Here is a 72089-nt window from a genome sequence, read left to right on the forward strand (position 1 = left end):
TAATTCCCTCTATGTTTATCTCCTCTACTGTCTGACAGTTCATCAGTTTGATGTTTGTCTTTAATTTCAGAAAAATAGTTAACCAAGAAACAGCCAAGATTACTGTTTTAATGATTATTGATTATTTAACCTAACCTATTGAAATCTAACCCTAACCCTAACCTAACCCATACTTTTGTCCACATAGATTTGTTATAAATTCATATATATTCAGTCTGATGTTCAGATACAGGAAACAGCCGATACTGAAGGCAGCCAACAGGAAGTCATGTGGTGAGCAAACTGTGAAAAGTGTCATCTGCCCACCGAGTGTTTAAAACAGGAACCAAACCTCAGCAGCCTGTCCTTCACAGATAGATCATTTCCAAATGAATAACTGCAAATATTAAAGAAAACAATTATAATTTAAATCGCCAGTACAATTATTAGAAAGAAAATGTCATTACTTTATTTCACTGTCATACTGAAGTTACTAAATTATTATTTTTGAGATACAAATTCATCATTTAGATTTAATACATCATGAAATCACATTGTTAATAAAAACTAATGATAATTGTTTTGGGCTTAGTATCATAATGAATGAGTTAGTAAATGAAAACTAAATTTAGGGCTGTAACTAACATTCACTGTCATAATCAGTCCATTGTGTTTTAACAGTGATCAGAGTGATTTTTTACAGTGTGCAGCAGCTGTGGTGACTGACAGCAGCTTTAAAACAGTCAGTTAGTCAGTTAGTCATCATGATGACGGTCAGACGCTTCAACTCTCTGCTGCTGCTCGCTCTGCTCACAGGTATCTGCTCTTTATATTCACTTTACATCATCAACACTTTACACAGGAAATAATACAATAAGTCATAATGTTAATAAACTTTATTTAGACAGTTTTGCATGTTTCATTCACAAAGTGCAGCTCAGAATAATCAGCAAGTTCAAAAGAAAACAGACAATTGAAACAGTTCAAATATTAAGAGTCTCTTCAGGATGTGATGAAAACCAACATGATCTGTTTATCATCAGATCTTTAAGTGAAGATGCAGAATTTAGATTTGAGTTGCTGACTGGAAGGATCTGAAACACAAAGTTGAAGCTGTTTAAGTCATTAACAGACTCTGTTTGTCTTTCTGTCTTCAGTCAGTGGATCCAGCAGCAGGAAGGTTGTTGGTCGAGCAGGTGAGGACGTCACTCTGCCCTGTAAATATGACATCAAGTATAACGGACCAACAGCAGTCTGTTGGAATCAAGGATCACTATCAACTTTTGGCTGCTACAACCAGATCATCTACTCAGACGGATATAAAGTGACAACCAGAACTTCCAGCAGGTATCAGTTACTGGGACGACTGAAGGATGGAGATGTTTCTCTGACGATCCTGAACACCACAGAGGAAGATGCTGGACTGTACGGATGCAGAGTGCAGATATCTGGGCCGTTCAATGATAAAAAACATCACATCGATCTGACCATTGAGAAAGGTAAGAAATCATTAAAATGATCAGGTTGTTTCTGACAGAATATTTGTGTGAGATAAACTCATAAACGTAAACTTGAGGACTGACCATGACTTTAGACCCGTTACCATAGTTACAGTAAACTGATAACAGCTGCATGAGTCTCATGTTTTATCTGTAGGCTGATTTATGGAAAGTTGCTCAACACTCAACACTTTACTTTCATGTTGCACCTGATGAATTTCAGCTCCGTCGGCCTCGTCAACACCAAGAACAAGAACGACTGCACAGAGTCGACAGACAGAACAGACGATAAACACATCAGGTACGACTCCAACACACACTACGAGTAATTAGACTGCAAGGATTAAATTATTATTCAATCTGTCAGCTTTCTTGTACATTTGTAATGAAAGAGACTTTTAGGACATAAACTCAGAGCTCAACGCTTCAGAAGAAGTCTGACTGAAAATAAACTGGACCTCCAATGATTAATGATTTAATTGATTAGTTGGCAACTATTAAATTCAGTCTTATTTAAATTCTGAGTTCCTTCAGTAGTTTTGTTTAAACCCTTGCTGTTGTGTTTTAAGTATTTCTTATTACTGACGTTACTAACGTTGAATAATGTCTGTTAATGTGACTCTGATTTCTGTTTCATCTCCGTCGACCTCGTCAACACCAACCACAGAAACGACTGAACAGACGATAAACACATCAGGTACGACTCCAACACACACAGTGATTTACATATTAAACTGTATTTATTCTCATTAGACAGTAAGTCTGTAATTATTGTTCAATCTTTCAGTCAAAGTTATTTTCAGCTTTCTTTCTTGTTTCACTTCATGTTTGTCCATTCTACACTGGAAATATTAATTTCTATATATTAAATACTATATATATAATACTATATTTATGTACGTTGTGAATTTTAATGGTAAAAGACTTTTGTAAAGTTGATCAACACATTATACGGAGTTGTTTAATTGACTGGTTTCATTTCCTCGTCCTGCAGGTCAGGTGACCGCTACAGAGAGCCTCCCACTGTCCTCGAATAGCAGCATGGCCGAGGTACAGACTTCCTGTGAGAAATGACGCGATGAAACTGTGAAAACATTTCTGTGGTTTATTCACTTCTGTCACATATAAACTGTGAGTGGTGACAACTGCAGAGCATTTAGCTGCAACGTGATAAAGGAGACGAAACTGACAAAGAAATGTTAGATATGAACTAAAAATATAAAAGTAAAATAGTTTTCATAATATATGTGTGTGTGTGTGTGTGTGTGTGTGTGTGTGTGTGTGTGTGTGTATGTCGGTAACACACACACATCACCAGCCAATAACCTGCCTCTGTACAACATGAAGCTCCTGTCTAAGATGAACAGGTACATGGTCCAATACAGGAGCTGGGTAACACCAGGGGAGGCCAGCACCAGCTACTGATCCATAGAGCCATCACCCAACACTGCAGGACCAGGACCAGGACCATGACCAGGACTAGGCCCAGGACCAGGACCAGGACCAGATAGACCAACCTGACTCAGTGCCACACATGGATACTGGACTGCTTGGAGATGTAGAACATCAACAGGACACATAAAGAACTCAATGGGACTGTGGAGAACCGGTCTGGAGAACTCAGAGCCCATACCAAGCTGATCCACAGACCTGAACCCCCTCAGCTAGACCATCACAAAGAGGGGCTACTGATACCGGTTCCAAAGTGGAGCAACCATCACCTCCTCTACATGGATGACATCAAGCTGTATGTCAGGAATGAGCCAGACATGGACTCACTGATCCACATCACCAGGATCAACAGAAACCACATCAGACTAAAGTGTGGTGGGACCAAAGAGAGGGAAGAGGATCAGAACCGAGGGGGCTGAACTACCAGAAGGCAGCACTGCAGATGTCCAGGACAGCTACAAATACCTTGGGGCCCTGCAGGCTAATGGGAACCATGAAGAGGCCTCAAGGAAGTCCAGCACAGCCAGATACCTTCACAGGGTCAGACAGGTTCTGAAGAGTCGGCTGAATGAGAAGAACAAGGTCAAGCTCAGCACCCTGAGACTGTAGACTAAGCCCAGCACCCTGAGACTGTAGACTAAGCCCAGGACCCTGAGACTGTAGACTAAGCCCAGCACCCTGAGACTGTAGACTAAGCCCAGCACCCTGAGACTGTAGACTAAGTCCACTGAGGGAGGCCGAGGACTGGTGAACGTATCCAGGACCAAACCACCAAGATCCAAAGACAAGCTGCTATGTGAATACCTCAGGCAGCAGAAACCTGGTGATGCAGAGGAGGATGGCTTTTTGCCTTTAATGGACAGGTCAGTAGAGATAGACAGGAAATAGGAGGCAGAGAGGGGGGCAATGACACGTAGGACAGGACCGCTTGGCGCGGGATTCGAACCGGGGTCGCTGTAGGTCGCCTACAGCGAGGACTACAGCCTCAACACATGTGACGGGTGCTCCTCCCACTGAGCCAAACTCTGCCACCACACATGTATTTTTAAAGAACAACTACGAACATCGGAGTCAGGGAGAGGAAGGAGAGAAACACTGATTGATGACTACTGATGGTATTTTACCGTTGTTTAAACGGTTATTGTGGTAAACACACACGGAGGGTCTTCTGTAGGAATCCTTTCCATGTTGTGAGCCAATGATAATGACATTTATGATTCTGTCATTGAAGAAAACAAGAGCTTTATTTAGACATCAAATGTCCGCCTTGTTTAATTACACTCTGAGCCATCGGACCTCATGGTGACAACATGGCACCTATTGATAAGTTGTCCAAACTCTCTCTATATACAGCTCTGATCCAACAGCTTTAGGATGAACTAGAACAGAGATTATGATCCAGACCTTCTCATCCATCATCAGTGTCTGACTTCACAAACACTCTTCAGACACTCCAACATGTTGTAGAAAGCTTCCCAGAAGAGTGGAAGCTGTTATAGCTGCAGAGAGGAAACAGCTCCATATTAATACATGTAGATTTAGAATGACTGATGTCGGTTCATGAAAATGAGACTAACATCTATTAGAATAATGAATGTGAATTTTACCTTTGATGCCTAAAAAATTAATTTCTCACAATTAAAGTAAAATAGTATTTGTGTTTGTTTGTATGTTTTACAGCCACAGCAGGAGGCCGGCAGTGTTCCTGTGGTTCTGGTTTGCGTTCTGCTCGCGTTGGTTACAGTGGGCGTTGTCACACTTATTGGTAAGTTATTTTTAATAACCAACAGCCACAGAGAGGGAAGTTCAACACTGACTCTGCTGTGAGAAAATGTTCTTTAGTTCAAATCACAAGAGGAAGCTGTGGTCAGTCGGCCATGATGGAGGTCATGTGATCTGTTGCCAGGAAGGGTTTTGGTTTTTTCAGGTTTCAATAATGGACAAAAACAACTTAATAAGACAGATTGTTTCTACAGTGATCATGTTTTCAGTCTCTGAGAGCAGTTCTGTGTAAGGCAGACGCTACTGAGCATGTGCAGAAACTCTCCAGTTTAATCCAGTATATCAGTGTTTAACTTGATTCTTTATTCATGTTTTTATTCCTGATGTTTTTCTGTCTCTGCAGGGAGAAGATGGAACCAACATAAAATGTAAGTTTCATTTATGACTCATCTGATTGGCTAACTTCGACTTCTTCTATGTTTTAATACGTCAACTTTTTTTCATGGTTATGTTTCTCTGATGATAAATCATGACTCAGCAGAGACTTCATTAGTCAGCAGGGAGTCTCAGAGTCTCTGAGGCCTCATGAAGTCTCACCTGGAAACATCTGACACCTTCACATCATCACTGTGTTATCACCTTCATCACATTCACACGACTCAGTGAAGCTGTGAAGTGTTCAAACTGAAACTCAGCGATGACAAAAAGGCACAACCACAAACCACAACCTACCAGTTTTAACCTTATTGTTCGTTATCACACGTTTTTGTTTCTCACGATAATAACTGTTTAGATGCTTTACTTCCGTAAAAATACCAATACTACTCTGAGCTTGATGTAGTATGCAGTATTACAGTAAAAGTAGTGGTTTGGTCTCTGACTGATTATTAATTATTAATCGACTAATTGGAAACCAAACTTATCGTCTCTAGTTTTAAACAACCTGATTTGAAAGTTCCTGATAGTTCCTGATAGTTCCTGAGAGTTTTTTTCTTTCAGCAGAAACAGAAACTGATGGACGGACACTAAAACGTTGAGAGGAAACCTCTGAGGTTTCTCTGCTGACTGATAACGCTCACCTTAGTGGTTTTGTTTAAATGTCACAACCAGTAGTAATAGGACCACAGACACGAGCGAACACAAAGGAGGTAACTCAAAAGCAGGGTTTAATGACAAGGTGAGTGGGGCAGTGAGGGAGCAGTGGCTGGGTCTGGGGTAAGGGTTGCAGGGAAGGTCCAAGGTGGGAAGGCAGTGCACAGGGAGCGGGATCCAAGGGGGCAGAGGCAGGGCACCAGCAGGTGGGGTAGGCAAAACTGTAGAGCGGTTACAAAAGGAATAATCTTCACCAAGCAAAAGTCACAAGAACACACTGGTGGATTTGGCCAAGCGTTACCACATGAGTAGCAGAACTATCTGGCAGAGGGTGGAAGGAAGAACCGGGTCTTTATACTGCAGTTGATGAGTGATTAGAAACAGGTGTGCCAAACCTCCACCACTGGGGTTAAGTATCCTGCTCTACTTCCTGAGCCACAGCTGAAATGAACCCGTGTAGACAATCAGACTAATGTGGAGAGTGAGCTGGCAGGATATTACCATGTGTGGCTAATATTTAAACATTAAAACATCAAATAAATTAAACAGTAAACACAAATGAACAGTTTCGATATAAATCTGTAAATAATAGTTTCGAGCGAAATACTGACACCAAACAAAGAATAACTGAACAGATGATGAATCATGTGACTCTGTTTTGGGGATTATCCATTATACCGTTCTAGCTCTACTCGGCTCGACTCGGTTTTGGTACCAAGTCGTTTTCCCTTACTATAGTTCCTCCTCAACGTGAGCGGGGTCGTCATAGCAACGCTGCGTTAAACTGCCGTGACTTTGTTTTATAAGCGACACAAACACATAACCAATGGAGGACATGGAGGCGATGGTGTACCTGCTGCTGTATGTGTCTTTCTGTCTCACACAAAGCAAGAGAAGAGAAACCAATCTCTGTAACGCTGTTGTTGGGATTTAAAAATGGCGGCTTTGATTCTTGTGTGGGACGGCTCATGACTCTACCAGTGACTCTCTGACCAATCAGAGGCCGGCAGTCTGATGATGTCACATTTAGTATCGGCTCGGCTCGCTTGGAACCTCAGCAGGGCAGGTACTAAAAAAGCAGCAGGTACCAGATACTATCCCTGATGGAGACGCAGAGAAAACGAGTCAAGCTAGAACTGTGTAGTGGATCATTAAACAAAACAAAGTCCTGAATAATTGATGATGAATCATGTGTCCCTGGTTGTCTCTTAGCTCTCAGCAGCAGCAGGCCAGCAATTTCGTCTGGTTCACCTCTAATTCATCGGCTCTGGAGCTCCACCGTCAAGGTTCTGCAGTGGAGAACATCTACCAGATCGATGCTGGCTGCAGCAACAGTGGTTACGAAGTCGGTCCCTGAGGCCTGAAAGGACGACGAGCTGCAGATGAATAACACAAAGTAACACCAGGAATCAGCTGTGAGACGGACCTGAACCGTCACAAGAAATCAGACTCTGAAGCTTCAAGACTGCAGAGAAACCAACTACGAGTCCCAGAGGGCTTTGCTGCAAGAAACATCCAATCAGAGAGCTTCAGACGGCGTCCACGTCATGTGACGATGGAGGATGTTGATGACCTGCAGGCGTTCAGGTAATGAAGACGACTGCTTGTTTTTATATTTAGTTTAATATCACATCAAACTACTTTTTATGTGTTTGTGTGTTAATATTTAAAGAAAATGAGCTGCTGCTTTTTATTGTATCAGCTCAGCATTTAAATCTTTCTGTGTGTAATATTTGTTAAACATTAATGTATCAACTCTTTTATAAATCTGTAAATAATGAATAAAAGTTGAGAATGTGTTCTTATCTCTCATGTCTTCATGTTAACAGTGACCAGTTATTTTCTGCTATCAATATTAAAGCAGCTGCTGTTTGTCTCCATCTAGTGGCAGAAACACCACAACACAGCTCTGCTCATTTAAACATTTAAACAGCTCTGTGCTCCTCTTTTACACATCAAAACATAATCATTATAAACTTTATCTATGTAAAACTTTTCAATACAAATAAAAAACAGGACATATTAAATAAAGGTTGACAGAAAAAATAAGAAATAAAACAGAACAGTGATGATGAAGAGTAAGAACAAACACAGAATATTATAGAAATAAAATAACAATTTTGAGTGCCACGGGGCTGCTGCCGGGACGAGTACATGATTTATTTTTTCTTTATGAATGTACTTTATTCTTAATTATTTCTTCTTAACATCCCTGAAAATATTAAGTGAATGTTAATCATATTAAAGCATAAATAATATTTATTTAAACTTATTAATTAAAGTCTACTCCATTTTGTCCACAGACAGGAACATCACTGTTATGAAATTATTAAGTAAATCTTCAAATCATTTAGAGAGTAGATTTTATTATACTTTTTATTTTACATTACTTGGTTGTATGAAATTATATTATGTATGTTTTGTTCATCTTCTATTGATAAATGTTGAATCTTTTTATACAACACAAATCATATAACTACAATACAAAACAATAAAACTATTTATTTAGTCCTCAGTAAACATGAATGAATCCATTCAAATGAATTAGCTCAGTTAACTGGCAAAACAGACAGACAGGAATTAGCCAATCACAAAAACGTAGCTCAAGTTCTGCCCAGCGACTGCGGTTGCTAAGGGCAGCTAAGGCCCTGCGGTTGCTAAGGGCAGCTAAGGCCCTGCGGTTGCTAAGGGCAGCTAAGGCCCTACGGTTGCTACGGCGATTTGAGAATCTGCTTGGAAACAATTCTGAAGAATTTGGCTTCTGACAAGGTCCCGAACAATTACAAACTGTGAGAAAACCGTAACTCCTGTCCAAAAACCGAAAAAACCGTGAGAGACACCGTGAGAGACATTTTATTTTATTATTATTATTACTATTATTATTATTATTATTTTTTATATACTTTAAGTTGTTTGTTTTTATGGTGTGTCTGTCTGTCTTTTAATGTGAGGACTACGGGTGGAAATTAGCCTTGGGCTAAACCCGGTATATTTACAGGACGTCATTGCACTAACTGTACATTAATATACATTGTCCTCGGCAAATAAACGATAAATTTAAAAAAATAAAAAGAAGCCGGCATATTCTGACAGTGTTTATTTTATTGAGATATTCCTTAAAATGAGCGAGTAAGCTCAGTGTGAACACAGAGTGAGATTCTTTTGGAAAAGAATACGATTACATTAGGTTTAATGGGGAGCGAGACAGGTATTGCTGCCGGTCTCGGCCCCCCGTTTAAATTTTGTGCAGACCCCGCCTGTCAAAATAACATTTTATGAATCCCAACACCTATGTCTACATTTTGATAAAAGATTATTTGTCTCTTTTTTACGGTTTGGCCGTGAGCTCGAATTAAAAATAAAAATGAAGGTTATTTTTTACTGCTTCTCACACTCTAGCTAACTGCTGCTTCCACTCTAACTTTGACGAAAAAGTGATTTCCACTCCTCGTTTAACTGCTCATAGTTTGAAAAGTTTACATATTATGTAAAAACAGTTTGGTGTTTTGGAGAGAGCACAGGTTTTCCTCTGTTTTAAAGTTTGAATCACGTTTCTACGTGCAGGTATGAGAGAGCTAGGTGACTCCGAAAAAAGGTGACATTTTGTGGTTTAAAAAAAAAATTCCCATTCATTTTCAATGGAGATTTTTCCCGGTAATTTGGGAATAACTTTGGGAAAAATTGGAATTTCAATACCAAAAGTCATACAGTCTTTAACTGTTGGCTCAGATGTGGACAGTCTGATCCAGTCTGCTCACAGAACTGGAACCAGGACCAGCAGGGAGGAACTGGTTTGATGATCTAAGACCAGGATCAGGCTCACAGGATGTTAGAGGTCTAGTTTATATTCAGAGGTCCCAGTTAGAGATGTGCTGCTGAATCTAAACTTCCTGCTGTCTCAGGGAGCAGCAGAATTATTTCTGAGTCTTAATGTAGATAATTAATGTAATAAATGCTGTAAATAAATGTTAGTAATAAATAAATGATTTATTTCTACATGTCATGTGTTGCTGTAGTTCTGCTCTCTGACCAGCAGGTGGCGACACTGACTGCAGGATTACACTGTTGTAGAGCAGTTTGGTTTGTATTGATCAGTGATTTTAACACATTAACAGGGATGAAAAGTAACTAAGTACATTTACTCAACTACTGTAATGAAGTACAGTTTGAAGTACTAGTACTTTACTGTAGTACAGTTAGAGGTACTAGTACTTTACTGTAGTAAAGTTTGAGGTGGTGTTCCTCAGGACACACTCCTGAGGAACACCAGTGTTCAGGATGAGAGTCAATCTGGGGCCGGTTGGTCAGGAAGTCCAGGATCCAGTTACAGATGGTTGTGTTCAGGCCCAGTCTGTGAAGTTTAGACAGTAGGATGTTGGGTATGATGCTGTTAAAGACATGTATGACTGTATGTTTGTCCTTCACATGTCTCCAGATCCATTCATCAGATCTACTTCATACCTGGCAGGTATGCAGTGTGATGTGTGAAGTTGTTTGGATGAGCCTCATAAACAACCTCACTTCTTCTTTCTCTACCAGACACTGTCACTTTGTCATTGAAACCCACATTGTGGTCAGAGATTCGATCACATCTGTAGTGATAAGATCTACCACAGAGAATGAACTGAAACGGTTCAGAGAGAAGCTCCATCTCTGTTCCTCACATGAGGGAACTTAGGAAGTATGCAGGAAGTTATTCATTGACATTTATTTATTTTGACCTCAAAATGACATTAGCCTTTAGCACATTTCAGTTTCAGTTCTGCATCAAATAGTGAATTTGACTCTATGCAGAAAGTTATCTGTAGTTATTTTAAGCTTTGAATGAGTCGACTGGACTCTGCAGGTCTGTGGTGTCGGGGCCCATCGTGAAGCCTTTTCAAATCCCAGATGGCCCCACTGATAAACTGAAGTTATCTTCAGTTTATTGAACTCATTAATCTTGTTCAGTTACATCATATTCTTAAAGGCACAGTTTGTCAGACTGAGGATGAAGGTTTAATTCCCTCTATGTTTATCTCCTCTACTGTCTGACAGTTCATCAGTTTCATGTTTGTTTGTAATTTCAGACAAAATTTAACCAAGAAACAGCCAAGATTACTGTTTTACTGAGTATTGATCATTTACTTTTGTCCACATAGATTTGTTATAAATTCATATATATTCAGTCTGATGTTCAGATACAGGAAACAGCCGATACTGAAGGCAGCCAACAGGAAGTCATGTGGTGAGCGAACTGTAAAAAGTGTCATCTGTCCAACGACTGTTTAACACAGGAACCAAACCTCAGCAGCCTGGAGATGAATAACTGAGAATATTAAAGAAAGCTATTATAATTAAAATCTAAAGTACAATTATAAGAAAGAAAACTTCATTATTTTACTTAACTGTCATACTAAGGTTATTAAATTATCATTCTTTGAGATGCAAATTTATTATTTAGGTTTTATACATCATGAACTCACATTGTTAATAAAAACTACTGATAATTGTTTTGGGCTTAGTATCATAATGAATGAGTTAGTAAATGAAAACTAAATTTAGGGCTGTAACTAACATTCACTGTCATAATCAGTCCATTGTGTTTTAACAGTGATCAGAGTGATTTTTTACAGTGTGCAGCAGCTGTGGTGACTGACAGCAGCTTTCAAACAGTCAGTTAGTCAGTTAGTCATCATGATGACGGTCAGACGCTTCAACTCTCTGCTGCTGCTCGCTCTGCTCACAGGTATCTGCTCTTTACATTCACTTTACATCATCAACACTTTACACAGGAAATAATACAATAAGTCATAATGTTAATAAACTTTATTTAGACAGTTTTGCATGTTTCATTCACAAAGTGCAGCTCAGAATAATCAGCAAGTTCAAAAGAAAACAGACAATTGAAACAGTTCAAATATTAAGAGTCTCTTCAGGATGTGATGAAAACCAACATGATCTGTTTATCATCAGATCTTTAAGTGAAGACGCAGAACTTAGATTTGAGTTGCTGACTGGAAGGATCTGAAACACAAAGTTGAAGCTGTTTAAGTCATTAACAGACTCTGTTTGTCTTTCTGTCTTCAGTCAGTGGATCCAGCAGCACGAAGGTTGTTGGTCGAGCAGGTGAGGACGTCACTCTGCCCTGTAAATATAACATCAAGTATAACGGACCAACAGCAGTCTGTTGGGGTCGAGGATCAATACCATATTCAGGCTGCAACAACCAGATCATCTACTCAGATGGACATAAAGTGACAACCAGAGCTTCCAGCAGGTATCAGTTACTGGGACGACTGGAGGATGGAGATGTTTCTCTGACGATCCTGAAGACCACAGAGGAAGATGCTGGACGGTACGGATGCAGAGTGAAGATAGATGGGCCGTTCAATGATCAATCACATCACATCGATCTGACCATTGAGAAAGGTAAGAAATCATTAAAATGATCAGATTGTTTCTGACAGAATATTTGTGTGAGATAAACTCATAAACATAAACTTTAGACCCGTTACCATAGTTACAGTAAACTGATAACAGCTGCATGAGTCTCATGTTTTATCTACAGGCTGATTTATGGAAAGTTGCTCAACACTCAACACTTTACTTTCATGTTGCTCCTGATGAATTTCAGCTCCGTCGACCTCGTCAACACCAAGAACAAGAACGACTGCACAGAGTCGACAGACAGAACAGACGACAAACACATCAGGTACGACTCCAACACACACTACGAGTAATTAGACTGTAAGAATTCAATTATCATTCAATCTTTCAGCTTTCTTGTCCATTTGTAATGAAAGTGACTTTTAGGACATAAACTCAGAGCTCAACGCTTCAGAAGAAGTCTGACTGAAAATAAACTGGAGCTCCAATGATTAATGAGTTAATTGATTAGTTGGCAACTATTAAATTCAGGTTCAGTTCTATTGGACTGATGGTCTGATTTAAATTCTGAGTTCCTACAGTAGTTTTGTTTACAGACGATAAACACATCAGGTACGACTCCAACACACACAGTGATTTACATATTAAACTGAATTTATTCTCACTGTTGGTCAAAGTTACATTTATTCATTCATTAGACAGTAAGTCTATAATTATTGTTCAATCTTTCAGTCAAAGTTATTTTCAGCTTTCTTTCTTGTTTCACTTCATGTTTGTCCATTCTACACTGGAAATATTAATTCTATATTCATGTACATTGTGCATTTTAATGGCAAAATATTTGTATCCAGTAAAAGAAACTTGTTGGTAAATAAATCAGTAAAAGACTTTAACATTAGTAAAGTTGATCAACACATTATACGGAGTTGTTTAATATAATGTTCACAGAGCAAGTTTGACTGGTTTCATTTCCTCGTCCTGCAGGTCAGGTGACCGCTACAGAGAGCCTTCCACTGTCCTCGAATAGCAGCAAGGCTGAGGTAAAGACTTCCTGTTAGAAATGAAAAAACATTTCTGTGGTTTATTCACTTCTGTCACATATAAACTGTGAGTGGTGACAACTGCAGAGCATTTAGCTGCAACGTGATAAAGGAGACGAAACTAACAAAGAATTGTTAGATATGAACTGAAAATATAAAAGTAAAATAGTTGTCATTATATATGTGTATGTGTGTGTGTGTGTGTGTGTGTGTGTGTGTGTGTGTGTGTGTGTGTGTGTGTGTGTGTGTGTGTGTGTGTGACCGACACACTCACACATCAACAGCCAATAACCTGCCTCTGTACAACATGAAGCTCCTGTGTAAGATGAACAGGTACATGGTCCAATACAGGAGCTGGGTAACACCAGGGGAGGCCAGCACCAGCTACTGATCCATAGAGCAGTCACCCAAGACTGCAGGATCAGGACCAGGACCAGTACCAGGACCAGGACTAGGACCAGGACCAGATAGACCAACCTGACTAAGTGCCACACATTGATACTGGACTGTTTGGAAATATAGAACATCAACAGGACACTAAGAGCCTTCATCAAGAACTCAATGGGACTGTGGAGAACCGGTATGGAGAACTCAGAGCCCATACCAAGCTGATCCACAACAGACCTGAACCCCCTCAGCCAGACCATCACAAAGAGGGGCTACGGATACCGGTTCCAAAGTGGAGCCTCGAGGGGGCTGAACTACCAGAAGGCAGCACTGAAGAAGTTCAGGATAGCTACAAATACCTTGGGGCCCTGCAGGCTAATGGGAACCATGAAGAGGCCTCAAGGAAGTCTAGCACAACCAGATACCTTCACAGGGTCAGACAGGTCCTGAAGAGTCTGTTGAATGGGAAGAACAAGGTCTGAGCCATCAACATGTTCACCCTGCCGGTCCTCAGATACCCAGCTGGTATAATATGCTTGCCAAAGGAGGAGATAGGGTCCATCAATCAATCTTTATTTATAAAGCACCAAATCACAACAGAGTCATGTGAAGGCTCTTTCCACATAGAGCAGGTCTAAACCCAACTCTTCAGGTTTCATTTAAAGAGACCCAACATTCCCACATGAGCAGCACTTGGTGACAGTGGAGAGAAAAAACTCCCTTTAACAGGAAGAACCCTCAGAACCAGACTCAGAGTGGGAGAACATCCTTTAACAGGAAGAACCCTCAGAACCAGACTCAGAGTGGGAGAACATCCTTTAACAGGAAGAACCCTCAGAACCAGACTCAGAGTGGGAGAACATCTGCCTGGACCGGTTGGAGGAGAGAGGAGAGAGAGGAGAGAGGAAGGAGAGGAGAGAGGAGAGAGGAGAGAGAGGAAGGAGAGGAGAGAGAGGAACGACAGGAGAGAACTGGACTTTGGTTCATCCTAAGCCCAGGACCCTGAGACTGTAGACTAAGCCCAGCACCCTGAGACTGTAGACTAAGTCCACTGAGGGAGGCCGAGGACTGGTGAACGTGTCCAGGACCAAAGCACCAAGATCCAAAGACGAGCTGCAAAGTGAATATCTCAGGCAGCAGAAACCTGGTGATGCAGAGGAGGAGGATGAACCATATTTGTATCTGCACATACACACATGTATTTTTAAAGAACAACTGCGAACACTGGAGTTCAGGGAGAGGAAGGAGAGAAACACTGATTGATGACTACTGATGGTATTTTACTGTTATTTAAACAGTTATTGTGGTAAACACGCACGGAGGGTCTTCTGTAGGAATCCTTTCCATGTTATGAGCCAATGATAATGACATTTATGATTCTGTAACTGAAGAAAACAAGAGCTTTATTTAGACATCGAACGTCCGCCTTGTTTAATTACACTCTGAGCCATCGGCCCTCATGGTGACAACATGGCGCCTATTGATAAGTTGTCTGAACTCTATATACAGCTCTGATCCAACAGCTTTAGGATGAACTAGAACAGAGATTATGATCCAGACCTTCTCATCCATCATCAGTGTCTGACTTCACAAACACTCTTCAGACACTCCAACATGTTGTAGAAAGCTTCCCAGAAGAGTGGAAGCTGTTATAGCTGCAGAGAGGAAACAGCTCCATATTAATACCTGTAGATTTAGAATGACTGATGTCGGTTCATGAAAATGAGACTAACATCTATTAGAATAATGAATGTGAATTTTACCTTTGATGCCTAAAATATTAATTTCTCACAATTAAAGTAAAATAGTATTTGTGTTTGATTGTATGTTTTACAGCCACGGCAGAAAGACCAGGAGGCCAGCAGCGCTCCTGTGGTTCTGGTTTGCGTTCTGCTCGCATTGGTTACAGTGGGCATTGTCGCATTTATTGGTAAGTTTTATTTTTAACAACCACAGACACAGAGAGGGAAGTTCAACACTGATTCTGCTGTGGGAAAATGTTTTTTTAGTTTAAATCACAAAGGGAAGCTGTGGTCAGTCGGCCATGATGGAGGTCATGTGATCTGTTGCCAGGAAGGGTTTTGTTTTATCAGGTTTCAATAATGGACAAAAACAACTTAATAAGACAGATTGTTTCTACAGTGATCATGTTTTCAGTCTCTGAGAGTAGTTCTGTGTAAGGCAGACGCTACTGAGCATGTGCAGAAACTCTCCAGTTTAATCCAGCATATCAGTGTTTAACTTGATTCTTTATTCATGTTTTTATTCCCAATGTTTTTCTGTCTCTGCAGGGAGAAGATGGAACCAACATAAAATGTAAGTTTCATTTATGACTCATCTGATTGGCTAACTTCGACTTCTTCTATGTTTTAATACGTCAACTTTTTTCATCGTAATGTTTCTCTGATGATAAATCATGACTCAGCAGAGACTTCATTAGTCAGCAGGGAGTCTCAGAGTCTCTGAGGCCTCATGAAGTCTCACCTGGAAACATCTGACACCTTCACATCATCACTGTGTTATCACCTTCATCACATTCACACGACTCAGTGAAGCTGCGAAGTGTTCAAACTGAAACTCAGCGATGACAAAAAGGCACAACCACAAACCACAACCTACCAGTTTTAACCTTATTGTTTGGTATCACACGTTTTTGTTTCTCACGATAATAACTGTTTAGATGCTTTACTTCAGTAAAAATACCAATACTACTCTGAGCTTGATGTAACATGCAGTATTACAGTAAAAGTACTGCAGTATTATAGTGATGTAGTATGCAGTATTACAGTAAAAGTACTGCAGTATTATAGTGGTGTAGTATGCAGTATTACAGTAAAAGTACTGCAGTATTATAGTGATGTAGTATGCAGTATTACAGTAAAAGTACTGCAGTATTATAGTGATGTAGTATGCAGTATTACAGTAAAAGTACTGCAGTATTATAGTGATGTAGTATGTAGTATTACAGTAAAAGTACTGCAGTATTATAGTGATGTAGTATGCAGTATTACAGTAAAAGTACTGCAGTATTATAGTGATGTAGTATGCAGTATTACAGTAAAAGTAGTGGTTTGGTCTCTCACTGATTATTAATTATTAATCGACTAATTGGAAACCAAACTTATCGTCTCTAGTTTTAAACAACCTGATTTGAAAGTTCCTGATAAATTGAGCATGTTGAAGCTGGAGAGTTTTTTTCTTTCAGCAGAAACAGAAACTGATGGACGGAGACTAAAACGTTGAGCGGAAACCTCTGAGGTTTCTCTGCTGACTGATAACACTCACTGAGCGCGCTCACCATGTTCGGACTCGTCCTGCAGCTGACGTGACACACACGTCTTTTTAATGTCACATGGTAAATGTTAAATGCAGAAGTGAGGGGAGCTCAGGGTGTGTTAGTGTGACCTCAAACCACAGTGTGTTCATAACCAACCAGCATAAAGCAACAAGACCAGTAAGTGACAGAAAAACTCATGAATACAACAGCACAGGATGTTTGTATCCTTCCAGTGATTCATGGATCATTACAGGAAATACTGACACCAAACAAAGAAGAACTGAACAGGTGATGAATCATGTGACTCTGTTTGTGTCTCAGCCCTCAGCAGCAGCAGCAGCAGCAGCATCAGCAGCATCAGCAGCAGCATCAGCAGGAGGAGCCAGAGCAGATGTACAGTCCGATCCAGTACAGCTCTGACCCGCCAGCTGTGGAGCTCCAAAACCAAGATCCTGCAATAGAGAGCATCTACCAGAGCGATGCCGATGGCAACGGTGATGCCATCTACGAGAACCACAGCGCCGGCAATGCTGGCGGTGACAGCGACTGTGTGTACGAGATCTGTCCCTGAGGCCTGAGAGGACGATGCAAAATAACACAAAGTGACAGCAGGAGTCAGCTGTGAGACGGACCTGAACCGTCACAACAAACCAGACTCTGAAGCTTCAAGACTGCAGAGAAACCAACTACGAGTCCCAGAGGGCTTTGCTGCAAGACACATCCAATCAGAGAGCTTCAGATGGTTAATTAATTAATGTATCAACTCTTTTATAAATCTGTAAATAATGAATAAAAGTTGAGAATGTGTTCTTATCTCTCATGTCTTCATGTTAACAGTGACCAGTTATTTTCTGCTATCAATATTAAAGCAGCTGCTGTTTGTCTCCATCTAGTGGCAGAAACACCACAACACAGCTCTGCTCATTTAAACATTTAAACAGCTCTGTGCTCCTCTTCTACACATCAAAACATAATCATTATAAACTTTATCTATGTAGAACTTTTCAATATAAATGAAACTATATGTACACCAGAAACTATTTAGAGTTGATACATTAATGTTTAACAAATATTACACACAGAAAGATTTAAATGCTGAGCTGATACAATAAAAAGCAGCAGCTCATTTTCTTTAAATATTAACACAAACACATAAAAAGTAGTTTGATGTGATATTAAATTAAACCCAATGTTAGTAATAAATAAATGATTTATTTCTACATGTCATGTGTTGCTGTAGTTCTGCTCTCTGACCAGCAGGTGGCGACACTGACTGCAGGATTACACTGTTGTAGAGCAGTTTGGTTTGTATTGATCAGTGATTTTAACACATTAACAGGGATGAAAAGTAACTAAGTACATTTACTCAAGTACTTTACTGTAGTACAGTTTGAGGTACTAGTACTTTCTACTCCACTACATTTATTTAACAGCTTTAGTTACTTTTCAGATGCCCTGTGAACTTTATGATGGTGTTTGTTGGACAGGCTGACAGTCATGGGTGAAGAGGGCAAACAGGACAGGGCTCAGGACACACTCCTGAGGAACACCAGTGTTCAGGATGAGAGTCAATCTGGGGCCGGTTGGTCAGGAAGTCCAGGATCCAGTTACAGATGGTTGTGTTCAGGCCCAGTCTGTGAAGTTTAGACAGTAGGATGTTGGGTATGATGCTGTTAAAGACATGTATGACTGTATGTTTGTCCTTCACATGTCTCCAGATCCATTCATCAGATCTACTTCATACCTGGCAGGTATGCAGTGTGATGTGTGAAGTTGTTTGGATGAGCCTCATAAACAACCTCACTTCTTCTTTCTCTACCAGACAGTGTCACTTTGTCATTGAAACCCACATTGTGGTCAGAGATTAGATCACATCTGTAGTGATAAGATCTACCACAGAGAATGAACTGAAAAGGTTCAGAGAGAAGCTCCATCTCTGTTCCTCACATGAAGGAACTTAGGAAGTGTGCAGGAAGTTATTCAATGATATTTATTTATTTTAACCTCAAAATGACATTAGCCTTTAGCACATTTCAGTTTCAGTTCTGCATCAAATAGTGAATTTGACTCTATGCAGAAAGTTATCTGTAGTTATTTTAAGCTTTGAATGAGTTGACTGGACTCTGCAGGTCTGTGGTGTCAGGGCCCATCGTGAAGCCTTTTCAAATCCCAGATGGCCCCACTGATAAACTGTTGTTTGAAGTTATCTTCAGTTAAACTCATTAATCTTGTTCAGTTATGTCACATTTTTAAAGGTTTAACTCCCTCAATGTTTATCTCCTCTACTGTCTGACAGTTAATCAGTTTGATGTTTGTTATCAAGCAGGAACTTAAAGAGAGGACTCCGATGCAGAACTCAGGAAGAAGCTGACAAGGCTTTATTCTCAAAAAAAGAATCAACAAAAAGCGCCTCAATCGAGGGAAAAGCAGGAAAAAGGTGAACTAAACTAAGGAACTCTGATAACCTAAATAGCAAAAAGTCAAACAAAAAAAATCACTCTTTCAAAGAATTAACTACAACAAATAACCTAAACTATGAACAACTATGACTATGAACAATGACAAACTATGACAAGACGCTTGTACTCAGGTCGACAGACAAGACATACTCGCACAGGACAAAGGGAGACGCAGACTATAAGCACACATGGAGGGAAATGGGGAACAGGTGGACACAATCAGGAATCAGGGAAGACAATCAGACCGATGACACATGAGGAAGGGCAAGGCACCTGAAACGAGAGGAGAGTTAATTCCAAAATAAAACAGGAAGTCACAAAATAAACATGGAGACAGGACAAAAACTCAACTTGACATTACCGGTGTGACATTTGTTTGTAATTTCAGAAAAATAAATAACCAAAAAACAGCCAAGATTACTGTTTTAATGATTATTGATTATTTACTTTGTCCACATATATTTCTTATACATTCAGTCTATCAGCCAGTAAAATTACAGGTTAGAGATATTTTTATCAGTGTGGAGTTCAGCTGTCTTCCTCCAGACTTTGAAGAAGTGAAAGTCAGTCTGCAGATACAGGAAACAGCCGATACTGAAGGCAGCCAACAGGAAGTCATATGTTGATAAGATAAGATAAATAACTGCAAATATTAAAGAAAACAGTCAGTTAGTCAGTTAGTCATCATGATGACGGTCAGACGCTTCAACTCTCTGCTGCTGCTCGCTCTGCTCACAGGTATCTGCTCTTTATATTCACTTTACATCATCAACACTTTACACAGGAAAAAAATATCACACATCAGTTTTCAAACACAATTACTCATCTTTTGTCAGTATAATATGAAATCTGATTATGTATTCTCAGATACAACAACCACACTTTATTTCATGAAAAATGATCTTTACTTAAACCTTTGTAACATCCTTTTTCAACCAAATGACATCATTATTATTATATGCTGAACAGTTTTCGGTTTCTTTCTAAACTGTAAAATAAAGGTTTACCTACAAAGTTAACCACAAAGTAGTGGTTAGTTTTAACCAAAACCAAACCAACCATATCTAAACCATAGCGCTCATATAGCAACTATTTCTGTATGACTTTCATACCTAATACAAATATACCAAGCCAATGCAGTGGCCGTCAGATACTTTTAATCTGTTGAAGGTTTTTCATTTAACAATGCTGGATTGAACCCTTCATTATGTATAATATTATGTTATAGACAATAAATTGCCAATTATTGCATTTGTAAAGGATCATTTTTTAACCTGACCAATAACATAATAACTATCGTACATTATTGATTACTACAGATCTGAAACACAAAGATGAAGCTGTTTAAGTCATTACCAGACTCTGTTTGTCTTTCTGTCTTCAGTCAGTGGATCCAGCAGCATGAAGGTTGTTGGTCGAGTAGGTGAGGACGTCACTGTGCCCTGTATGTACGACGCCAAGAATGACGGCGTGTCGCCAGCTTGTTGGGGTCGAGGACCAGTACCAAACTGGGGCTGCTGCAACCAGATCCTCGCTACAGATGGACATAGAGTGGTAGAAACAACCAGAGTTTCCAGCAGGTATCAGTTACTGGGACGACTGGAGGATGGAGACTTTTCTCTGACGATCCTGAACATCACAGAGGAAGATGCTGCGTGGTACGGATGCAGGATGGTGATATATGGCCCGTTCGCTCGCCCGAACCACAACATCTATCTGGCCGTTGAGAAAAGTAAGAAATCATAAAAAGTCATCAGGTTGTTTTTTCTGAAGCTCGAGGACTGTCCATGACTTGAGACCATTTAGCATAGTTACCATGGCTACCATACTTACCATACGTAGTTATCATATATATATATCATAATGTAATTGACATTGCAGATCTTACTGACTTTAACATGTGTAAATTGATTGAATATGTGTTTCACTACATGTTTGTCCATCCAACACTTTTTTTGTTTTTTTTGTATTGTACATTAATTTAGATAAACAGAGCATGTTTGACTGTGTTACTCTTCACATCCTCTTCATCTTCATCATTAACCTTTAAACCAGAATCTCTGAAATAAAATCCTGACCATGTTTTTTCCTTCTTGAGCCTTGTGATGACATCATGCTGCTGCTGACACATCTGCTTTCATTTCCTCGTTCTGCAGGTCAGGTGACCGCTACACAGAGCGTCCCAGCTTCCTCGGACAGCAACGACCCCGAGGTGAGAGAGACAAAGATTTCCTGTGTGAAAGGACGAGATGAAACTGTGAAAAGATTTCTGTCTTTTATACTGATGTTTTAGAGATGCCACTCTGCTCGTTTTACAGATTCCTGAAACCCACAGAGCTGCATCTGAAGAGACCACCAGAGACTGAGACTACTGTACACACACACACACACACACACACACACACACACACACACATCAGAATACCTGCAGCTGTAATTGTCCTTGTTTGTTTTATTTCATATTTTACTCTTTTATATCATTTTTAAACAGCAGCTGGTTTGAAAAGTGATTTATTAATAAAGTTTGATTGATTTTAAAACTATTCTAACATTTACTTTCTGTCATGAATTAAATAAACATTAATTAATTAATGAATCTGTCCTGTTGTTATTGTATATAGATAAAGTTTATTATGATTATGTTTCGATATGAGCAGAACTGTGTTGTGATGTTTTTATAGCAGAAAATAACTGGTCACTGTTAACATGAAGACATGAGAGATAAGAACACATTCTCAACTTTTATTCATTATTTACAGATTTATAAAAGAGCTGATACATTAATGTTTAACAAATATTACACACAGAAAGATTTAAATGCTGAGCTGATACAATAAAAAGCAGCAGCTCATTTTCTTTAAATATTAACACACAAACACATAAAAAGTAGTTTGATGTGATATTAAATTAAATATAAAAACAAGCAGTCGTCTTCATGACCTGAACGCCTGCAGGTCATCAACATCCTCCATCATCACATGACGTGGACGCCGTCTGAAGCTCTCTGATTGGATGTTTCTTGCAGCAAAGCCCTCTGGGACTCGTAGTTGGTTTCTCTGCAGTCTTGAAGCTTCAGAGTCTGGTTTGTTGTGACGGTTCAGGTCCGTCTCACAGCTGATTCCTGCTGTCACTTTGTGTTATTCGTCTGTAGCTCATCGTCCTCTCAGGCCTCAGGGAAGGGCCTCGTAAACACCACCACTGTCCCCGCCAGCATCGCCATCGGCATCGATCTGGTAGATGTTCTCCACTGCAGAACCTCGACGGTGGAGCTCCAGAGCCGATGAATTAGAGTTAAACCGGACCGAGGTGTCAGTCTGCAGCTGCTGCTGCTGCTGCTGCTGAGGGCTGAGAGACAAACAGAGTCACATGATTCATCATCTGTTCAGTTATTCTTTGTTTGGTGTCAGTATTTCCTGTAATGATCCATGAATCACTAGAAGGATACAAACACTGTTTAGAGGCAGTTTAGACACTCAAAATTTTGATATTATTTACAGATTTATAACGAAACTGTTCATTTGTGTTTCATTGATGATGTTTTAATGTTTAAATATTAGCCACACATGGTAATATGCTGCCAGCTCACTCTCCACTTTAGTCTGATTATCTACACAGGTTCATATCGGCTGTGGCTCAGGAAGTAGAGCAGGTCGCTCCTTGATGTGTCCTCGGGATCCTGATGGCTGAACCAGTGATGTATGAATGTGAGAGGTGTAGTTTCCTCCTGATGAGCATGTTGCACCCATCAAGGTATGAATGTGTGTGAATGGTTCAATGTGACATGTTGTATAAAAGTGCTTTGAGAGGTCAAAGGACTAGAAAAGTGCTATAACTTCAGTCTTTTTACCATCTGCAGGCAAACACACCAAACCATTAACATTAAACAGTTTGTTTGATTTGGAATTTATTTATTTAGTTTGAGCCTCACATTGTTGGGTTAAGTAAGCGTTTTAGGAATGTAGGGTCCTACACAATTTTCTGTCAAATTAATAGTTTCTTTCTTTGTCTTTGAGACTCACTCATTTTTTAAATGTTATTTAAGTATTTATGATGCTAAATAAACTGAAGAACATGTAAAATCTGAAATGTCTTATACACTTTTGACGATGAATGTTTCTCAAACATCCTGCGCTGTTGTATTCATGAGTTTTTCTGTCACTTACTGGTCTTGTTGCTTTATGCTGGTTGGTTATGAACACACTGTGGTTTGAGCTCACACTAACACACACTGAGCTTCCCTCACTTATGCATTTAACATTTACCATGTGACATTAAAAAGACGTGTGTGTCACGTCAGCTGCAGGACGAGTCCGAACATGGTGAGCGCGCTCAGTGAGTGTTATCAGTCAGCAGAGAAACCTCAGAGGTTTCCTCTTAACGTTTTAGTCTCCGTCCATCAGTTTCTGTTTCTGCTGAAAGAAAAAAACTCTCCAGCTTCAACATGCTCAATTTATCAGGAACTTTCAAATCAGGTTTTTTTACTGTAATACTTTAACTACGCCAAGCTCAGAGTAGTTTTACTTTGCTGTATTTGTATTTTTACTTTTCGTGAGAGACAGAAACGTGATACCGAACAATAAGGTTAAAACTGGAAGGTTGTGGTTTGTGGTTGTGCCTTTTTGTCATCACTGAGTTTCAGTTTGAACATTTCAGCTTCACTGAGTCTTGTGAATGTGATGAAGGTGATAACACAGTGATGATGTGAAGGTGTCAGATGTTTCCAGGGGAGACTTCATGAGGCCTCAGAGACTCTGAGACTCCCTGCTGACTAATGAAGTCTCTGCTGAGTCATGATTTATCATCAGAGAAACATAACGACTTTTTATTTACCACAAACTCCTACACAACACATCATATCAGATCTTTTACTGGACTCTAATCCAGGTTTATGATGCAGTTTTTTCAATTTACTGGAAATCGAAACAAATTGACGTATCAAAAAATAGAAGAAGTCGAAGTTAGCCAATCAGATGAGTCATAAATGAAACTTACATTTTATGTTGGTTCCATCTTCTCCCTGCAGAGACAGAAAAACATCAGGAATAAAAACATGAATAAAGAATCAAGTTAAACACTGATATACTGGATTAAACTGAAGAGTTCCTGCACATGCTCAGTAGCGTCTGCCTTACACAGAACTATTCTCAGAGACTGAAAACATGATCACTGTAGAAACAATCTGTCTTATTAAGTTGTTTTTGTCCATTATTGAAACCTGAAAAAACCAAAACCCTTCCTGGCAACAGATCACATGACCTCCATCATGGCCGACTGACCACAGCTTCCTCTTGTGATTTAAACTAAAAAACATTTTCCCACAGCAGAATCAGTGTTGAACTTCCCTCTCTGTGTCGTTTGGTTATTAAAAAAAAACAACTTACCAATAACGGTGGCGACGCCGGCTGTGACCAAACCGATCAACACGAGCAGAACGCACACCAGAACCACAGTAACGCTGCCGGCCTCCTGGTCCTCCTGCCGTGGCTGTAAAACATACAAACAAACACAAATACTATTTTACTTTATTGAGAAATTAATATTTTAGGCATCAAATGTAAAATTTACATTCATTATTCTAATAGATGTTAGTCTCATTTTCATGAACCGACATCAGTCATTCTAAATCTACAGGTATTAATATGGAGCTGTTTCCTCTCTACAGCTATAACAGCTTCCACTCTTCTGGGAAGCTTTCTACAACATGTTGGAGTGTCTGAAGAGTGTTTGTGAAGTCAGACACTGATGATGGATGAGTAGGTCTGGATCATAATCTCTGTTCTAGTTCATCCTAAAGCTGTTGGATGAGGTTAAAGGTCAGAGTTCAGTCATGTCTTAATGGAGCTTCTTTGTGCACTGGGAACAGTCATGCTGGAACAGAAAAGTTCCTCCCCAAACTGTTTCCACAAAGCTGGAAGCATTGAATTGTCCATAATATCTTAGTATGCTGATGCTTTAAGATTTCCCTTCACTGGAACTAAGAGGCCGAACCCTGAAAAACATCCTCATAGCATTATCCCTCCTCCACCAAACTCTACAGTCAGTCAGTAACGTTCTGACTCCTTCAGACTGCAGACAGAGAAGCGTGATTCGTCCAGTGGCAGTGAGCCTTACACCTCTCCATCCATCACTCTGCATTGTGTTTGGTGATGTGAGGCTTTCATGCAGCTGCTCGGTTATAGAAACTCATCCAGTTTCTGTGCTGATGTTAATGTCAGAGGAAGATTGAACTGGTGGTCTGTTGTTCCTGAACACTTCCACTCTTCAATAATACCACTAACAGCTGACTGTAGAATATCTAGCAGGAAGAAATGTAATGAACTGACTTATTGTAAAGGATTCATCCTCTGACACCAAGTCTGAATTCACTGAGCTCTTCACAACGACTCATTCTGTCACTAATGTCTGTAAATGTAGACTGCATGGCTAGCTGCTTGATTTTATACACCTGTGACTATAAAACACCTGAATTCAATGATTAACAGGTTTGTCTCAATACTTCTGTCCATATATGTGTAATGATCTGCAGTTGTCACCACTCACACTTTAAATACTTATTATTGTAGAAATGTGTGTGAACTTTATGACGGAAGTATAAAATAAACCACAGAAATGTTTTCACAGCTTAATCTTGTCCTTTAACACAGGAAATCTTTATCTCTCACCTCGGGGTCGTTGCTGTCCGAGGAAGCTGGGACGCTCTCTGCAACGGTCACCTGACCTGCAGAACAAGGAAATGAAAGCGGCTGTTTTTAGAGCAGCTGTGTCAGCAGCAGCATGATGTCATCACGAGGCTCAAGAAGGAAAAAAATGGTCTGGATTTTATTTCATGAGATTCTGCTTTAAAGGATAATGATGACGATGTAGAGTCACCATCAGTTTACTGATTTATTTACCAACTGGTAGCTTTGGCCAACAGTAAGAATGAATTCAGTTTAATATGTAAATCAGTGTGTGTGTTGGAGTCGTACCTGATGTGTTTATCGTCTGTTCTGTCTGTGGAGTCTGTTCAGTCGTTTCTGTGGTTGGTGTTGACGAGGTCGACGGAGCTGAAACAGAAATCAGAGTCACATTAACAGAACTCATTAACATCAGTAACATCAGTAATGTCTGTATTAACTGTGGTGGAAACAGAGGACAGAGCCACTGTGTTTGTGACTCTGATGCTCTCAGCTCAGGTGTTAAATGCAGTGAAGTTTAAACAGACGAGTACCAGCGTCTCTACTGTCTGATGTCATCCACTCTTCAGCCAATCAGGAGAGACGCTCTGACTTTACAACTGAACTAAAACCAGGACGCACACTTTTTATTCCTCTGACTGTGGAAATGTGAAGTTTTAACATCACAGATGATGAAGGACAGCATTAAAACAGAGTCTTCAGGCTCATTTATAGAAGCTCATTCAACACTTCTGAGTGTCCTTCAACACAAACTGAAGAGTCCTTTTCAATTTAAGCTTCAGTCAGCAAAAGTAATTACACACATTAAACAAGGACTTTACAAGCTGACTAAAGTTAAAGAGCAAAATATCAATAAGGAAGTTCAATGAAAACTACAATCTCCATGACAACATTAGTGACACTGTCCAATCACATTGCACGATAAAACATGACAAAATTCATCAGGTGCAATATGAAAGTAAAGTGTTGAGTGTTGAGCAACCTTCCATAAATCAGCCTACAGATAAAACATGAGACTCATGCAGCTGTTATCAGTTTACTGTAACTATGGTAACGGGCCTAAAGTCATAGACAGTCCTCAAGTTCATGTTTATGAGTTTATCTCACATAAACATTCTGTCAGGAAAAAATCTGATCATTTTAATGATTTCTTACCTTTCTCAATGGTCAGATCGATGTGATGTGATTGATCATTGAACCAACCAGGTATCTCCACTCTGCATCCGTACAGTCCAGCATCTTCCTCTGTGGTGTTCAGGATCGTCAGAGAAACATCTCCATCCTCCAGTCGTCCCAGTAACTGATACCTGCTGGAAGCTCTGGTTGTCACTTTAGATCCGTCTGTGTAGATGATCTGGTTGTTGCAGCCTGAATATGGTATTGATCCTCGACCCCAACAAGCTGACGTTCGTCCATGTTTCTTGATGTTGTATTCACAGGACAGAGTGACGTCCTCACCTGCTCGACCAACAACCTTCCTGCTGCTGGATCCACTGACTGAAGACAGAAAGACAAACAGAGTCTGGTAATGACTTAAACAGCTTCAACTTTGTGTTTCAGATCCTTCCAGTCAGCAACTCAAATCTAAATTCTGTGTCTTCACTTAAAGATCTGATGATAAACAGATCATGTTGGTTTTCATCACATCCTGAAGAGACTCTTAATATTTGAACTGTTTCAATTGTCTGTTTTCTTTTTAACTTGCTGATTATTCTGAGCTGCACTTTGTGAATGAAACATGCAAAACTGTCTAAATAAAGTTTATTAACATTATGACTTTATTGTATTATTTCCTGTGTAAAGTGTTGATGATGTAAAGTGAATATAAAGAGCAGATACCTGTGAGCAGAGCGAGCAGCAGCAGAGAGTTGAAGCGTCTGACCGTCATCATGATGACTAACTGACTAACTGACTGTTTTAAAGCTGCTGTCAGTCACCACAGCTGCTGCACACTGTAAAAAATCACTCTGATCACTGTTAAAACACAATGGACTGATTATGACAGTGAATGTTAGTTACAGCCCTAAATTTAGTTTTCATTTACTAACTCATTCATTATGATACTAAGCCCAAAACAATTATCAGTAGTTTTTATTAACAATGTGAGTTCATGATGTATTAAATCTAAATAATAAATTCATGTCTTAAAAAATGATAATTTAATAACTTCAGTATAACAGTGAAGTAAAGTAATGAAGTTGTCTTTGTTATATTTGAACTGGAGAATTTAATTATAATAGCTTTCTTTAATATTTGCAGTTATTCATCTGCAGGCTGCTGAGGTTTGGTTCCTGTTTTCAGCAGAGCATTAAACACTCGTTGGACAGATGACACTTTTTACAGCTCGGTCAGCACATGACTTCCTGTTGGCTGCCTTCAGTATCGGCTGTTTCCTGTATCTGCAGACTGACTTTCACTTCTTCAAAGTCTGAGGACGACAGCTGAACTCCACACTGCAAAAAATATCTGTAACCTCTAATTTTACTGGCTGATAGACTGAATGTATAAGAAAATATATGTGGACAAAGTAAATAATAAATAATCAGTAAAACAGTAATCTTGGCTGTTTCTTGGTTAAATTTAGTCTGAAATTACAAACAAACATGAAACTGATGAGCTGTCAGACAGTAGAGGAGATAAACATAGAGGGAATTAAACCTTTATCCTCAGTCTGACAAACTGTGCCTTTAAAAATGTGACGTAACTGAACAAGATTAATGAGTTTAACTGAAGATAACTTCAAACAACAGTTTATCAGTGGGGCCATCTGGGATTTGAAAAGGCATCACGATGGGCCCCGACACCACAGACCTGCAGAGTCCAGTCGACTCATTCAAAGCTTAAAATAACTACAGATAACTTTCTGCATAGAGTCAAATTCACTATTTGATGCAGAACTGAAACTGAAATGTGCTAAAGGCTAATGTCATTTTGAGGTTAAAATAAATAAATGTCAATGAATAACTTCCTGCATACTTCCTAAGTTCCTCCATGTGAGGAACAGAGATGGAGCTTCTCTCTGAACCTTTTCAGTTCATTCTCTGTGGTAGATCTTATCACTACAGATGTTATCTAATCTCTGACCACAATGTGGGTTTCAATGACAAAGTGACACTGTCTGGTAGAGAAAGAAGAAGTGAGGTTGTTTATGAGGCTCATCCAAACAACTTCACACATCACACTGCATACCTGCCAGGTATGAAGTAGATCTGATGAATGGATCTGGAGACATGTGAAGGACAAACATACAGTCATACATGTCTTTAACAGCATCATACCCAACATCCTACTGTCTAAACTTCACAGACTGGGCCTGAACACAACCATCTGTAACTGGATCCTGGACTTCCTGACCAACCGGCCCCAGATTGACTCTCATCCTGAACACTGGTGTTCCTCAGGAGTGTGTCCTGAGCCCTGTCCTGTTGGCCCTCTTCACCCATGACTGTCAGCCTGTCCAACAAACACCATCATAAAGTTCACAGGGGTTCCACACTGATGATGATACCAATAAAAATATTCCTGTTGTTTTAAGAAACAGAAATACTTTAACACTTTAACATGTAAAACCATCAGGATCAGCAGTTATGAATGAAATGTACAGTGAGGTGTTTAACTCATAAAGTCTGGAACATGACGACCAAAATACCACATTTAACATTTTAAAAGCAGATCTTTAACAATATGTTGTATTTTAAAAGCTTGTTATATTATCATTGAGTCAAATCTGCATCTGAAAAGTAACTAAAGCTGTTAAATAAATGTAGTGGAGTAGAAAGTAGCATCACATGGAAATACTACAGTAAAGTACAAGTACCTCTAACTGTACTACAGTAAAGTACTAGTACCTCAAACTGTACTACAGTAAAGTACTAGTACCTCTAATTGTACTACAGTAAAGTACAAGTACCTCAAACTGTACTACAGTAAAGTACTAGTACCTCAAACTGTACTACAGTAAAATACTAGTACCTCTAACTGTACTACATTAAAGTACTAGTACCTCTAACTGTACTACAGTAAAGTACTAGTACCTCTAACTGTACTACAGTAAAGTACTAGTACCTCTAACTGTACTACATTAAAGTACTAGTACCTCTAACTGCACTACAGTATAGTACTAGTACCTCAAACTGTACTACAGTAAAGTACTAGTACCTCTAACTGTACTACAGTCAAGTACTAGTACCTCCAAACTGTCCTACAGTAAAGTACTAGTACCTCTAACTGTACTACAGTAAAGTACTAGTACCTCTAACAGTACTACAGTAAAGTACTAGTACCTCAAACTGTACTGCAGTAGAGTACAAGTACCTCAAACTGTACTACAGTAAAGTACTAGTACCTCTAACTGTACTACAGTAAAGTACTAGTACCTCAAACTATACTACAGTAAAGTACTAGTACCTCAAACTGTACTGCAGTAGAGTACAAGTACCTCAAACTGTACTACAGTAAAGTACTAGTACCTCTAACTGTACTACAGTAAAGTACTAGTACCTCAAACTATACTACAGTAAAGTACAAGTACCTCAAACTGTACTCCAGTGAAGTACAAGTACCTCTAACTGTACTACAGTAAAGTACTAGTACCTCTAACTGTACTTCATTACAGTACTTGAGTAAATGTACTTAGTTACTTTTCATGCCTGTTAATGTGTTAAAATCACTGATCAATACAAATCAAACTGCTCTACAACAGTGTAATCCTGCAGTCAGTGTCGCCACCTGCTGGTCAGAGAGCAGAACTACAGCAACACATGACATGTAGAAATAAATCATTTATTTATTACTAACATTTATTTACAGCATTTATTACATTAATTATCTACATTAAGACTCAGAAATAATTCTGCTGCTCACTGAGACAGCAGGAAGTTTAGAGTCAGCAGCACATCTCTAACTGGGACCTCTGAATATAAACTAGACCTCTAACATCCTGTGAGCCTGATCCTGGTCTTAGATCATCAAACCAGTTCCTCCCTGCTGGTCCTGGTTCCAGTTCTGTGAGCAGACTGGATCAGACTGTCCACATCTGAGCCAACAGTTAAAAAACCTTTAAAACCTTTCTTTAGGATGTCTGTCTGTAACGTCTGTCTGCTTCTAGAAACATATCTGTGCTCCCTTTCACAAACAGTACTAAACTGAAGTTTAACCTGCCTCTTTGCAGGATTAATATAAACTTCAATTTAGTCCTACAGTAGCTCTAATCTACCCTCTTGCAATTGGCTTTGTTTAATCCAGAACAGACTAAATCTATGACTACTTTAAGATAAGTCTGTTCAGGTGATTTAAACTTAAGCCAGCTCAAACAGCATTTTAGACTGTGACTAGGCTTGAGCCTTGTCTGCGAAACTGGGCCATATTCTCTTTATGTGTTATTTTATTATTCTCTGTTTGTTCTTAATCTTCATCATCACTGTTCTGTTTTATTTCTGATTTTTACTGTCAACCTTTATTTAATATGTCCTGTTTTTTATTTATATTGAAAAGTTCTACATAGATAAAGTTTATAATGATGATGTTTTGATGTGTAGAAGAGGAGCACAGAGCTGTTTAAATGTTTAAATGAGCAGAGCTGTGTTGTGGTGTTTCTGCCACTAGATGGAGACAAACAGCAGCTGCTTTAATATTTATAGTAGAAAATAACTGGTCACTGTTAACATGAAGACATGAGAGATAAGAACACATTCTCAACTTTTATTCATTATTTACAGATTTATAAAAGAGTTTATACATTAATGTTTAACAAATATTACACACAGAAAGATTTAAATGCTGAGCTGATACAATAAAAAGCTGCAGCTCATTTTCTTTAAATATTAACACAAACACATAAAAAGTAGTTTGATGTGATATTAAATTAAATATAAAAACAAGCAGTCGTCTTCATGACCTGAACGCCTGCAGGTCATCAACATCCTCCATCATCACATGACGTGGACGCCGTCTGAAGCTCTCTGATTGGATGTTTCTTGCAGCAAAGCCCTCTGGGACTCGTAGTTGGTTTCTCTGCAGTCTTGAAGCTTCAGAGTCTGGTTTGTTGTGACGGTTCAGGTCTGTCTCACAGCTGATTCCTGCTGTCACTTTGTGTTATTCGTCTGCAGCTCGTCGTCCTCTCAGGCCTCAGGGACAGACCTCGTACACACAGTCACTGTTGCCGCCATCAGCATCGATCTGGTAGATGTTCTCCACTGCAGAACCTTGACGGTGGAGCTCCAGAGCCGATGAATTCGAGCTGAACCGGATCAAAGTGTTGTCCTGCTGCTGAGGGCTGAGAGACAAACAGAGTCTTTGATGTTTTAATGTTTAAATATTAGCCACACATGGTAATATCCTGCCAGCTCACTCTCCACTTTAGTCTGATTATCTACACAGGTTCATTTCGGCTGTGGCTCAGGAAGCAGAGCAGGTCGTCTGCTAATTGGAAGTTTATGTTCATCAGTTTCTGTTTCTGCTGAAAGAAAAAAACTCTCCAGCTTCAACATGCTCAATTTATCAGGAACTTTCAAATCAGGTTGTTTACAACTAGAGATGATAAGTTTGGCTTCCAATTAGTTGATTAATAATTAATAATCAGTCAGAGACCAAACCACTACTGTACCGTACCGTCTTTCTTCCGCTTTATCCAGGGTCGGGTCTCGGTGGCAGCAGCCTAAGCAGGGAAGCCCAGACTTCCCTCTCTCCAGCCACTTCGTCTAGCTCTTCCTGGGGGATCCCGAGGCGTTCCCAGGCCAGCCGAGAGACATAGTCTCTCCAGCGTGTCCTGGTTCTCCTACCGGTGGGACGGGCCCTGAACACCTCACCAGGGAGGCGTCCGGGAGGCATCCTGACTAGATGCCCGAGCCACCTCATCTGGCTCCTCTCGATGCGGAGGAGCAGCGGGTCTACTCCGAGCTCCCTCCGGATAACTGAGCTTCTCACCCTATCTCTAAGGGAGAGCCCAGCCACCCTACGGAGGAAGCTCATTTCGGCCGCTTGTTTTTTCGGTCACTACCCAAAGCTCATGACCAGAGGTGAGGGTAGGAACCAAGATCGACTGGTAAATCGAGAGCTTTGCCTTTCGGCTCAGCTCTCTCTTCACCACGAAGGATCTGTGCAGAGTCCGCATTACTGCAGACACCGCACCGATCCGCCTGTCGATCTCCCGTTCCATCCTTCCCTCACTTGTGAACAAGACCCCGAGGTACATGAACTTCTCCACTTGGGGCAGGATCTCATCCCCGACCCGGAGAGTGCTCGGATATGGAGGTGCTGATTCTCATCCCGGCCGCTTCACACTCAGAGGCACTGCCCCCAATGTCCATGCGATGCTGCAGAGTCGTGTCAGCCATGACAGCCCCACAACATCCAAGGTCTTGAGGAACTCGGGGCGGATCTCATCCACCCTTGGGGCCCTGCCACCGAGGAGCTTTTTGACCACCTCAGCGACCTCCACCCCAGAGATAGGGGAGCCCCAGGCCCTGCTTCCTTACCAGAAGACGTGTCAGTGGGATTGAGGAGGTCTTCGAAGTATTCCTTCCACTGATCCACAATGTCCCGAGTTGAAGTCAGCAGCGCACCGTCCCCACCGTACACAGTGTTGATGATGCACTGCTTCCCCCTCCTGTGATGCCAAATGGTGGTCCAGAATCTCTTCGAAGCCGTCCGGAAGTCGTTTTCCATTGCCTCACCGAACTCCTCCCATGTCCGGGTTTTTGCCTCAGTGACTGCCGCAGCTGCACTCTGCTTGGCCTGCCGGTACCTGCCTGCTGCCTCCGGAGTCACTGTCGCTGCCAACGTGGGCGTTGAAGTCCCCCAGCAGAACGAGGGAATCCCCAGAGGGAGCATTCTCCAGCCCCCCCTCCAAGGAGTCCAAGAAGGGTAGATACTCTGAGCTGCTGTTTGGACCATAGGCACAGACAACAGTCAGGATCCATCCCCCCAACCAAAGGTGGAGGGAGGCTACCCTCTCGTCTACCGGGGTAAACTCCCACATACAGGCACCAAGCCGGGGGGCAATAAGTATTGCCACCCCTGCCCGGCGCCTATCACCAGTGGCAACTCCAGAGTGGGAGAGAGTCCAACCCCTCTCGAGAAGACTGGTTCGAGAGCCCTTGCTGTGCGTCGAGGTGAGGCCGACTATATCTAGCCGGAACTTCTCAACCTCACGCACCAGCTCAGGCTCCTTCCCCACCAGAGAGGTGATGTTTCACGTCCCTAGAGCTAGCTTCTGCAGCCGAGGGCCGTCCCCGGCTGACGCCCAGCCCTCTACGCACCCAACCCTTTTGGGCCCCCCACTAGTAGTGGGTCTGTGGGAGGGGGGTCCCATGTCCCCTTTTCGGGCTGTGCCCGGCCGGGCCCCATGGGAGAAGGCCCGGCCACCAGGCACTGGCCACCGAGCCCCACCCCCAGACCTTTCTCAAGGGGGGGCCCCGGTGACCCGCGTCCAGGCGAGGGACACGGAAAACCATTTATAGCACTCATAAATCATAAGGGTTTTTTTTGAGCTATTCTTTGTCTGGCCCCTCCCCCCGGACCTGTTTGCCATGGGAGACCCTACCAGAGGCATGAAATCCCCCAACAACTGAGCTCCTGGGGTCATTGAGACACGCAAACCCCTCCACCAAGATAAGGTAGTCGCTCAGGGAGGGGACCAAACCACTACTTTTACTGTAATACTGCATACTACATCACTCATAATACTGCAGATCTGGTGTCAATTTACTTAAAATTTGAAACAAGATCAATTAAAAAATAGAAGTTAGAAGCCAATCAGTGAGTCATAAATGAAACTTACATTTTATGTTGGTTCCATCTTCTCCCTGCAGAGACAGAAAAATATCAGGAATAAAAACATGAATAAAGATGTGTTGATTTGGTTGTTAAAAACAAAACCTACCGATAACAATGACAACGTTCGCTGTGACCAAAGCGATCAACATGAGCACAACGCGCACCAGAACCACAGGAGTGCTGCCGGCCTCCTGGTCCTCCTGCTGTGGCTGTAAAACATACAAACACAAATACTATTTTACTTTAATTGTGAGAAATTAATACTTTAGGCATCAAAAGTTCAATTTACATTCATTATTCTAATAGATGTTAAATGAGTCTTCTGGTTAAAACATCAGTCATTCTAAATCTACAGGTATTAATATGGAGCTGTTTCCTCTCTGCAGCTATAACAGCTTCCACTCTTCTGGGAAGCTTTCTACAACATGTTGGAGTGTCTGAAGAGTGTTTGTGAAGTCAGACACTGATGATGGATGAGAAGGTCTGGATCATAATCTCTGTTCTAGTTCATCCTAAAGCTGTTGGATGAGGTTGAGGTCAGAGTTCCTCCCCAAACTGTTCCCACAAAGCTGGAAGCAAAGAATTGTCCATAATATCTTAGTATGCTGAAGCTTTAAGATTTCCCTTCACTGGAACTAAGAGGCCGAACCCTGAAAAACATCCTCATACCATTATCCCTCCTCCACCAAACTCTACAGTCAGTCAGTAACGTTGTGACTCCTTCAGACTGTTGAAGACTTTTACACAGTATGTCCCTCAACACTGGTTGACCTGCTCTGTGACTTTACGTGGTCTGTTGTTCCTGAACACTTCCACTCTTCAATAATACCACTAACAGCTGACTGTAGAATATCTAGCAGGAAGAAATGTAATGAACTGACTTATTGTAAAGGATTCATCCTCTGACACCAAGTCTGAATTCACTGAGCTCTTCACAACGACTCATTCTGTCACTAATGTCATTAAATGCAGACTGCATGGTTAGCTGCTTGATTTTATACACCTGTGACTATAAAACACCTGAATTCAATGATTAACAGGTAGGTCCCAATACTTCTGTCCATATGAAGCTCAGCTAAAGTTCAGACAGGAAGACCACTTGTTTGTATGCTCACGTCATAGTATTATTTCTCATTCTTTAGTCATTCTGATCTTTCTCACAGCTCATACTGATTTCTGTCAAAGCTCACATTGTCCTTGCTGTTATCAGCTGTTCACATCACCTGGTCAAGTCTAACCAATAGCACAGTGACACACCTTCATTGTCAGCCTATCATATTGCAGCTGACTTTATAAATGTTCTCCTCTGCTCAGGTGCTTTCTTGATGCTGTTCCTCCCCATCACCTCCCAGTCCTCAGATTCCTCAATGCAACACTTAAACCTCATCAGCTGATCAGTCTCAACCTCAAGATGACTTTGTTGTGATTTGGCCCGAGATTGATTGATCACAGTCATCAGCCACCACCAGTGTCTGGACTCTAAGAGAGGATCTATAATGCTGCTGATTAGGACTGAAGTCCTTTGATTCAAAAATTCTCCCTGCAGAGTCCAAGCGCCAAAGACAATACCTACCTACTTCATTCTCTGGTCTCTCCTGATTGAAATATGTGTAATGATCTGCAGTTGTCACCTCTCACATTTTAAATATTTATTTATGTAGAAATTTGTGTGATATTTATGACACAAGGGCATAAACCACAGAAATGTTTTCACAGCTTCATCTTGTCCTTTAACACAGGAAATCTTTATCTCTCACCTCGGGGTCGATGCTGGTCGAGGAAGTTGTAACAGTCACCTGACCTGCAGGACGAGGAAATGAAAGCAGCTGTTTTTTAGGGCAGCAGATGATGTCATCATGAAGCTCAAGAAAAAAAAAGGTCTGGATGTTTTACCAGAGATTCTGGTTTAAAGGTTAATGACGAAGACATTTTATTTTCCACTCAGAGAGCATGTTTAGTGTGTGTTGGAGTCGTACCTGATGTGTTTATCGTCTGTTCTGTCTGTGGAGTCTGTTCAGTCGTTTCTGTGGTTGGTGTTGACGAGGTCGACGGAGCTGAAACAGAAATCAGAGTCACATTAACAGAACTCATTAACATCAGTAACATCAGTAATGTCTGTATTAACTGTGGTGGAAACAGAGGACAGAGCCACTGTGTTTGTGACTCTGATGCTCTCAGCTCAGGTGTTAAATGCAGTGAAGTTTAAACAGACGAGTACCAGCGTCTCTACTGTCTGATGTCATCCACTCTTCAGCCAATCAGGAGAGACGCTCTGACTTTACAACTGAACTAAAACCAGGACGCACACTTTTTATTTCTCTGACTGTGGAAATGTGAAGTTTTAACATCACAGATGATGAAGGACAGCATTAAAACAGAGTCTTCAGGCTCATTTATAGAAGCTCATTCAACACTTCTGAGTGTCCTTCAACACAAACTGAAGAGTCCTTTTCAATTTAAGCTTCAGTCAGCAAAACTAATTACACACATTAAACAAGGACTTTACAAGTTGACTAAAGTTAAAGAGCAAAATATCAATAAGGAAGTTCAGTGAAAACTACGATCTCCATGACAACGATAGTGACACTGTCCAATCACATTGCACGATAAAACATAAATATTCTGTCAGAAACAACCTGATAATTTTAATGATTTCTTACCTTTCTCAATGGTCAGATCGATGTGATGTTTTTCATCATTGAACCAACCAGATATGTCCACTCTGCATCCGTACTGTCCAGCATCTTCCTCTGTGGTCTTCAGGATCGTTAGAGAAACATCTCCATCCTTCAGTCGTCCCAGTAACTGATACCTGCTGGAAGCTCTGGTTGTCACTTTAGATCCGTCTGTGGAGATGATCTGGTTGTTGCAGCCTGAATATGGTATTGATCCTCGACCCCAACAGACTGCTGTTGGTCCGTTATACTTGATGTCATATTTACAGGGCAGAGTGACGTCCTCACCTGCTCGACCAACAACCTTCGTGCTGCTGGATCCACTGACTGAAGACAGAAAGACAAACAGAGTCTGTTAATGACTTAAACAGCTTCAACTTTGTGTTTCAGATCCTTCCAGTCAGCAACTCAAATCTAAATTCTGCGTCTTCACTTAAAGATCTGATGATAAACAGATCATGTTGGTTTTCATCACATCCTGAAGAGACTCTTAATATTTGAACTGTTTCAATTGTCTGTTTTCTTTTGAACTTGCTGATTATTCTGAGCTGCACTTTGTGAATGAAACATGCAAAACTGTCTAAATAAAGTTTATTAACATTATGACTTATTGTATTATTTCCTGTGTAAAGTGTTGATGATGTAAAGTGAATATAAAGAGCAGATACCTGTGAGTAGAGCGAGCAGCAGCAGAGAGTTGAAGCGTCTGACCGTCATCATGATGACTAACTGACTAACTGACTGTTTTCTTTAATATTCTCAGTTATTTATCTGGTAATTATCTTATCTGTGCAGGGCAGGCTGCTGTGCTTTGATCTGATGTTCCTGTTTTCAGCAGAGTGTTAAACACTTGTTGGACAGATGACACCTTTTACAGCTCGGTCAGCACGATGTCCCGTTGGCTGCTTCAGTATCGGCTGTTTCCTGTATCTGCAGACTGACTTTCACTTCTTCAAAGTCTGAGCAGGACAGCTGAACTCCACACTGCAAAAAATATCTCTAACCTGTAATTTTATTAGCTGATAGACTGAATGTATAAGAAATATATGTGGACAAAGTAAATAATCAATAATCATTAAAACAGTAATCTTGGCTGTTTCTTGGTTAATTATTTTTCTGAAATTACAAACAAACATCAAACTGATGAACTGTCAGACAGTAGAGGAGATAAACATAGAGGGAATTAAACCTTTATCCTCAGTCTGACAAACTGTGCCTTTAAAAATGTGATGTAACTTAACAAGATTAATGAGTTAAATAAACTGAAGATAACTTCAAACAACAGTTTATCAGTGGGGCCATCTGGGATTTGAAAAGGCATCACGATGGGCCCCGACACCACAGACCTGCAGAGTCCAGTCGACTCATTCAAAGCTTAAAATAACTGCAGATAACTTTCTGCATAGAGTCAAATTCACTATTTGATGCAGAACTGAAACTGAAATGTGCTAAAGGCTAATGTCATTTTAGGGGTAACATCTTTAAATAGAAAACTCTCTAAATGTTCATGAATACCTTTAATATACATTAATCTTCAATTAAAATGGATTCACATCATCTTGTATGGAGTCATACAACAAACAAAAGAATAAAAGCAGAAGCAGATTTTTAAACTAAATGTAAAAACAACCAAGTCAACTACCAACTGTGATTGTCATGGTGCAGTTCCTGTTTGAAACTCTCAGTACCTACAGAGAGCAGAACCCGTCCCGAAAGTGACACTGTCTGGTAGAGAAAGAAGAAGTGAGGTTGTTTATGAGGCTCATCCAAACAACTTCACACATCACACTGCATACCTGCCAGGTATGAAGTAGATCTGATGAATGGATCTGGAGACATGTGAAGGACAAACATACAGTCATACATGTCTTTAACAGCATCATACCCAACATCCTACTGTCTGAACTTCACAGACTGGGCCTGAACACAACCATCTGTAACTGGATCCTGGACTTCCTGACCAACCAGCCCCAGATTGACTCTCATCCTGAACACTGGTGTTCCTCAGGTGTGTGTCCTGAGCCCTGTCCTGTTGGCCCTCTTCACCCATGACTGTCAGCCTGTCCAACAAACACCATCATAAAGTTCACAGACAGTCATGGGCCTGATCTCCAACAACCATGAGTCAGCATACAGAACCTGACAGTCTGGTGTTCCTCTAATAATCTCATCCTGAACAACAACAAGACAAAGGAGACTGTAGTGGACTTGAGGAAGAAGAGGAGAACCAATCCCAACCCAGTGAAGCAGTGGAGAGTCTCCAGTTTTAAATGTGTGGTGGTAAACATCACTGAGGACTCTCCTGGGCCTCACATACATCCACCGTCATTGGGAAGCTGAGGAGAGCCGGTCTGCCACAGAACCTGCTGGTTACCTTCTACCGGAGCTCTGTGGAGAGTATCATCACGTACTGCATCACAGCGTGGACCAGAGGGCTCTGCAAACACTCATCCAGACTGCACAGCACTGGGACCCAGCTTCCTGTAGTCTGGGACATTTACCAAGCCTGCTGTCAGGACCTTAAACATCATCAGTGACCCAAAACATCCTGGATACCACAACTTCAACTGCTTCCCTCTGGCAGCAGATACGGGACAATTCAGTCACACTACAAGACTAAATGAATGATTTATTTCTACATTTCTCCACATCTATGTTTTTGTCATATTTTACTGTAGTATAGTTAGAGGTACTAGTACTTACTGTAGTACAGTTAGAGGTACTAGTACTTTACTGTAGTATTTCCATTAAAGTACTGCAGCAGCGTTACCAAACTTAGTTTCCCCGTCTGTCACGTTGGGAGAGAAGGGGGGATGTGACCTGCAGCACCAGGAAGTCTTATTCTGACCAGGTTTTTAACACTCTGCTAAAAACAGCAACATCAGACCAAACCACAGCAGCCTGAACTGATGAAAACTTTCAGCAGCTTTAAAACAGTCAGTTAGTCAGTTAGTCATCATGATGACGGTCAGACGCTTCAACTCTCTGCTGCTGCTCGCTCTGCTCACAGGTATCTGCTCTTTATATTCACTTTACATCATCAACACTTTACACAGGAAATAATACAATAAGTCATAATGTTAATAAACTTTATTTAGACAGTTTTGCATGTTTCATTCACAAAGTGCAGCTCAGAATAATCAGCAAGTTCAAAAGAAAACAGACAATTGAAACAGTTCAAATATTAAGAGTCTCTTCAGGATGTGATGAAAACCAACATGATCTGTTCATCATCAGATCTTTAAGTGAAGACGCAGAATTTAGATTTGAGTTGCTGACTGGAAGGATCTGAAACACAAAGTTGAAGCTGTTTAAGTCATTAACAGACTCTGTTTGTCTTTCTGTCTTCAGTCAGTGGATCCAGCAGCACGAAGGTTGTTGGTCGAGCAGGTGAGGACGTCACCCTTTCCTGTAAATATGACATCAAGAAACACGGACCAACAGCAGCTTGTTGGGGTCGAGGACCAGTGTCAACTTTTGGCTGCAACAACCAGATCATCTCCACAGACGGATATAAAGTGACAACCAGAGCTCCCAGCAGGTATCAGTTACTGGGACGACTGGAGGATGGAGATGTTTCTCTGACGATCCTGAAGACCACAGAGGAAGATGCTGGACTGTACGGATGCAGAGTGAAGATAGATGGGCCCTTCAATGATGAATCACATCACATCGATCTGAGCATTGAGAAAGGTAAGAAATCATTAAAATGATCAGATTCTTTTCCTGACAGAATATTTGTGTGAGATAAACTCATAAACATAAACTTGAGGACTGTCTATGACTTTAGACCCGTTACCATAGTTACAGTAAACTGATAACAGCTGCATGAGTCTCATGTTTTATCTGTAGGCTGATTTATGGAAGGTTTTGTGCAATGTGATTGGACAGTGTCACTAACGTCGTCATGGAGATTGTAGTTTTCATTGAACTTCCTTATTGATATTTTGCTCTTTAACTTTAGTCAACTTGTAAAGTCCTTGTTTAATGTGTGTAATTAGTTTTGCTGACTGAAGCTTAAATTGAAAAGGACTCTTCAGTTTGTGTTGAAGGACACTCAGAAGTGTTGAATGAGCTTCTATAAATGAGCCTGAAGACTCTGTTTTAATGCTGTCCTTCATCATCTGTGATGTTAAAACTTCACATTTCCACAGTCAGAGAAATAAAAAGTGTGCGTCCTGGTTTTAGTTCAGTTGTGATGTCAGAGCGTCTCTCCTGATTGGCTGAAGAGTGGATGACATCAGACAGTAGAGACGCTGGTACTCGTCTGTTTAAACTTCACTGCATTTAAAACCTGAGCTGAGAGCATCAGAGTCACAAACACAGTGGCTCTGTCCTCTGTTTCCACCACAGTTAATACAGACATTACTGATGTTACTGATGTTAATGAGTTCTGTTAATGCGTCTCACAGGTAATCTGGGCCTGTAGACGTCCGGATGACGGATTCTAGTCCCGGACCTTCATTGTTGATTTTCATTGTGCTTCTCTCCTCTATCCTTCCTTTCTCTCCTCTCAACCCCAACCGGTCGACGCAGATGTTCTCCCACTTCTGAGTCTGGTTCTGAGGTTTCTTCCTGTTAAAAGGGAGTTTTTTTTTGCCACTGTTGCTCATGTGTGAATGTTGGGTCTCTTTAAAGTTAAAACCTGAAGAGTTCGGTTTAGAACGTGCTCTATGTGTAAAGAGCCTTGAGATAACTTTGTTGTAATTTGGCGCTATACAAATAAAGATTGATTGAGATTGATTGACTCCGATTTCTGTTTCAGCTCCGTCGACCTCGTCAACACCAACCACAGAAACGACTGAACAGACTCCACAGACAGAACAGACGATAAACACATCAGGTACGACTCCAACACACACTAAACATGCTCTCTGAGTGGAAAATAAAATGTCTTCATCATTAACCTTTAAACCAGAATCTCTGGTAAAACATCCAGACCTTTTCTTTCTTGCCATCATCTGCTGCCCTAAAAACAGCTGCTTTCATTTACTCGTCGTGCAGGTCAGGTGACCGTTACAGAGAGCGTCCAACCTTCCTCGGACAGCAACGACCCCGAGGTGAGAGATAAAGATTTCCTGTGTGAAAGGACAAGATGAAGCTGTGAAAACATTTCTGTGGTTTATTCACTTCTGTCATAAAGTTAACACACATTTCTACAATAATAAGTATTTAAAATGTGAGAAGTGACAACTGCAGATAATTACACATATATGGACAGAAGTATTGGGACAAACCTGTTAATCATTGAATTCAGGTGTTTTATAGTCACAGGTGTATAAAATCAAGCAGCTAGCCATGCAGTCTGCATTTACAGACATCAGTGACAGAATGAGTCGTTGTGAAGAGCTCAGTGAATTCAGACTTGGTGTCAGAGGATGAATCCTTTACAATAAGTCAGTTCATTACATTTCTTCCTGCTAGATATTCTACAGTCAGCTGTTAGTGGTATTATTGAAGAGTGGAAGTGTTCAGGAACAACAGACCACCAGTTCAAACTTCCTCTGACATTAACATCAGCACAGAAACTGAATGAGTTTCTATAACCGAGCAGCTGCATGAAAGCCTCACATCACCAAACACAATACAGAGTGATTGATGGAGAGGTGTAAAGCTCGCTGCCACTGGACGAATCACGCTTCTCTGTCTGTAGTCTGATGGAGTCAGAACGTTACTGACTGACTGTAGAGTTTGGTGGAGGAGGGATAATGGTATGAGGATGTTTTTCAGGGTTCGGCCTCTTAGTTCCAGTGAAGGGAAATCTTAAAGCTTCATCATACTAAGATATTATGGACAATTCAATGCTTCCAGCCTTGTGGAAACAGTTTGGGGAGGAACTTTTCTGTTCCAGCATGACTGTTCCCCAGTGCACAAAGAAGCTCCATTAAGACATGACTGAACCCTGACCTCAACCTCATCCAACACCTTTAGGATGAACTAGAACAGAGATTATGATCCAGACCTTCTCATCCATCATCAGTGTCTGACTTCACAAACACTCTTCAGACACTCCAACATGTTGTAGAAAGCTTCCTATAAGAGTGGAAGCTGTAATAGCTGCAGAGAGGAAACGGCTCCATATTAATACCTGTAGATTTAGAACGAGAGGTGATAAAAGCTCCTGTAGGTGTAATGAACAGCTGTCCTGATGATTCAGCAAGTGTTGAATAATCACACTAATAAAGTAACATTCAGTGGGAATTAGTAGATATTTAATCAAAGAAGCAGAATTCAGTTGTATTTAAGCTGTTTCTGACAGTTTGTGTGTTTTTGTTTTACAGCAGCAGCAGGATAAAGGGAAGAAGCAGACAGGCATCGATGTTATCATCATTCTGGTGTGCGTTCTACTTGTGTTGGTCGGTTTGGTCACAGCAGGCGTCACCGTAAGCAGTAAGTTTTGTTTTTAACAACCAACAGAAATAGACACAGAGAGGAAGCTGTGGTCAGTCGGCCATGATGGAGGTCATGTGATCTGTTGCTAGGCAATGAAATATAAAAGAGATGATTAGTATTGATTGACTATTTTCTGCCTTTCAGGTTTCAATAATGGACAAAAACCAACTTAACAAGACAGATTGTTTCTACAGTGATCATGTTTTCAGTCTCTGAGAGTAGTTCTGTGTAAGGCAGACACTACTGAGCATGTGCAGAAACTCTCCAGTTTAATCCAGTATATCAGTGTTTAACTTGATTCTTTATTCATGTTTTTATTCCTGATGTTTTTCTGTCTCTGCAGGGAGAAGATGGAACCAACATAAAATGTAAGTTTCATTTATGACTCATCTGATTGGCTAACTTCGACTTCTTCTATGTTTTAATACGTCAACTTTTTTTCATCGTAATGTTTCTCTGATGATAAATCATGACTCAGCAGAGACTTCATTAGTCAGCAGGGAGTCTTAGAGTCTCTGAGGCCTCATGAAGTCTCACCTGGAAACATCTGACACCTTCACATCATCACTGTGTTATCACCTTCATCACATTCACACGACTCAGTGAAGCTGTGAAGTGTTCAAACTGAAACTCAGTGATGACAAAAAGGCACAACCACAACCTACCAGTTTTAACCTTATTGTTCGGTATCACACGTTTCTGTTTCTCACGATAATAACTGTTTAGATCCTTTACTTCAGTAAAAATACCAATACTACTCTGAGCTTGATGTAGTATGCAGTATTACAGCAAAAGTACTGCTGAAACTGATGGACAGAGACTAAAACGTTGAGAGGAAACCTTTGAGGTTTCTCTGCTGACTGATAACACTCACTGAGCGCACTCACCATGTTCGGACTCGTCCTGCAGCTGACGTGACACACACGTCTTTTTAATGTCACATGGTAAATGTTAAATACAGAAGTGAGGGGAGCTCAGGGTGTGTTAGTGTGAACTCAAACCACAGTGTGTTCATAACCAACCAGCATAAAGCAACAAGACCAGTAAGTGACAGAAAAACTCATGAATACAACAGCACAGGATGTTTGTATCCTTCCAGTGATTCATGGATCATTACAGGAAATACTGACACCAAACAAAGAAGAACTGAACAGGTGATGAATCATGTGACTCTGTTTGTCTCTCAGCCCTCAGCAGCATCAGCAGCAGCACGAGGAGGAGCAGCAGACCTACACTTCGGTCTGGTACAGCTGTAATTCGTCGACTCTGGAGCTCCGCCGTCGAGTTACTACGGTGAGGAACATCTACCAGATCGACTGCTACAGTGAAGCCGTGTACGAGGTCCATCCCTGAGGCCTGAGAGGACGACGAGCTGCAGACGAATAACACAAAGTGACAGCAGGAAGCAGCTGTGAGACGGACCTGAACCGTCACAACAAACCAGACTCTGAAGCTTCAAGACTGCAGAGAAACCAACTACGAGTCCCAGAGGGCTTTGCTGCAAGAAACATCCAATCAGAGAGCTTCAGACGGCGTCCACGTCATGTGATGATGGAGGATGTTGATGACCTGCAGGCGTTCAGGTGGGAATTCCAGAAAGGAGGTTCAACAAGCTCTGATTTTGACCCTGAACTGTGAGATGGGAAACTCTGAGTATCCGGTTCCAGAACAGCTGATCTGAATTAGTCCAATCAACTCTGAGTATGTTCACCTTGATCTTCAATGGAGCCCCGATACCTTGAGTCACCATGGCAACCACTGAGAAAACAAGCTCGAGTGACGTCACCTCACTGTAACTGGAGCTCCCCCTGCAGGCCTGTGGTGAATATGATCATATATTTCACATACAGTAACACTGCTGCAGACGCTAAGGACAGAGAAGCATCATGGGAAGAAAATTGCTGCCCGAGTCAATGCTGAAGTTTTAATGCACCACTCCACTGACTTAACTTACCTCAAGTAAAATTGTAGCATACAGGTGAAAAAGTGGTGTAACATATTTGGAAGCAGCTAAAAATGAAATAAAATAACATAATTGAGAAAAGTAAGGCACATTTTGCTGGGCTATGATTGTACCTCACTTTGATTTTATTCATAGTTGATGTAGGCTATTAAACAAAGTAAATATTAATTCAGTGGTTATTTCAACATGTAGTAATTTAAACCCCCAACAGAAAGCTGTTTAACACATATGTCCTCTCATCTAATATCCTACTTAGATTAACATTTTACACTATTTTACTTATTATACATATTGGAGTCATTGATTTTAAGACTAAAATGTGACGATGTGTACAATAAAATACTTCCTAAAAATAAGATGAACATTTGAGCTCTACTCTGCCGACAGAAAGAAGGCAGTGGACCGCAAGACGGGTGGAGGACTACCAGCACCTCTGACAGAGGCTGAGGAGAAAATGTTAAGAAATGATTGAGTGTAATGAAAAGTGATACTAATCTAACACATATTCATCTTGGAATCAAAGCACATCCAGTTGAACCCTGAATACATCTCCAGACATAAGGCATTGAGAATTAATTCTGCCTCGATATCTATCAGTGTCACAGCCCCAGCTGTGACTTCCTGAGTTTCCTTGTCTGTCTTGTCTCCTCCCTTTTGTCTTTGTTTCCCTTTGCAGAGGCGGGGCCCAGTGGTGGAGGGTTGGCACACCTGTTTCTAATCACTCATCAACTGCAGTATAAAGACCCGGTTCATCCTTCTACCCTCTGCCAGATAGTTCCGCTACTCATGTGGTAACACGCGGCCTAAACCTCTAGTGTGTTATTGTGACTTTTGCTTGAAGACTATTCCTTGTGTAACCGCTCTCTCCTGTTCCCTATACAGGTTTGCCTACCCCCTACAGCTTGTGCCCTGCCTCTGCCCCCTTGGATCCTGCTCCCTGTGCACTGCCTTCCCACCTTGGACCTTACCTCACCAACCTTCCCTCCATCCCTTACCCCAGACCCAGCCACTGCTCCCTCGCTGCCCCACTCCCCTTGTCATTAAACCCTGCTTTTGAGTTACATCCTGTGTGTTCGCTCGTCTCTGGGGTCTTATAACTAATGGTTGTGACAATCAGATTGCGAAGAAACGGACCATCCAAGTCTGGCAGCTTGCTTCAGGAAGGAGGAGACAGGTAGAAACTCAGGTTATGTTCACAGAGTCAGTTACCATGGTGACTGACTCAGAGTTCCAGTTACCATGGTGACTGACTCAGAGTTCCAGTTACCATGGTGACTGACTCAGAGTTCCAGTTACCATGGTGACTGACTCAGAGTTTCAGTTACCTCTCTTTCTGGAACGGATAACAGAGTTTCCCTCATCTCAGGTTAACTTACTTATATTTAATTTAATATTAACATCAAACTACTTTTTATGTGTTTGTGTGTTAATATTTAAAGAAAATGAGCTGCTGCTTTTTATTGTATCAGCTCAGCATTTAAATCTTTCTGTGTGTGATATTTGTTTAACATTAATGTATCAACTCTTTTATAAATCTGTAAATAATGAATAAAAGTTGAGAATGTGTTCTTATCTCTCATGTCTTCATGTTAACAGTGACCAGTTATTTTCTGCTATCAATATTAAAGCAGCTGCTGTTTGTCTCCATCTAGTGGCAGAAACACCACAACACAGCTCTGCTCATTTAAACATTTAAACAGCTCTGTGCTCCTCTTCTACACATCAAAACATAATTATAAACTTTATCTATGTAGAACTTTTCAATATAAATGAAACTGTATGTACACCAGAAACTATTTAAAGTTGATACATTAATGTTTAACAAATATTACACACAGAAAGATTTAAATGCTGAGCTGATACAATAAAAAGCAGCAGCTCATTTTCTTTAAATATTAACACAAACACATAAAAAGTAGTCTCATGTGATATTAAATTAAACCCAATATTAGTAATAAATAAATGATTTATTTCTACGTCATGTGTTGCTGTAGTTCTGCTCTCTGACCAGCAGGTGGCGACACTGACTGCAGGATTACACTGTTGTAGAGCAGTTTGGTTTGTATTGATCAGTGATTTTAACACATTAACAGGGATGAAAAGTAACTAAGTACATTTACTCAAGTACTTTACTGTAGTACAGTTAGAGGTACTAGTACTTTACTGTATGTGACGGGGCGGCATTAAGCGCTCCGTCATCTCACGACCAGCGTGCATCTCTCTCTCTCTCTCTCTCGGAGCGCAGCCCTCCCACGACGCGCTGGTTAAACTGTTTACTGTTTTACATGGTCCTGGACTTCCATAAACTTTTACCCCACAGTCCAACTACTTTTCCCCTGTTGCTGGCGTAAGAGGGTGCACACTCGGCACCGACAACACACACACACAAAACACAAAACACACTTACCACCTGCTGCTGCTGCCTCTGATTACTGCAGAACCGGGCCAAACCGAGGCACTTCCAGGTCACCTCATTCATAGTAGTGATTGGCGCGCTTCAGAAGATCATGTGATCACGGACTGAACCATTAATGGTGAATGGACAGATATTTATGCCCTGTTATTTTTTTGTATGGTTTTGGCATCATCTGTATGGAGAGAAAGTAGTGCCACTTTTATATATAGGATTTTGTCATGGATCTGTGCTCTGTGTATTAATGTGGTGGACTGTACATGGAGATGGGATAATCTGTTAATTGGTATGCCCAGAGGCGGGGCTAGGGGGGTATATAGGAGTGAGCTGTTTGCGGGGTGGGGGGTTGGCTGTTGAAGCGTTGAGCTGTATGGAAGGAGACCAGCTGAGCTGCCAGTTTTGGAGATCTCTGTGTAAATAGTTTTTGTTACTTTATTTTTGTATTTTCCTTTTTTTTTTTTTTTTTGTTGCCACTGTAAATATTTTTCCACACCTCATCACTGCCAGTTGTGGGACTTGGTGTGAATAAAAAAACAACCATTGCACTGAAGTCTCGTCGTCTGAGCCATCTTTACCACCTTTGCTGAAAACGAACCCGTGACACTGGAGTACAGTTTGAGGTACTTGTACTTTACTGTAGTATAGTTAGAGGTACTTGTACTTTACATTCTTTATTCTACAATAATAAGTATTTAAAGTGTGAGAAGCGACAACTGCAGATCATTACACATATACAGACAGAATTATTGGGACAAACCTGTTAATCATTGAATTCAGGTGTTTTATAGTCACAGGTGTATAAAATCAAGCAGCTAGCCATGCAGTCTGCATTTACAGACATTAGTGACAGAATGAGTTGTTGTGAAGAGCTCAGTGAATTCAGACTTGGTGTCAGAGGATGAATCCTTTACAATAAGTCAGTTCATTACATTTCTTCCTGCTAGATATTCTACAGTCAGCTGTTAGTGGCATTATTGAAGAGTGGAAGTGTTCAGGAACAACAGACCACGTAAAGTCATATATATATGAATATGAATTTCTCACACAGATTTCAGCTCTTTTAAACATTACTTTATTGTTATTGTACAGAACATACAACGTAATTCAGGCTAAAGGCCACACTCGTATATCAAAAAATAAATGAATAGAAATAGTTGGGAATAAATAAATGCATCCATCCATCACTCATTATACTCTCATCTATTAAAGCAGTTTCTGACAGTTTGTGTTTGTTTGTATGTTTTACAGCAGCAGGAGGACCAGGAGGCCGGCAGCGTTCCTGTGGTTCTGGTTTGCGTTCTGCTCACGTTGATCGCTTTGGTCACAGCTGGCATTGTCACCATTATCGGTAAGTTTTGTTTTTAACAACCAACGGAAACAGAGAGGGAAGTTCAACACTGACTCTGCTGTGAGAAAATGTTTTTTAGTTTAAATCATGAGAGGAAGCTGTGGTCAGTCAGTGGCACACACAGGCTGAAACGAAAAGTCGTTTCTCAGCAGCTCCTTGCAGTGCATTAGAGGAAAAGGGGTAGTAAAAAAAAACTGTTAAAAACATTCAAACATGTAATAAAGTTAATAAAATATAAAATTCCATCATTCAGACTGACATGTAGCAGAATTTTGGGTTAAAAAAATGCATGAGTGACCCTTAATAAAGTGTCACACAAAAGAATTGTCTTTGCTAGATGAAGGGGGGGGGGGTGTATATGAGTGTGTGTGTGTGTGTGTGGAGGAGGGGGGGGCAGTCCATTCACCAGCCTCACAGCTTGTGAGACGAAGCTGTTCAGCATTCTGGATGTTCTGCTGTAGATGCTCCTGTACGTCTTCCTAGACAGCAGCAGGGAGAACAGTCCGTGGGGTGATGAGGGGCCTTGATGATGGAGGACGCTCTGTGGATGCAGCGCTGCTTGTAGATCTCCATCAGGGAAGGCATAAGGGCACCAATGATTTGCTGGCTGTTTTCATGATCCTGTTGAGCTGCTGTTGTTCGTAAGCCCTGCAGCTCCCAAACCAGGAAGTGAAGCTGTATGTAAGGATGCTTTCGATGGTGTCCCTGTAGAAGGTGGTGAGGTGAGGAGTCGGGAGATCTGCCTTTCTGAGCCTCCGGAGGGGGTGGAGACACAAAAACCACTTAATGAGACAGATTGTTTCTACAGTGATCATGTTTTCAGTCTCAGAGTAGTTCTGTGGAAGGCAGACGCTACTGAGCATGTGCAGAATCTCTCCAGTTTAGTCCAGTAGATCAGTGTTTAAAGCTCCTCTTACCTTTCTTGCATTTCACACAGCACTTTGAAAAAACTTGAACAGCAACAACCCCTCCTCCCTCCTATGCCCCCCCCGCACCCCGCCTCCACGAAGGCACACTACAATAAAATGTTCTAATATAGTTTTCTTTTTCCCCGTGGGAGCGGCTGGAGGTGGAAGCCGTGGCTGCTTTTGTCTGTCATTGTCAGTCGTTACTGTCTGTTTACGGCTATCTCCGTGGATCATGGATGTACTATAATGTTTTTCTGTCTCTGCAGGGAGAAGATGGAACCAACATAAAATGTAAGTTTCATTTATGACTCATCTGATCGGCTAACTTCGACTTCTTCTATATTTTAATATATCAACTTTTTTCATCGTAATGTTTCTCTGATGATAAATCACGACTCAGCAGAGACTTCATTAGTCAGCAGGGAGTCTCAGAGTCTCTGAGGCCTCATGAAGTCTGCTGTGAAGTGTTCAAACTGAAACTCAGTGATGACAAAAAGGCACAACCACAAACCACAACCTACCAGTTTTAACCTTATTGTTCGGTATCACACTTTTCTGTTTCTCACAATAATAACTGTTTAGATCCTTTACTTCAGTAAAAATACCAATACTACTCTGAGCTTGATGTACTATGCAGTATTACAGTAAAAGTACTGCAGAAACTGATGGACGGAGACTAAAACATTGAGAGGAAACCTCTGAGGTTTCTCTGCTGACTGATAACACTCACTGAGCGCGCTCACCATGTTCGGACTCGTCCTGCAGCTGACGTGACACACACGTCTTTTTAATGTCACATGGTAAATGTTAAATGCAGAAGTGAGGGGAGCTCAGGGTGTGTTAGTGTGACCTCAAACCACAGTGTGTTCATAACCAACCAGCATAAAGCAACAAGACCAGTAAGTGACAGAAAAACTCATGAATACAACAGCACAGGATGTTTGTATCCTTCCAGTGATTCATGGATCATTACAGGAAATACTGACACCAAACAAAGAAGAACTGAACAGGTGATGAATCATGTGACTCTGTTTGTCTCTCAGCCCTCAGCAGCAGCAGCAGCATCAGCAGCAGGAGGAGCAGCAGACCTACACTTCAGTCTGGTACAGCTGTAATTCGTCGGCTCTGGAGCTCCGCCGTCGAGTTACTACGGTGAGGAACATCTACCAGATCGACTGCTACAGTGAAGCCGTGTACAAGGTCTGTCCCCGAGGCCTGAGAGGACGACGAGCTGCAAACGAATAACACAAAGTGACAGCAGGAATCAGCTGAGAGACGGACCTGAACCGTCACAACAAACCAGACTCTGAAGCTTCAAGACTGCAGAGAAACCAACTACGAGTCCCAGAGGGCTTTGCTGCAAGACACATCCAATCAGAGAGCTTCAGACGGCGTCCACGTCATGTGATGATGGAGGATGTTGATGACCTGCAGGCGTTCAGGGGGGAATTCCAGAAAGGAGGTTCAACAAGCTCTGATTTTGACCCTGAACTGTGAGATGGGAAACTCTGAGTATCCGGTTCCAGAACAGCGGATCTGAATTAGTTCAATCAACTCTGAATATGTTCACCTTTGCTTCTTCTTCCTGCTCTCAACGAAGGCGGTCGCATTTCTCCCTCTCTCTCCTTTTCCCTTATCTTCCCTGCTTTGCTTCTCACGTCTCGTGCTGTCTTGTCTCAACTTGGAGCCTCTCTCTGCATTGCTCTCTAAATCTGAAATCATGGAATTGGTCAACTGGTCTCTCAACGCAATTGACAGAATTTTCTCGACGAGAAGCCTGGGTTCGGGGGAACCTGTCTGTCCTGATGGAACGTTCGCCGCTGGTTACACGATGGACTCGTGGGAGAGATGGATGGTCGTGTGCCTGCCGTTTCTTTCCGTTGAGGACATCGAGGATGTCTACATATTCGGAACCATGATAACATGCTATTTGCTGATTGGATTAGGCATTGCCCTGGTGTATCGGAAAATTCGGGGTCGGTGTCAGCAGTGCAAATCTCCACGAAGCTGCCCGACATGATTGAGGGAGTGGGCAGAGCTGTTAGCACTCAGACTGCAATTATGAACCGCAACATGGAAAACATGGACAGAGCTATTAGTGCTCAGAATGTGGTCATAAATCGCAACATGGGAATTATCTTGGAGAAGCTTTCGGCTTTTGGCGGGCAAAGGGATCGATCTGAAGACCAGTAATGGACAAGAGAGTAAGTCGTGTCTATTGAAATGCGACTGCTCGCCTCAACCCAAACAATCACAATCTAATCTGCATTCCGGCCTTCCGCAGCATCGGCCTTGGCCAAGGCCGCTGCTGAAGACAACTCCCCCATGAGAGCAGGGAGAAGCCCTGTATTCTTCTCCCTCCCTCCCTTCTTCACGGACACCTGTTGATTGTTGACTCGGACTGGGACACGATCAGGGACGTCTCCATGGCAACTTGCTGTGTTATCGCGATGAAACCCTACGAACTGAGGCACTGATTGTGAAGCTGGACGGAGAAACTCTCCGGGCTTATGTACACACACGCATCCATGGACACTTACACACATGCACATATACTACACTTCCCCACCCCCACATCCCACACCTTCGCCGCTTTTACCCCCGGTGTGACAGGCGGGGTCCGATGGCGGCGCCGAATTTGGCTGCGGCCGTGGCTGGCTGCCTGTCTGAACTGGAACACCTCCCTCCCTCAATTTCAATATACTTGTACTTGTACTCGTTATAATGACAAATAAAGCCATTCCACCTTGATCATCAATGGAGCCCCGATACCTTGAGTCACCATGGCAACCACTGAGAAAACAAGCTCGAGGTACGTCACCTCACTGTAACTGGAGCTCCCCCTGCAGGCCTGTGGCGAATATTAACATATATTTCACAAACAGTAACACCACTGCAGATGCTAAGGACAGAGAAGCATCATCAATGCTTAAGTTTTAATGCACCACTCCACTGACTTAACTTACCTCAATTAAAATTGTAGAATACAGGTGAAAAAGTGGTGTAACGTATTTGGAAGCAGCTAAAAATTAAATAAAATAACATAATTCAGAAAAGTAAGGCACATTTTGCTGGGCTATGATTGTATTCATAGTTGATGTCGGCTATTAAACAAAGTACATATTAATTTGGTGGTTATTTCAACATGTAGTAATTTAAACCCCCAACAGAAAGCTGTTTAACACATATGTCCTCTCATCTAATATCCTGCTTAGTAGATTAACATTTTACACTATTTAACTTATTATACATATTGGAGTCATTGATTTTAAGACTAAAATGTGACGATGTGTACAATAAAATACTTCCTAAAAATAAGATGAACATTTGAGCTCTACTCTGCCGACAGAAGGCGGCAGTGGACCGCCAGACGGGTGGAGGACTACCAGCACCTCTGACAGAGGCTGAGGAGAAAATGTTAAGAAATGATTGAGTGTAATGAAAAGTGATACCGATCTAAGAGTTATTCATCTTGGAATCAAAGCACATCCAGTTGAAACCTGAATACATCTCCAGACATAAGGCGTTGTGAATTAATTCTGCCTCGATATCTATCAGATTGAGAAGAAACGGACCATCCAAGTCTGGCAGCTTGCTTCAGGTTGGAGGAGACAGGTAGAAACTCAGGTTATGTTCACAGAGTCAGTTACCATGGTGACTGACTCAGAGTTCCAGTTTCCTCTCTTTCTGGAACAGATAACAGAGTTTCCCTCATCTCAGGTTAACTTACTTATATTTAATTTAATATTAACATCAAACTACTTTTTATGTGTTTGTGTGTTACTATTTAAAGAAAATGAGCTGCTGTTTTTTATTGTATCAGCTCAGCATTTAAATCTTTCTGTGTGTAATATTTGTTAAACATTAATGTATCAACTCTTTTATAAATCTGTAAATAATGAATAAAAGTTGAGAATGTGTTCTTATCTCTCATGTCTTCATGTTAACAGTGACCAGTTATTTTCTGCTATTAATATTAAAGCAGCTGCTGTTTGTCTCCATCTAGTGGCAGAAACACCACAACACAGCTCTGCTCATTTAAACATTTAAACAGCTCTGTGCTCCTCTTCTACACATCAAAACATCATCATTATAAACTTTATCTATGTGAAATAAGTATAAATAAAAAACAGGACATATTTATTAATGAATTAATGTTTATTTAATTTACGACTAAAAGTAAATCAGAACAGTTTTAAAATCAAACATACAAACCAATTGGAAATGTTACTAACATTTATTTACAGCATTTATTCCATTAATTATCTACATTAAGACTCCAATAATCCACATCTGAACCAACAGTTAAAAAACCTTTAAAACCTTTCTTTAGGATGTCTCTCTGTAACGTCTGTCTGCTTCTAGAAACACATGTAGTCTCTTTATGTTGTTATTTTATTATTCTGTGTTTGTTCTTACTCTTCATCATCACTGTTCTGTTTCATTTCTTATTTTTACTGTCAACCTTTATTTAATATGTCCTGTTTTTCATTTATATTGAAAAGTTCTACATAGATAAAGTTTATAAAGTTGCTGTAGTTCTGCTCTCTGACCAGCAGGTGGCGACACTGACTGCAGGATTACACTGTTGTAGAGCAGTTTGGTTTGTATTGATCAGTGATTTTAACACATTAACAGGGATGAAAAGTAACTAAGTACATTTTTACACAAGCACTGTAGTACAGTTAGAGGTACTAGTACTTTACTGTATGTGACGGGGCGGCATTAAGCGCTCCGTCATCTCTCTCTCTCTCTCTCTCTCTCTCTCTCTCTCTCTGTGCGTCAGGAGCGCACGGAGCGCAGCCCTCCCACGACGCGCTGGTTAAACTGTTTTACATGGTCCTGGACTTCCATAAACTTTTCCCCCACAGTCCAACTACTTTTTCCCCTGTTGCTGAAGTAAGAGGGTGCACACTCGGCGCCGACGCAACACACACACACACACACAAAACACACTTACCACCTGCTGCTGCTGCCTCTGATTACTGCAGAACCGGGCCAAACCGAGGCACTTCCAGGTCACCTCATTAATAGTAGTGATTGGCGCGCTTCAGAAGATCATGTGATCACGGACTGAACCATTAATGGTGAATGGACAGATATTTATGCCCTGTTATTTTCTTTGTATGGTTTTGGCATCATCTGTATGGCGAGAAAGTAGGGCCACTTTTATATATAGGATTTTGTCATGGATCTGTGCTCTGTGTATTAATGTGGTGGACTGTACATGGAGATGGGATAATTTGTTAATTGGTATGCCCAGGGGCGGGGCTAGGGGGGTATATAGGAGTGAGCTGTTTGCAGGGTGGGGGGTTGGCTGTTGAAGAGTTGAGCTGTATGGAAGGAGACTAGCTGAGCTGCCACTTTTGGAGATCTCTGTGTAAATAGTTTTTGTTACTTTATTTTTGTATTTTCCTTTTTTTTTGTTGCCACTGTAAATATTTTTCCACCCCTCATCACCGCCAGTTGTGGGACTTGGTGTGAATAAAAAAACAACCATTGCACTGAAGTCTCGTCGTCTGAGCCATCTTTACCACCTTTGCTGAAAACGAACCCGTGACACTGTAGTACAGTTTGAGGTACTTGTACTTTACTGTAGTACAGTTAGAGGTACTAGTACTTGCAGCAGTGTTACCAAACGTAGTTTCCCCGTCTGTCACGTTGGGGCCAGCCAATGAAATGTAAGTTCTGTATGTATGAAGGTTTAATTCCCTCTATGTTTATCTCCTCTACTGTCTGACAGTTCATCAGTTTCATGTTTGTTTGTAATTTCAGACAAAATTTAACCAAGAAACAGCCAAGATTACTGTTTTACTGATTATTGATTATTTACTTTTGTCCACATAGATTTGTTATAAATTCATATATATTCAGTCTGATGTTCAGATACAGGAAACAGCTGATACTGAAGGCAGCCAACAGGAAGTCTTATTCTTTTGGGCATAGACACTTTTTATTCACGTTGGTGAGACAGGAAGCCATTGGAGAGAAGGGGGGATGTGACCTGCAGCACCAGGAAGTCTTATTCTGACCAGGTTTTTAACACTCTGCTAAAAACAGGAACATCAGACCAAACCACAGCAGCCTGAACTGATAAAAACTTTCAGCAGCTTTAAAACAGTCAGTTAGTCAGTTAGTCATCATGATGACGGTCAGACGCTTCAACTCTCTGCTGCTGCTCGCTCTGCTCACAGGTATCTGCTCTTTATATTCACTTTACATCATCAACACTTTACACAGGAAATAATACAATAAGTCATAATGTTAATAAACTTTATTTAGACAGTTTTGCATGTTTCATTCACAAAGTGCAGCTCAGAATAATCAGCAAGTTCAAAAGAAAACAGACAATTGAAACAGTTCAAATATTAAGAGTCTCTTCAGGATGTGATGAAAACCAACATGATCTGTTTATCATCAGATCTTTAAGTGAAGACGCAGAATTTAGATTTGAGTTGCTGACTGGAAGGATCTGAAACACAAAGTTGAAGCTGTTCAAGTCATTAACAGACTCTGTTTGTCTTTCTGTCTTCAGTCAGTGGATCCAGCAGCAGGAAGGTTGTTGGTCAAGCAGGTGAGGATGTCACTCTGTCCTGTAAATATGACATCACAAGTAACGGACCAACGGAAGTTTTTTGGAATCGAGGATCAACATCACTTTCAGACTGGGGCGAAGAGATCATCTCCACAGACGGATATGAAGTGACAACCAGAGCTTCCAGCAGGTATCAGTTACTGGGACGATGGGAGGATGGAGATGTTTCTCTGACGATCCTGAACACCACAGAGGAAGATGCTGGACGTTACGGATGCAGAGTGCAGATACCTGGTTGGTTCAATGATGAAAAACATCTCATCGATCTGAGCATTGAGAAAGGTAAGAAATGGTTTCATAAAATAATAAAGTTTTTGCAGGAAGTTACTTGAAGGACGAAGGTGAAGCTTCTTATTCTACTTATGTTCAGTGTTCAGAGGTTTGATGAAGTGAAGGTCCTGAACATCATAATGTCTGTGTTATTTTTCAGTACCTTGAAGTAGCATTGTAGCTACATCATCCAATAAATACAGTAGAATTCATTTATTAGTATTTACACTGAACGTGTGAGATTCAAATAAATAATAAAATAAGTTAAATAAAAATAATTTTCTTATATGAAATAAAGAAATAAAGCTTTTGATTGTGCTTCTTAAATAAAGTGCTGAGTTCATTTTACTTTTAAAGTTAAAGCATAAACTTAATTTCACATATAATAACTTCTCCGTGTCTCACTGACAGTCGTATTTGTTTGGCTGATTAGCGTCACGTGAGCAGATTGATGAACATTGGTCTGTGAGTTTCTGAGCGTCGTTCCTCTTTTACTGTAATAGTTGGAGAGGCTGCGAATATTTCATCAGTTACAGGTCCGCCTATTAGTGACCTCTGATTTTCAGCATTATCAATTAATCTACCAATCAATAACTTGATTAATTGATTTTTAATCTGATTTGTTAAGCATCATTTTCAACAGTCCAAACCTAAAAGATAATCACTTTATTATCATAGAAGATAAAAACTAGAAAAGATGGAATCAGTGAATTTATTCCATTCATGATTTAAACATTACTGAACTGATTATTTGACGACTAAAAGTTGATGTTCTTATACCTAAAGGATCAAATATGTGTTTTCTGACCTGCCTCTTTCATTGAATGTGATGTTGGAGAGAAGCTGGATGAAACCTGTCAGAGTGAAGATTTTAGCTGCTAACAGCCCTGAAAGTGTTGTAGACTGTTTGTCTTTCTGTCTTCAGTCAGTGGATCCAGCAGCAGGAAGGTTGTTGGTCGAGCAGGTGAGGACGTCACTCTGCCCTGTAAATATAACATCAAGTATAACGGACCAACAGCTGCTTGTTGGGGTCGAGGATCACTCTCACGTTATGGCTGCAACAACCAGATCATCTACTCAGACGGATCTAAAGTGATAGAAACAACCAGAGCTTCCAGCAGGTATCAGTTACTGGGACGACTGGAGGATGGAGATGTTTCTCTGACGATCTTGAACACCACAGAGGAAGATGCTGGATGGTACGGATGCAGAGTGGAGATAGCTGGTTGGTTCAATGATGAAACACATTATTTCTATCTGACCATTGAGAAAGGTAAGAAATCATAACAAAAAACTGAATTGTTTTCTACTATAATCTGATAACAGCCTTATGTTTTATCCTCTGTTTCCACCACAGTTAATACAGACATTACTGATGTTACTGATGTTAATGAGTTCTGTTAATGTGACTCTGATTTCTGTTTCAGCTCCGTCGACCTCGTCAACACCAACCACAGAAACGACTGAACAGACTCCACAGACAGAACAGACGATAAACACATCAGGTACGACTCCAACACACACTAAACATGCTCTCTGAGTGGAAAATAAAATGTCTTCATCATTAACCTTTAAACCAGAATCTCTGGTAAAACATCCAGACCTTTTTGTTCTTGACATCATCTGCTGCCCTAAAAACAGCTGCTTTCATTTCCTCGTCCTGCAGGTCAGGTGACCGTTACAACTTCCTCAACCAGTATCGACTCTGAGGTGAGAGATAAATATTTCCTGTGTTAAAGGACAAGATGAAGCTGTGAAAACATTTCTGTGGTTTATTTTATACTTCTGTCATGAAGTACGCACATTTCTACAATAATAAGTATTTAAAATGTGAGAAGTGACAAATGCAGATCATTACACATATTCAGACAGAATTATTGGGACAAACCTGTTGATCATTGAATTCAGGTGTTTTATAGTCACAGGTGTATAAAATCAAGCAGCTAGCCATGCAGTCTGCATTTACAGACATTAGTGACAGAATGAGTCGTTGTGAAGAGCTCAGTGAATTCAGACTTGGTGTCAGAGGATGAATCCTTTACAATAAGTCAGTTCATTACATTTCTTCCTGCTAGATATTCTACAGTCAGCTGTTAGTGGTATTATTGAAGAGTGGAAGCATTCAGGAACAACAGACCACATAAAGTCACAGAGCAGGTCAACCAGTGTTGAGGCACATTGGGTTTGATTTACTGAAGGTTTGCATGTTTAAAAATGTGCAAACTTGACATCACCCTCAAAAACTGTGCAAGTTGATCTACTAATGTAGTGCATGCAATAATAATAATAATAACTTTATTTTGTATAGCGCCTTTCATGAAACCCTAGGTGACTTCACATTTAGCAGGAACAAGTCTGCAGGAACAAGTGCATTTTCAACATTGATTTAAAAGGGCCCAGAGTTGGTACTTGGCGAATGTTTCGAGTTTTTTACCTCAATGTGTAAAATACAGGGAGGAGAAAATGTAAATATGTTATTTATCACACGCATTGTGATTTACCAAAGCTGAAGGTAATTTTACTGACAGTAACTTCTTCTATAAATAATACTTTAGGGCAGGTATTAACTGGCTGCACACTGCGTACAGATGACAGCTGTTACCATGGAGACGAGGAGTCAGAGACACAAAGACAGAATACGCACAGGACGGATTTTTTCCACCTGTGTTAATATTTTTGGTTTTACTCACAGCATTGACTTTGTCACTAATATTCTCCCATATATCGCAGACATCCCAACTATGACTATCCTTGCAGCGCATGTCAGAGCGTCCTGATAGCGCTGTGATGTTGCTTATTAGACGCTTCTCTGTCTGCAGTCTGATGGAGTCAGAACGTTACTGACTGACTGTAGAGTTTGGTGGAGGAGGGATAATGGTATGAGGATGTTTTTCAGGGTTCGGCCTCTTAGTTCCAGTGGAGGGAGACTAGTACTATGTAACTTGTACTTCTGGTGTCTAAAATATGAATTTCTCACACAGATTTCAGCTCTTTTAAAGATTACTTTATTGTGATTGTATAGAACATACAACAAAATTCAGGTGCGCTAAAGACCGCACTCGTATATCAAAAAATAAATACATAGAAATCGTTGGGAATAAATAAATGCATCCATCCATCACTCATTATACTCTCATCTATTAAAGCAGTTTCTGACAGTTTGTGTTTATTGTTATGTTTTACAGCAGCAGCAGGAGGACCAGGAGGCCGGCAGCGTTTCTGTGGTTCTGGTTTGCGTTCTGCTCACGTTGATCGCTTTGGTCACAGCTGGCATTGTCATTGTTATCGGTAAGTTTTGTTTTTAACAACCAACGGAAACAGAGAGGGAAGTTCAACACTGACTCTGCTGTGAGAAAATGTTTTTTAGTTTAAATCATGAGAGGAAGCTGTGGTCAGTCAGTGGCACACACAGGCTGAACCAAAAAGTCGTTTCTCAGCAGCTCCTTGCAGTGCATTAGAGGAAAAGGGGTAGTAAAAAAAACTGTTAAAAACATTCAAATATGTAATAAAGTTAATAAAATATAAAATTCCATCATTCAGACTGACATGTAGCAGAATTTTGGATTGAATAAAAAAATGCATGAGTGACCTTTAATAAAGTGCCACACAAAGGAATTGTCTTTGCTAGATGAAGGGGGGGGGGGGGGGGGGGGTTGTATATGAGTGAGTGTGTTTTGTGGGGGAGGGGAGGGGCAGTCCATTCACCAGCCTCACAGCTTGTGAGACGAAGCTGTTCAGCATTCTGGATGTCCTGCTGTAGATGCTCCTGTACATCTTCCTAGACAGCAGCAGGGAGAACAGTCCGTGGGTTGATGAGGGTCCTTGATGATGGAGGACGCTCTGTGGATGCAGCGCTGCTTGTAGATCTCCATCAGAGAAGGCATAAGGGCACCAATGATTTAGCTGGCTGTTTTCATGATCCTGTTGAGCTGCTGTTGTTCGTAAGCCCTGCAGCTCCCAAACCAGGAAGTGAAGCTGTATGTAAGGATGCTTTCGATGGTGTCCCTGTAGAAGGTGGTGAGGTGAGGAGTCGGGAGATCTGCCTTTCTGAGCCTCCGGAGGGGGTGGAGACACAAAAACCACTTAATGAGACAGATTGTTTCTACAGTGATCATGTTTTCAGTCTCTGAGAGTAGTTCTGTGGAAGGCAGACGCTACTGAGCATGTGCAGAATCTCTCCAGTTTAGTCCAGTAGATCAGTGTTTAAAGCTCCTCTTACCTTTCTTGCATTTCACACAGCACTTTGAAAAAACTTGAACAGCAACAACCCCTCCTCCCTCCTATGCCCCCCCCGCACCCCCCCTCCACGAAGGCACACTACAATAAAATGTTCTAATATAGTTTTCTTTTTCCCCGTGGGAGCGGCTGGAGGTGGAAGCCGTGGCTGCTTTTGTCTGTCATTGTCAGTCGTTACTGTGTGTTTACGGCTATCTCCGTGGATCATGGATGTACTATAATGTTTTTCTGTCTCTGCAGGGAGAAGATGGAACCAACATAAAATGTAAGTTTCATTTATGACTCATCTGATCGGCTAACTTCGACTTCTTCTATATTTTAATATATCAACTTTTTTCATCGTAATGTTTCTCTGATGATAAATCATGACTCAGCAGAGACTTCATTAGTCAGCAGGGAGTCTCAGAGTCTCTGAGGCCTCATGAAGTCTCACCTGGAAACATCTGACACCTTCACATCATCACTGTGTTATCACCTTCATCACATTCACACGACTCAGTGATGCTGTGAAGTGTTCAAACTGAAACTCAGTGATGACAAAAAGGCACAACCACAAACCACAACCTACCAGTTTTAACCTTATTGTTCGGTATCACACTTTTCTGTTTCTCACAATAATAACTGTTTAGATCCTTTACTTCAGTAAAAATACCAATACTACTCTGAGCTTGATGTAGTATGCAGTATTACAGTAAAAGTACTGCAGTATTACAGTAAAAGTACTGCAGTATTATAGTGATGTAGTATGCAGTATTACAGTAAAAGTACTGCAGTATTATAGTGATGTAGTATGCAGTATTACAGTAAAAGTACTGCAGAAACTGATGGACGGAGACTAAAACATTGAGAGGAAACCTCTGAGGTTTCTCTGCTGACTGATAACACTCACTGAGCGCGCTCACCATGTTCGGACTCGTCCTGCAGCTGACGTGACACACACGTCTTTTTAATGTCACATGGTAAATGTTAAATGCAGAAGTGAGGGGAGCTCAGGGTGTGTTAGTGTGACCTCAAACCACAGTGTGTTCATAACCAACCAGCATAAAGCAACAAGACCAGTAAGTGACAGAAAAACTCATGAATACAACAGCACAGGATGTTTGTATCCTTCCAGTGATTCATGGATCATTACAGGAAATACTGACACCAAACAAAGAAGAACTGAACAGGTGATGAATCATGTGACTCTGTTTGTCTCTCAGCCCTCAGCAGCAGCAGCAGCAGCAGGAGGAGCAGCAGACCTACACTTCAGTCTGGTACAGCTGTAATTCGTCGGCTCTGGAGCTCCGCCGTCGAGTTACTACGGTGAGGAACATCTACCAGATCGACTGCTACAGTGAAGCCGTGTACAAGGTCTGTCCCCGAGGCCTGAGAGGACGACGAGCTGCAAACGAATAACACAAAGTGACAGCAGGAATCAGCTGAGAGACGGACCTGAACCGTCACAACAAACCAGACTCTGAAGCTTCAAGACTGCAGAGAAACCAACTACGAGTCCCAGAGGGCTTTGCTGCAAGACACATCCAATCAGAGAGCTTCAGACGGCGTCCACGTCATGTGATGATGGAGGATGTTGATGACCTGCAGGCGTTCAGGGGGGAATTCCAGAAAGGAGGTTCAACAAGCTCTGATTTTGACCCTGAACTGTGAGATGGGAAACTCTGAGTATCCGGTTCCAGAACAGCGGATCTGAATTAGTTCAATCAACTCTGAATATGTTCACCTTTGCTTCTTCTTCCTGCTCTCAACGAAGGCGGTCGCATTTCTCCCTCTCTCTCCTTTTCCCTTATCTTCCCTGCTTTGCTTCTCACGTCTCGTGCTGTCTTGTCTCAACTTGGAGCCTCTCTCTGCATTGCTCTCTAAATCTGAAATCATGGAATTGGTCAACTGGTCTCTCAACGCAATTGACAGAATTTTTTCGACGAGAAGCCTGGGTTCGGGGGAACCTGTCTGTCCTGATGGAACATTCGCCGCTGGTTACACGATGGACTCGTGGGAGAGATAGAGGGTCGTGTGCCTGGCGTTTCTTTCCGTTGAGGACATCGAGGATGTCTACATATTCGGAACCATGATAACAGGCTATTTGCTGATTGGATTAGGCATTGCCCTGGTGTATCGGAAAATTCGGGGTCGGTGTCAGCAGTGCAAATCTCCACAAAGCTGCCCGACATGATTGAGGGAGTGGGCAGAGCTGTTAGCACTCAGACTGCAATTATGAACCGCAACATGGAAAACATGGACAGAGCTATTAGTGCTCAGAATGTGGTCAAATCGCAACATGGGAATTATCTTGGAGAAGCTTTCGGCTTTTGGCGGGCAAAGGGATCGATCTGAAGACCAGTTATGGACAAGAGAGTAAGTCGTGTCTATTGAAATGCGACTGCTCGCCTCAACCCAAACAATCACAATCTAATCTGCATTCCGGCCTTCCGCAGCATCGGCCTTGGCCAAGGCCGCTGCTGAAGACAACTCCCCCATGAGAGCAGGGAGAAGCCCTGTATTCTTCTCCCTCCCTCCCTTCTTCACGGACACCTGTTGATTGTTGACTCGGACTGGGACACGATCAGGGACGTCTCCATGGCAACTTGCTGTGTTATCGCGATGAAACCCTACGAACTGAGGCACTGATTGTGAAGCTGGACGGAGAAACTCTCCGGGCTTATGTACACACACGCATCCATGGACACTTACACACATGCACATATACTACACTTCCCCACCCCCACATCCCACACCTTCACCGCTTTTACCCCCGGTGTGACAGGCGGGGTCCGATGGCGGCGCCGAATTTGGCTGCGGCCGCGGCTGGCTGCCTGTCTGAACTGGAACACCTCCCTCCCTCAATTTCAATATACTTGTACTTGTACTTGTACTCGTTATAATAGACAAATAAAGCCATTCCACCTTGATCATCAATGGAGCCCCGATACCTTGAGTCACCATGGCAACCACTGAGAAAACAAGCTCGAGGTACGTCACCTCACTGTAACTGGAGCTCCCCCTGCAGGCCTGTGGTGAATATTATCATATATTTCACAAACAGTAACACCGCTGCAGATGCTCAGGACAGAGAAGCATCATCAATGCTTAAGTTTTAATGCACCACTCCACTGACTTAACTTACCTCAATTAAAATTGTAGAATACAGGTGAAAAAGTGGTGTAACATATTTGGAAGCAGCTAAAAATTAAATAAAATAACATAATTCAGAAAAGTAAGGCACATTTTGCTGGGCTATGATTGTATTCATAGTTGATGTCGGCTATTAAACAAAGTACATATTAATTTGGTGGTTATTTCAACATGTAGTAATTTAAACCCCCAACAGAAAGCTGTTTAACACATATGTCCTCTCATCTAATATCCTGCTTAGTAGATTAACATTTTACACTATTTGACTTATTATACATATTGGAGTCATTGATTTTAAGACTAAAATGTGACGATGCGTACAATAAAATACTTCCTGAAAATAAGATGAACATTTGAGCTCTACTCTGCCGACAGAAAGAAGGCAGTGGACCGCAAGACAGGTGGAGGACTACCAGCACCTCTGACAGAGGCTGAGGAGAAAATGTTAAGAAATGATTGAGTGTAATGAAAAGTGATACCGATCTAACAGATTGAGAAGAAACGGACCATTCAAGTCTGGCAGCTTGCTTCAGGTCGGAGGAGACAGTTAGAAACTAGAATCTCAGGTTCACAGAGTCAGTTACCATGGTGACTGACTCAGAGTTCCAGTTACCATGGTGACTGACTCAGAGATTCGGTTACCTCTCTTTCTGGAACAGATAACAGAGTTTCCCTCATCTCAGGTTAACTTACTTATATTTAATTTAATTTAACATCAAACTACTTTTTATGTGTTTGTGTTAATATTTAAAGAAAATGAGCTGCTGCTTTTTATTGTATCAGCTCAGCATTTAAATCTTTCTGTGTAATATTTGTTAAGCATTAATGTATCAACTCTTTTATAAATCTGTAAATAATGAATAAAAGTTGAGAATGTGTTCTTATCTCTCATGTAGGGCTGAACGATTTATCGTTTTCTGATCGAAATTGCGATTTCAGACAACGCGATCATGTGATCGCCAAAGCTGCGGTTTTTGCAGCGCTCCTGACTGACCCAGGATCTGTTGTGTCAACTATTTTACACATACATGCCGTCTCCCTATCCAGCCAAGCTCACCAATCAGAAGCGGCATGCTACTCGTGGACAGGTCACGCTAACCAATGAGTATTAACCGGCTCCTTAATTATAATTATTCAGAAATAGCTTCAACTGGACCAGAAGCGGAGTTAGGGGATTTAATCCCCAAGAAAACCAGCAAGTCGGTCATTTGGGAGTGTTTCGGGTTTGGGGCTGCAGACGTGCACCAGAAACAGGTAGCCTACTGTGCAAATCCTGTCGCGCTAAAGTTGCAACATCCAGGGGAAACACAACCAATTTGTACCGGCACTTGAAAAATCAACACAAGCATTTGCATGACGAAAAAGTCCGGTGATGATACTCAGGCCCACTGTAGCAAACAGACTACAATTACAGCATGTTTTGCCAGTGTAACTCCGTGTGATAAGAGCAGCAGAGACACCGGGAGATGTCACTGTGAGATTTAAAAACCTCCGCACGCTGGACAGAAGATATATGATTCCCTCCCGCACCTACTTCAACCAGGTTGCCATCCCACAGCTGTACGCAGAGTGTAAATGCTGAGTGATGTAAAGATGTCAGGGAAGCGAGTATTATTGTTGATTAAGTACTTTTGGGATTTTATTTTTTCTGCACTTCACCCTGACTTGTGGCGTCAGCCTTTGTTTAAAAAAAAGATAGTTTTATTTTATTACCATTATTTGTCAAATTCACTTAAAAAGATAGTCCAGGTTTCTTAATATACAGTAGGGTTGAATAAAGTACCTTAACTGCTGCTATAGATGTTGATAAGCTAGCTCTCTTGAGCCATAAAAGACTGACCTTGACCTGCCTACTTGACTGTTGGGCAAGATCCTTTTGTCCTTTATTGGAATTGTTGAATTTTGTTTTTCTTATTACTTATTTAACACTGTTTAGTTTTTTTGGAATTGTTTTGTATTCTATTCAACTTTTTGCAATACTTCTTTTAAGTACTCTTTTAGTTATTCATTTGTAATAACTGCCATTGGTCTTTAGTTTTCATCCTTGCATTAGAGTAATAGCATTTAATGTTTTAATGTTACTGTACATTGTGAATATTGCACTGAAACTTGATTTGAAGGAAATCGTGAATCAAATCGAAATCGCAATATCTGCCAGAAAAATCGCAATTAGATCTTTTCCTAAAATCGTTCAGCCCTACTCTCATGTCTTCATGTTAACAGTGACCAGTTATTTTCTGCTATCAATATTAAAGCAGCTGCTGTTTGTCTCCATCTAGTGGCAGAAACACCACAACACAGCTCTGCTCATTTAAACATTTAAACAGCTCTGTGCTCCTCTTCTACACATCAAAACATGATCATTATAAACTTTATCTCTGTAGAACTTTTAAATACAAATGAAACTGTATGTACACCAAAAACTATTTAAAGTTGATACATTAATGTTTAACAAATATTACACACAGAAAGATTTAAATGCTGAGCTGATACAATAAAGAGCAGCAGCTCATTTTCTTTAAATATTAACACACAAACACATAAAAAGTAGTTTGATGCGATATTAAATTAAACCCAATGTTAGTAATAAATAAATGATTTATTTCTACATGTCATGTGTTGCTGTAGTTCTGCTCTCTGACCAGCAGGTGACGACACTGACTGCAGGATTACACTGTTGTAGAGCAGTTTGGTTTGTATTGATCAGTGATTTTAACACATTAACAGTGATGAAAAGTAACTAAGTACATTTACTCAAGTACTTTACTGTAGTACAGTTAGAGGTACTAGTACTTTACTGTATGTGACGGGGCGGCACTAAGCGCTCCGTCATCTCACGACCAGCGTGCATCTCTCTCTCTCTCTCTCTCTCTCTCGTCAGGAGCGCAGCCCTCCCACGACGCGCTGGTTAAACTGTTTACTGTTTTACATGGTCCTGGACTTCCATAAACTTTTCCCCCACAGTACAACTACTTTTTCCCCTGTTGCTGGCGTACGAGGGTGCACACTCGGCACCGACGCAACACACACACACACAAAACACACTTACCTGCTGCTGCTGCCTCTGCTTACTGCAGAACCGGGCCAAACCGAGGCACTTCCAGGTTACCTCATTAATAGTAGTGATCGGCGCGCTTCAGAAGATCATGTGATCACGGACTGAACCATTAATGGTGAATGGACAGATATTTATGCCCTGTTATTATTTTTGTATGGTTTTGGCATCATCTGTATGGCGAGAAAGTAGTGCCACTTTTATATATAGGATTTTGTCATGGATCTGTGCTCTGTGTATTAATGTGGTGGACTGTACATGGAGATGGGATAATTTGTTAATTGGTATGCCCAGGGGCGGGGCTAGGGGGGTATATAGGAGTGAGCTGTTTGCAGGGTGGGGGGGTTGGCTCTTGAAGCGTTGAGCTGCCAGTTTTGGAGATCTCTGTGTAAATAGTTTTTGTTACTTTATTTTTGTATTTTCCTTTTTTTTCTTGCCACTGTAAATATTTTTCCACCCCTCATCACTGCCAGTTGTGGGACTTGGTGTGAATAAAAAACAACCATTGCACTGAAGTCTCGTCGTCTGAGCCATCTTTACCACCTTTGCTGAAAACGAACCCGTGACACTGTAGTACATTTTGAGGTACTAGTACTTTACTGTAGTACATTTTGAGGTACTAGTACTTTACTGTAGTATTTCCATTAAAGTACTGCAGCAGCGTTACCAAACTTAGTTTCCCCGTCTGTCACGTTGGGGCCAGCCAATGAAATGTAAGTTCTGTATGTATGAAGGTTTAATTCCCTCTATGTTTATCTCCTCTACTGTCTGACAGTTCATCAGTTTCATGTTTGTTTGTAATTTCAGACAAAATGTAACCAAGAAACAGCCAAGATTACTGTTTTACTGATTATTGATTATTTACTTTTGTCCACATAGATTTGTTATAAATTCATATATATTCAGTCTGATGTTCAGATCCAGGAAACAGCTGATACTGAAGCCAAACTCTTATTCTTTTTTGGGGCATTGACACCTTTTTATTAACAGTGGTGAGACAGGAAATCATGGGAGAGAAGGGGGGATGTGACATGCAGCACCAGGAAGTCTTATTCTGACCAGGTTTTTAACACTCTGCTAAAAACAGGAACATCAGACCAAACCACAGCAGCCTGAACTGATGAAAACTTTCAGCAGCTTTAAAACAGTCAGTTAGTCAGTTAGTCATCATGATGACGGTCAGACGCTTCAACTCTCTGCTGCTGCTCGCTCTGCTCACAGGTATCTGCTCTTTATATTCACTTTACATCATCAACACTTTACACAGGAAATAATACAATAAGTCATAATGTTAATAAACTTTATTTAGACAGTTTTGCATGTTTCATTCACAAAGTGCAGCTCAGAATAATCAGCAAGTTCAAAAGAAAACAGACAATTGAAACAGTTCAAATATTAAGAGTCTCTTCAGGATGTGATGAAAACCAACATGATCTGTTTATCATCAGATCTTTAAGTGAAGACGCAGAATTTAGATTTGAGTTGCTGACTGGAAGGATCTGAAACACAAAGTTGAAGCTGTTTAAGTCATTAACAGACTCTGTTTGTCTTTCTGTCTTCAGTCAGTGGATCCAGCAGCACGAAGGTTGTTGGTCGAGCAGGTGAGGACGTCACTCTGCCCTGTAAATATGACATCACAAGTAACGGACCAACAGAAGTTTTTTGGAATCGAGTATCACTTTTAGGCTGGGGCGAAGAGATCATCTCCACAGACGGATATAATGTGACAACCAGAGCTTCCAGCAGGTATCAGTTACTGGGACGACTGGAGGATGGAGATGTTTCTCTGACGATCCTGAACACCACAGAGGAAGATGCTGGACTGTACGGATGCAGAGTGGAGATAGCTGGTTGGTTAAATGATGAAAAACATCACATTGATCTGACCATTGAGAAAGGTAAGAAATGGTTTTATAGAATAATAAAGTTTGTGCAGGAAGTTACTTGAAGGATGAAGGTGAAGCTTCTTATTCTACTTATGTTCAGTGTTCAGAGGTTTGATGAAGTGAAGGTCCTGAACATCATAATGTCCGTGTTATGTTTCAGTACCTTGAAGTAGCATTGTAGTTACATCATCAAATAAATACAGTAGAATTCATTTATTAGTATTTACACTGAACGTGTGAGATTCAAATAAATAATAAAATAAGTTAAATAAAAATGATTTCTTATATCAAATAAAGAAATAAAGCTTTTGATTGTGCTTCTTAAATAAAGTGCTGAGTTAATTTTACTTTTAAATTTAAAGCATAAACTTAATTTCACATATAATAACTTCTCCGTGTCTCACTGACAGTCGAATTTGTTTGGCTGATTAGAGTCACGTGAGCAGATTGATGAACATTGGTCTGTGAGTTTCTGAGGGTCGTTCCTCTTTCACCGTAATAGTTGGAGAGGCTGCGACCGAATATTTCATCAGTTACAGGTCCGCCTATTAGTGACCTCTGATTTTCAGCATTATCAATTAATCTACCAATCAATAACTTGATTAATTGATTTTTAATCTGATTTGTTAAGCATATTTCAAAAGGATCCTTGTTTTGTTTTTTTTACCAACAGTCCAAACCTCAAAGATAATCACTTTATTATCATAGAAGATAAAAACTAGAAAAGATGGAATCAGTGAATTTATTCCATTTATGATTTAAACATTACTGAACTGATTGTTTGACGACTATAATTTGATGTTTTTATACCTAAATGATCAAATATGTGATTTCTGATCTGCCTCTTTCATTCAATGTGATGTTAGAGAGAAGCTGGATGAAACCTGTTGGAGTGAAGATTTCACTCCTACATGTTCTCCAGATTTTAGCTGCTAACAGCCCTGAAAGTGTTGTAGACTCTGTTTGTCTTTCTGTCTTCAGTCAGCAGGAAGGTTGTTGGTCGAGCAGGTGAGGACGTCACTCTGCCCTGTAAATATGACATCAAGAAACACGGACCAACAGCAGTTTGTTGGGGTCGAGGACCAGTGTCAACTTTTGATTCAGGCTGCAACAACCAGATCATCTCCACAAACGGATATAAAGTGATAACCAGAGCTCCCAGGTATCAGTTACTGGGACGACTGGAGGATGGAGATGTTTCTCTGACGATCCTGAAGACCACAGAGGAAGATGCTGGACGGTACGGATGCAGAGTGGAGATATCTGGGCTGTTAAATGATGAAATACATCACATCGATCTGACCATTGAGAAAGGTAAGAAATCATAAAAAAGACTGAATTGTTTTCCTGACAGAATATTTATGTGAGATCCATAAACTCCAGGACTGTCCACGACTTGAGACCCGTTACCATGTTACTGTAATCTGATAACAGCCTCATGTTTAATCTATAGTCATTAATGTTGTCATGGAGATTGTAGTTTTCACTGAACTTCCTTATTGATATTTTGCTCTTTAACTTTAGTCAACTTGTAAAGTCCTTGTTTAATGTGTGTAATTAGTTTTGCTGACTGAAGCTTACATTGAAAAGGACTCTTCAGTTTGTGTTGAAGGACACTCAGAAGTGTTGAATGAGCTTCTATAAATGAGCCTGAAGACTCTGTTTTAATGCTGTCCTTCATCATCTGTGATGTTAAAACTTCACATTTCCACAGTCAGAGAAATAAAAAGTGTGCGTCCTGGTTTTAGTTCAGTTGTAAAGTCAGAGCGTCTCTCCTGATTGGCTGAAGAGTGGATGACATCAGACAGTAGAGACGCTGGTACTCGTCTGTTTAAACTTCACTACATTTAACACCTGAGCTGAGAGCATCAGAGTCACAAACACAGTGGCTCTGTCCTCTGTTTCCACCACAGTTAATACAGACATTACTGATGTTACTGATGTTAATGAGTTCTGTTAATGTGACTCTGATTTCTGTTTCATCTCCGTCGACCTCGTCAACACCAACCACAGAAACGACTGAACAGACTCCACAGACAGAACAGACGATAAACACATCAGATATGACTCCAACACACACTAAACAGAAGACATTTTATTTTCCACTCTGAGTGGAAAATAAAATGTCTTCATCATTAACCTTTAAACCAGAATCTCTAATAAAACATCCAGACCTTTTTTATCTTGACATCATCTGCTGCTCTACAAACAGCTGCTTTCATTTCGTCCTGCAGGTCAGGTCACCGCTACAACTTCCTCAAACAGCATCGACTCTGAGGTGAGAGACAAAGATTTCCTGTGTTAAAGGACAAGATGAAACTGTGAAAACATTTCTGTGGTTTATTTTATACTTCTGTCATAAAGTTCACACACATTTCAGCAACAAGCTGCATTAGAGGCTGGACGTGATAAAGACAGTTAGTTTGTATAATTTCTTTAAATTAATTAAAAGTGTTTTGTGGATGTGATAAAAGCTCCTGTAGGTGT

At 40.9% G+C, this 72089-nt stretch overlaps 4 protein-coding genes and 3 long non-coding RNA genes across 7 annotated transcripts in view; 5 read left to right on the forward strand and 2 right to left on the reverse strand.

The window, feature by feature from the left end:
- Positions 1-735: 735 nt before the first annotated feature.
- On the forward strand, positions 736-21642 carry LOC128371698 (hepatitis A virus cellular receptor 1 homolog). Its single transcript, XM_053332077.1, has 5 exons — positions 736-795; positions 1137-1478; positions 12361-12438; positions 21433-21488; positions 21595-21642. The coding sequence occupies exons 1-5, from the start codon at positions 744-746 to the stop codon at positions 21640-21642; spliced, it is 576 nt and encodes a 191-aa protein (XP_053188052.1). The 5' UTR covers positions 736-743.
- Positions 4644-7139, forward strand: LOC128371865 (uncharacterized). Its single transcript, XR_008322824.1, has 3 exons — positions 4644-4695; positions 5056-5080; positions 6957-7139. It is a non-coding gene; the product is annotated as an uncharacterized LOC128371865 (long non-coding RNA).
- On the forward strand, positions 12706-15471 carry LOC128371869 (uncharacterized). The gene is made up of 3 exons (XR_008322827.1): positions 12706-12725; positions 13098-13153; positions 15377-15471. It is a non-coding gene; the product is annotated as an uncharacterized LOC128371869 (long non-coding RNA).
- Positions 21643-21998: 356 nt separating the features above from the next.
- On the reverse strand, positions 21999-27391 carry LOC128371699 (hepatitis A virus cellular receptor 1 homolog; the record flags this gene model as incomplete). The annotated part of the gene is made up of 6 exons (XM_053332078.1): positions 21999-22621; positions 24269-24293; positions 24658-24760; positions 25939-25994; positions 26245-26322; positions 27109-27391. Coding segments are annotated over 6 exons (720 nt in total), but the record flags the coding sequence as incomplete, so codon positions are not given.
- Positions 27392-32163: 4772 nt separating this feature from the next.
- LOC128371700 (hepatitis A virus cellular receptor 1 homolog) lies at positions 32164-38123 on the reverse strand (the record flags this gene model as incomplete). The annotated part of the gene is made up of 7 exons (XM_053332079.1): positions 38072-38123; positions 37389-37730; positions 36705-36782; positions 36486-36529; positions 34835-34937; positions 34733-34757; positions 32164-32227 (listed from the first exon to the last, which is right to left on the reverse strand). Coding segments are annotated over exons 1-7 (708 nt in total), but the record flags the coding sequence as incomplete, so codon positions are not given.
- A 2241-nt stretch (positions 38124-40364) lies between these two features.
- Positions 40365-46803, forward strand: LOC128371701 (hepatitis A virus cellular receptor 1 homolog). The gene is made up of 7 exons (XM_053332080.1): positions 40365-40413; positions 40755-41096; positions 42169-42246; positions 42408-42463; positions 43685-43786; positions 45003-45137; positions 46642-46803. Exons 1-7 carry the CDS (start codon positions 40365-40367, stop codon positions 46801-46803), a joined length of 924 nt encoding a protein of 307 aa, XP_053188055.1.
- A 13689-nt stretch (positions 46804-60492) lies between these two features.
- The window catches only part of LOC128371870 (uncharacterized), a 19074-nt gene continuing 7477 nt past the window's right edge, over positions 60493-72089 (forward strand). The window contains exons 1-2 of the long non-coding RNA XR_008322828.1: positions 60493-60581; positions 61770-61794. This is a non-coding gene — a long non-coding RNA (uncharacterized LOC128371870). The remainder of the gene's footprint in view (positions 60582-61769; positions 61795-72089) is intronic.

This window comes from Scomber japonicus, chromosome 13 (genome assembly GCF_027409825.1).
Source record: "Scomber japonicus isolate fScoJap1 chromosome 13, fScoJap1.pri, whole genome shotgun sequence".
Lineage (NCBI taxonomy): Eukaryota > Metazoa > Chordata > Actinopteri > Scombriformes > Scombridae > Scomber > Scomber japonicus.

What these genes read in the sequence shown, in the direction of transcription:
- LOC128371698 (XM_053332077.1), top strand. Translation starts at nt 744, where the DNA reads ATGATGACGGTCAGACGCTTCAACTCTCTGCTGCTGCTCGCTCTGCTC. An exon ending in GCTGCTCGCTCTGCTCACAG is followed by an intron (nt 796 to 1,136) that starts GTATCTGCTCTT and finishes TTCTGTCTTCAG; the next exon opens with TCAGTGGATCCAGCAGCAGG. An exon ending in ACAGACGACAAACACATCAG is followed by an intron (nt 12,439 to 21,432) that starts GTACGACTCCAA and finishes CTCGTTCTGCAG; the next exon opens with GTCAGGTGACCGCTACACAG.
- LOC128371701 (XM_053332080.1), top strand. Translation starts at nt 40,365, where the DNA reads ATGACGGTCAGACGCTTCAACTCTCTGCTGCTGCTCGCTCTGCTCACA. An exon ending in GCTGCTCGCTCTGCTCACAG is followed by an intron (nt 40,414 to 40,754) that starts GTATCTGCTCTT and finishes TTCTGTCTTCAG; the next exon opens with TCAGTGGATCCAGCAGCACG. An exon ending in ACAGACGATAAACACATCAG is followed by an intron (nt 42,247 to 42,407) that starts GTACGACTCCAA and finishes CTCGTCGTGCAG; the next exon opens with GTCAGGTGACCGTTACAGAG.